The sequence below is a fragment of the Cajanus cajan genome, chromosome 7 (assembly GCF_000230855.2).
Source record: "Cajanus cajan strain Asha chromosome 7, NIPB_CcT2T_4, whole genome shotgun sequence".
In the NCBI taxonomy this organism is placed as follows: Eukaryota; Viridiplantae; Streptophyta; class Magnoliopsida; order Fabales; family Fabaceae; genus Cajanus; species Cajanus cajan.
Genome location: NC_138523.1, coordinates 46,057,184 through 46,120,611, shown reverse-complemented (window position 1 = coordinate 46,120,611; position 63,428 = coordinate 46,057,184). Strand labels below are relative to the sequence as shown.

Sequence of the window (63,428 nt, the reverse complement as noted above, 5' to 3'; positions counted from 1 at the left end):
TTCCTCCTTTGTTGCTTGGTCTTGTGGAAGTCGAGAGAGATGATCAGCTACTACATTTTCTACTCCCTTTCTGTCCACAATCTCTAAATCAAATTCTTGTAAAAGGAGAATCCATCTGAGGAGCCTAGGTTTAGCATCTTTTTTATTAAAAAGATACTTTAGGGCAGAGTGATCTGTGTAAACAATAACCTTAGACCCGACAAGATAAGATCTGAACTTTTCAAAAGCATAGACGACTGCTAACAATTCTTTTTCTGTTGTTGCATAATTGGCTTGGGCTTCATCAAGAGTCTTGCTGGCATAGTATATAGCATGAACCTTCTTGTCCTTTCTTTGTCCCAATACAGCTCCTATAGCATAGTCACTTGCATCACACATGATTTCAAAAGGAAGGCTCCAGTCAGGAGTTTGCAGAATAGGAGCTGTAGTGAGAGCTTCTTTCAACCTGTAGAATGCATTCTTACAAGAAACATCAAAGTTAAAAGGTACCTCTTTCACAAGTAGATTAGATAATGGTTTAGAGATTTTTGAAAAATCTTTAATAAACCTTCGGTAGAAACCGGCATGCCCTAAGAAACTTCTAACACCTTTAACATCAATTGGAAGAGGCAATTTATCAATTACTTCTATTTTTGCTCTATCTACCTCAATTCCTCTCCCAGATATTAGGTGTCCTAAGACAATTCCTTCTTGTACCATAAAATGACATTTTTCCCAATTTAAGACTAAATTCACTTCAGAGCAACGCTGCAATACTTTAGTTAGATTTAATAGACAGTCATCAAATGAAAAACCATAAACTGAAAAGTCATCCATGAAAACTTCCATCTCTTTTTCTAATAAATCACTAAAGATTGCAGTCATACATCTTTGAAAGGTAGCAGGTGCATTACATAGGCCAAAAGGCATTCTCCTATAAGCAAAAGTACCATAGGGACATGTAAAAGTAGTTTTCTCTTGGTCTAATGGATGAATAGGGATTTGATGAAAACCGGAGTATCCGTCCAAATAACAAAAGTATGAATGCATTGCTAACCTTTCAAGCATTTGATCAATAAAAGGTAAGGGAAAGTGATCCTTTCTAGTGGCATTATTTAATTTTCTATAATCAACACACATACGCCACCCAGTCACAGTTCTTGTGGGAATTAATTCATTATTATCATTTTTAACTACTGTCATGCCACCTTTCTTAGGAACCACATGAACTGGACTTACCCAAGGACTATCAGATATAGCATAAATTACCTTAGCATCCAATAATTTCAAAATTTCTTTCTTTACCTCTTCTTTCATCTTGGGATTTAGTCTTCTTTGAGCTTCAACAGAAGGTTTGGATCCTTCCTCCAAGAAGATGCGATGCATACAAAATGAAGAACTAATTCCCTTTATATCAGCCATAGTATATCCAATAACTTTTCTAAATTTTCTCAACTCATTGAGAAGTTTTTCAGTTTCTTTTTCATTTAAAGCTGAATTTACTATGACTGGATAAGTGGAATTAGCCCCCAAAAACTCATACCTTAAAGATGAAGGAAGTGGTTTAAGTTCTAACCTTGGAGAGTTTTCTTCTTGCCAATCTGTTGAAGACTCAAGAAGACTTTCTACTAGAGGATCTTTTTCTTTACACGGGGGACTTGAATCGATCAAGCAAGCATAATTAGGTTGAATCCCCTCAAGATCTATGTGCTTTCCTCCAACTAGAAAATTCTCCAAGGGATCCCTCAAAATAGATCTCATGACTTCTTCCTCCATGTCTTTAGGCAATATATCAACCCTGCAGCAAATATTTTCAAGAGAAGGTTGTCTAACAGATTTAGCAATATTAAATTCCATTGTTTCATCATTAATGGATAAGGACAATTTTCCATGTTTGACATCTACTATCACGCCTGCTGTAGCCAAAAATGGTCTACCTAGTATGATTGGTATTTGTTTGTCCTCTTCCATTTCTAAAACAACAAAATCTCCCGGAATTAAAAATTTACCTATCTTAACTGGAACATCTTCTAAAATTCCTATGGGATATTTTATAGATCTATCTGCTAACTGGATTGACATTGCTGTAGGCTTTAATTCTCCCATATCTAATTTCTTGCAAATTGATAAAGGCATTAAACTGATACTTGCCCCAAGGTCACATAAGGCTTTTTCAAACCTTAGATTTCCAATGAGACAAGGTATAGAGAAACTACCAGGATCCTTAAGTTTTTTGGGCAAATTATGATGGATCAATGTAACAGTCTCTCTATCATCCAATTTCCTTCGGTTAGCTAAAAGATCCTTAAGAAATTTAGCATATGTAGGCATCTGTTGTAGAGCTTCTACAAATGGAATGTTTACATACACTTGTTTGATCATATTTAAAAATTTTTCAAATTGTCTATCAAGTTTAGTCCTTGCTAACCTTTGAGGAAAAGGAATTGGAGGGTGATAAACAGTTTGAGGCTTTGATGAAGATACTTTTTCTTTTTCTAATCTCTCTTTTTCAGGTTTTTCAACCATAGGAGAAGCGTCTTCATCAATCTCAATATTATCATTTTGATTAGACACAGGTCTGTCTAATTTCTTCCCACTCCTTAAAGTAACAGCATTAACACTTTCAGCTGGGTTTGCAACTGTTTTACCTGGGAACTTACCTGGAGAATTGTTTGAACTAGGCATCAACTGTGCAATTTGATTTTCCAGCATCTTGTTGTGGAGAGTAATATTCTCAACCTTGACAGCAAGGTTTTGAATAGAATTTGCCATTGAATCATTGGTCTGTTTTTGATTAGTGACAAAATTCTCCATAAGGTTTTCTAATCTTGAAACACTTTGTTGAATTGAGGGTGTCTGTACTGGATTTCCTTCCCCATTAATGAAGTGATTGGACGGACGGAAATTAGGTTGCTGATTGCTAGTTCCTTGAACTGGGTTATTCTTCCAAGAAAAGTTAGGATGATTCTTCCAACCAGGGTTGTATGTGTTGGAATATGGATTACTCTTCTCTCTTCGAGGAGTGTCATAGAAATTATGAGAAGCTGCCACCTGTTCAGTAGTATCTTCTTTTTCTCCATTAAAAATTGAGGTACAATCTACTGCAGTGTGCCCTTGTTCCCTACAAAGGTCACATACTTGATTTGTAGCCACTGAATTAACCTTAGCTTTTTCCATCTTGTCTAATCTTTGATTAAGAGTATCAAATTTTGCTAAGAGTAACTCAATATTGTTCACTTCATATCGCCTCGGAGTTCCTTTCCTTGCTGTGACTTCTCTTTCACTGTATTGGCTGTGATTTGAGGCTACATTTTCCAAAATAATCATGCAGTCATTAATAGGTTTCCCCATGAAAGATCCTCCAGCTGCTGAGTCTAATATCATGGTGCTTTGTTGGTCCAATCCTTCAAAGAAAAATTGGATGGTAAGCCAACGGTTGAAGCCATGTTATGGGCATGCTTGAAGATATCCTTTGAACCGCTCCCATGCTTCATAAATAGTCTCTCCAGTGCCTTGTTGGAAATTAGTGATTTTCTTCCTCAATTCTTTAGTTTTAGAAGGAGGAAAGAATTTCTCTAGAAAAGCTCTTTCACATAATTCCCAAGTTGCTATCTTTTCTCTAGGCACTGTTCTTAGCCACACCTTTTCCTTATCTCTCAAGGTGAGTGAGAATAAGCGGAGTCGCATTCCATCAGAAACTTCATCATCAAATTGCTGGGTCTCACAGATTTCCAAGAACCCCTCTAAGTGGTCATTAGGATCTTCTGATGGTAGTCCTCCAAAGGTGTTCTGTTTGAGCATATTCACCAGAGAAGCTGGTACAGTAGCTCCAGTTTGCATCTCCCCTCCAGGTATCCCACGAGCTACGGGTGCAGAGTAATCCCGAAGCGGTAAATTATCTCGTTGTGCAGCCATGTCAAATTCTCTAAAAAGGTTTCTTTTCCTTCTCAGGAGAGTTCTTTCAATCTCAGGATCAAGTGGTGTTGGTTTCCCAAGACGTAGAGATCTCTTTTGCATTAACCCTAAGGCACTGCAAAAAAAAAAGAAAGTGACCCGTGAAATCTGAATTGGAGAAGTAAACACTAAAAAAAAAAATTTATTTATTTATAATTTTTTTTTTTTAAAAAAAAAAATTCGAATTAAAATAATTGTAATTTAAATCAAGAGACGTAGTCCCCGGCAACGGCGCCAAAAACTTGGTGTATGGAAAACCGCAAGTGTACAGTTGTCGTCAAGTAATAAATATCGAATCACAGGGACTACGTGTTTGACCTAGAATTACTAGTATTTTAATTTGAATTTTAAAACAGATAGAATGTTTGTTTTGAGATGATAAGATCAGATTCGCTGGTAAAAGAGATAGTAATGCAATTAATGAATAAGATAAAACTTTAAGATAAGATAAGGAGATTTCCGGGAATCTAGGGTTCGCACAAAGAGTTCCAACAATATTGAATTATTATTTTCATTAATTAATTCTATTCCATCTTGAAGGTAGTCTTAACCTAATTTAATCCTTGCACCTTCTCAGGCTACGAGGACGTGTTTAATTAAAATTAATCCCTACTCTCATGGTAATTACGTTCAATTAAACCCATTAAGATCTTTGTTAATCTATTGCTCCTCGAAAGCTTAAATCAACTCTCGTGATTTAACACTCAAGTCTGTTCCTTTAGGTTCCGATAATTAGGTTCTCCTCTCAGTTCATCCCTAATTATCTATGATTATGAAAATTAAGATTAATTGTTTATCATAATTATAATCAAGTTCTCCTCTCAGTTCATCCTTAATTAATGTTATTATGAAAACAATAATGTTAAAGTTCATATATAAAATATAAAAGAACAAATCAAGAATTGGAATAAAATTAAGAAACTGAATAATGCATTAATAAAGAGGTTCTCAGAGGCTAAGCCCTGATCCCAGAAAAAGGGAAACTACTCACAGGAGTTCATAGTAGTTCTCCAAGAAAAGAAGAATAAAAGAAAAGCAAACCTTAGAGTCGATGGCACAGGCGCCCAACCTTCTCCAAGTGTCAAAAACTAAAAAAAACTGTCTCCGAAACAAAAGTTCTGTTCTAGGCTAACCTCATCTAATTTATAACCTAAAAGGGTAAAAAGGTAAAACTACCAAGATAAAAATTACAAAAATAAAAATAAAACATAAAACTTAAAAAGCTGGGACGCGAAGTGAATCACGGCCGTGACTGAGAATCACGACCGTGATCTTCTCTGGAGCACATTCATTCACCAAATCGACGCGAAGTGAATCACGGCCGTGACTGAGAATCACGACCGTGATCTTCTCTAGAGCACATCTATGAAGGGTCAGTGGCGTTCACGGGTGTGATTGGGAGTCACGGCCGTGATTTTCTCTGGTGAATCACGGGCGTGATTTAGAATCACGGCCGTGATTTTCCCTGTAGCTCAGCATTTCCTCTTTAATTCTTAAATCTTGATCCTGCTCAGAGAAAACACAACACATACCAAGAAAAGCATAAAATAGGAAAATGATATAAAAATTTATTAAAAACATGAAAGATATGCATGATTATGCTATGAATTCTTGAGAATTAAAGTGCTAAAATACGAGTAAAATACACAACATCAGCGAGCTTGAGAATAGAAGCCCCTGGATGGCTCACGCCGGGCGTGGTTGGGCCGCGCTGGGCGCGTTATCGGTCAGGGACTCACTTTGTTGGGGTTATGGTATGGTGCCAGGCGTGACTCTGCCTCGCCAGGCGTGGAGACTCCCTGGGAGTCTCTGCCAGGGGTGGCGCCGGGCAAATTGGTATTGCGCCGGGCGAGACCTTGGGGAGGTCTCTGCCTTACTTGTGCCGTGCGTAGGTTTGGTACGTCGGGCGGGTGAGACTCCTAAGAGTCTCTGCCTTCGTTTGCGCCATTGCGCTGGGCGCGTTTGAGTCTTGAAGCTCTCTGGTTGGTCCACGCTGGTCGCGATTACTCTTGCGCTGGGCGCGGATGTGTTCTTTCTTTAATATGCTGATATATGCTGATACATGTTGGTATATACTGATATATGCTAGTATATGCTGATTTTAAGTTGTTAATGATGAATGTTGTTGAGCTGAGTGATGATTATGTTGTGTTGTGAGATGTTCATGCTGAATTATGATGTTTAAGTTGTATTTTTGTAAAAGTTGAGTTGTGTCGTATGCTGTATGCTGTTATTGTTGCTATGCTATGTTGTGTTGAATGTTGATATAAGTTGTTGTAAGCCGTAAGGCTGAGCTGTTGTAGGAGATCTCCGAGCTGATATGCGTGATGACGCATTGTTTGTTTAATGTTGATTTTGCTGAATGATATGTGTGTTGTATATTGATGTGTTGTATGTTGATCTTGTTGAACTAAATGATGTGCTGATAAGCTGTAGTTGTTTATAATTTCTGTAATTATATGTATATATATATATATATATATATATATATATATATATATATATATATATATATATATATATATTGATTCTTTTCACTAGCTTACTCTTATTGTTTCCATGTGGTTTGCACTACAATGATATGGAAGCAAAACAGAGATAGGTTGGTGTGTTGAGGCAGATCTGTAGCTAGCAAATAGAGTTGATACTTTTGATACTTTGATGTTTTGGCTACTTAGTTTAGCAATTTGGCTGTATTTTTATATTGACATGTTGAGCCCCAAGTTAGACCTATGTGTATATATTTTATTTTGATATATATATGCATACTCTATTATGTGTGGTGTTGTTGTTGTGCGACGGCTAGGTGGGTCGTTACAAATTACCCTAAAAAAAGAATTGATTTTTTTATTTTATTTTGAGTTAACATATAACAAAATTGTCCACCTTTTTTTAAGAGAAATTGTCCACCTTTTGAACGAATGCTTTTGGGAGAAAAATTATTTTAACATTAACATCTTTATAGACCTAAAAAAAAAAAATAATTGCCTTTATTTTGAACGAACATAAAATATCAAATTATTCACCTTTTTTTGGATAAACTTCTTTTTTGAGAAAAATTGTTTCAACGTTAACTATATAATTGTTAACATTGAAATAAGTTTTAATCTTAATTATGTGTGTGAAACATATCCAATAGAAGTATATCTTATTATGAGAGATGAGTAAATCATGTTCTTTAAATTATAGATAAAAAATAATTAATGATTAAGATTAAAACTTAATTATAAACATTCACTTACAAGATTCTTATTATTTATTGTATAACTATCAATATCATCATCACCTACTGTCGCCACCATCATCATCACTACCACTAGGGATAATAGTAATAACAATGACAACAATAAATGTGGGAATGACAATAATGTTATTGGCAACTTTGTCACCATCATAGTTGTTGTTACTCAACTTTGTGCCTAACTTCTCGTGATCACACAGGTATCCATTGTTACATCATTCAGAATAGATGATTTTGAAGACTAGGAAAATTCACACAATGTCATCAACATGTGTATTAATGAATTACAATCAATTAAAAGATACAATAACACAAATAAAAAATTATTAAGCCATAATATATATATATATATATATATATATATATATATATATATATATTACTTCTTACTAATTTAGTTTATTTTATCCTTAGGGGACCCATAGACACCCAAAGACTCACAAATTCCATGCAATTAGATGAAGTTATTATGACTACTCATCAATAGTATACACCATAATCACATGAGCACGAAAACACAAGTTACAATTATAATTCCGATTTTCCCATTATACAACATATGCAATAAAATGAGATTGAGCGTCAATCTCGCTACCCTATAGATAACTTACATTCTAGAACGAGGTCACTCACTCTCCCTTATCTCAGTAATCACCAATCATTGGGTGCGGATCTCCAAGATGACCACTAGATGTCTCTGGTTATCTAAACTCTTATTGGATACACAAGAACGTAAAGAAAATATTAAGAACATGTACAACTCTAATGTAACTTCTCTTTATAAAGAAAATCTTAACCTTATTTAATCAATATGTTAAAACAATTAACTACAATTACTCTTTTTATAATTAAATAATAACTCATAATTAAGTGATTTGAAATAATCCTTTTTTTATTTACTAGTTATTTATAAAACAATCTAATTAATTATTTAAAACCTTTATTAATTTATTTTAAAAAAATTTGGGGTGTTATAAAGTAATTAATTGTCCTTATTTTGAATCAACATAAAATAACTAAATTGTTCACTTTTTGGACAAACTTTTACAGAAAAAATTCTTTCAATCTTAACAATTATTTCAATAAAAACGTAAGCAAATTAAAAGAGATGATTTAAATATCAAATAAATAAAAAGTGAAAGTGATAATTGGGAGTCATTGGTAGTCTCCCTCATCAATAATGGATACAAAAAGAGCGTTTAGTATTCTGGCGAGAAGAAGGGCCTGATAGCAAAGGTTTTTAGTTTGTGATCCATCACTGTGATAACCTTCCCTAATAGCATTTTAGAATTGGCAAATCATATACACACCTCCATTTCTTTATAAATACATTTTTTAAAAATATAATACATTTTTAAATTATCTTAATATTTTTCTAATTTATAATTGTTCAGATTCACATTTTTTTGTTCTTTTATTTTCTTTGTGCACCTTATTTCTTTTTTTTCACTTTCTTCTCCGCACCTCCCTTCCTCTCCTTATTCCCTTTTCAATTTCTGCATTATCCTCTTATTCTCTTTTTGGTTTTGTTATAAATTGTAAGCGGGTTCACCGTCGAAGGAAAATATGTCAAACCATATGCATTTTTTCCTCTAAATAATTTTTCTCACTATTTGTTCCAAAAAGTGCTTTCTGGAATAGTAAAACTTTTGTTCCAGAAAGTACATTTACGAATAATAAATTTTTTATTCTGGAAAGTATTTTCTGGAAGTGTGTTTGTTATATAATTTCGGAAAATATTTTCCAGAATACTAAATTTAATGTTCTGGAAAGAACTTTTCAAAATTATATAAGAAACACGCTTCCGAAAAATGCTTTCTGAAACAATAATTTTATTATTCCGGTAAGTACTTTCCGGAATGCTAAAATTAACATTTCAAAATTTATTTTCTAAAAGTATGAGAATTTTAAATTACTAGTGTTTCTTTGTCTCTATCATCCACCGTCATCGTCTACTAATGCAAAAAATTCAACCAACTATATATTCCTATTGTGCATAAGTAATATTAAATAAGTTTAAAAAATTATAAATATAAAATGAAATTGAATATATTAATTTGTACCTTGCATTGAATGTAAAGAATAATAAAGATTGAGTGAAAATTAGGGTTTAAAGAAGGATAAAGTAGAACGTGAAAAATAAAATTTAAAAGATAAAAAGATAAAATATGATTATGTTGATTGAAAAAGAAGAAAAAAAAAAAAAATCATCAAAGAGTGATTAGAGTGATGAAAAAGAAGAAGGAAAAGGAGAAGAAGAAAAAGAACGGTAAAAGAACGAGGTGAACAATAAATTATTTTAAAAATAAAACTTAAAATAAAAATTTAGTTAGAAGGATATTTTAGAAATTTTATTTTAAAAAAAGAAATTATAGGTGTATTTATAAAAGATAAGAAGTGTATATATTATCACCCATTAGAATTTCGTTAAGCGAGAAAACTTACGAAGAGTGAGGCCCAATGTAGGGTGTTAACTGTTAAGGCTCTAAGTGAGACACTAGTATCACTAACCTCCCAAAAAAAAATTGGGTTAATTATATTTTAATCTCTCATTTTATGTTAATTTCTGTTTTTTGTCTCAAAAAAAATTTGATCAGTCATAATCTCACTAAAACTTTTCGGTTTATATTTTAGATCCTCCTGTCAAATGGAGTAATTACTAATTACCCCCACTTTTTTAAGGTTTACGGCGGTTCTGCACTTCAGTTTTTTAGACCGCTAAGGTATGAAAGTAAAAAAATACAATTATAAAGCAAAATGTTCCTTGGATATCACAACGATGTTTTTAAAAGAATATTTCTTTTAAAAAAAAACTTGTTTAATTTAAATTTAAAAATTTAAGACAAATGAACTTAGGAACTTAAGAAAAAGAATATTTCTTTCTTTGTCTTTTGATGTTTTCTTCTTTGCATTTGATTTGCCATATTTTGGTTGTTGATGGAGGGCAGGCACTAAATATTTATTTTAACCAAGCTTATAAAATTTAAATAATTAAATACTATAAATGATACAAAGTAAAAAATAAAAAAAAAATTATAACAAGTGAATTAGTGACTAATTAAAAATTATAAAAATTAAACATATAACTAAATAAAAATCATATAAAAACACAATCACTTTTATAACATTGTGTACACTAAAAATAAATATAACAAATAAATTAAAAAAATCTAAACATAAAATAAGATAGAAATAATAAAATGAATCACAGCACATCAGCATAAAATGATAAAAAAAATCAGAAAAAAAAATTACATTAACATTCTTTTTACATTATACCGATATCTTATATAGATTCCATTAAACCAAAAAATTCCTTTCTATTATTTTATGTTCGTGTGTCACCATTCTATTTGAATCTTTGTTATATTATATATATATATATATATATATATATATATATATATATATATATATATATTATCTATTTGTTATATTTTCATCATAATGCGAAGGTGAGTGCGGTTTTATTGGATTACCGTGAAATTTTATGTTTAAAATTTTATTATCTTTAGTTGATTATTAAAAATTAATATTTTTTTATTATTTATATTTATAAATTAAAGTTTAAATTTTATAAATTTAGTTTAAATAAAATTTTAGTTTTCTAAAATAAAATTATTTTAATTTTAATCCTTTTAATTCTAATTATTTTTGTTTTTACACCTTTAAATCTTTGATTTTTTTTTGTTTGTCATTTTCTATTTTGATCTTTATAATTCTTTATTTTATTTTAATCCCTGTAATTTTTTGTTCTCATTTTCATAGAATTAATGATCAATATGACGATAATAAAAAAAATGGAGACAAAATTTTTAAAGAAAATTAAAAGAGACCAAAAGCAAAAATACCTATTTTCTAAGAACTAAAAAGTTATTTATACGAAAATTAAACTTTAAAGATAAAATTTCATAAAATTCATGTAATAAGGTAATTACTTTTGAGTTATAAAAAATAAAAAGTAATAAATACAAAACATAAATATCAAAATGAGTGATCACACCTGAGGGTCAAATAATAAAGGTTTTTTTTTTTTTTTTTTTTTTTAATGCAATGTACAAGAGAGTCAAATGAGATATGTCACTTTCTTGCCACTGTATGGGGGTTCAACAATCCCAAGCTTTTTGTTATTGGAATTTTTTATAGATGTGAATATCGGTTTAGTCACGCTCATTTATTTGATAAGTAAATAATAATAATAATCTCGCTTAACCTTTATGATTTAACTCACTTAAATTAAATATATATATATATATATATTTATAATTTTATATCTTAAAATTATAACTATATTAATAATAATAATAAAGATATTACAAAAATTCGTATCAACTTATAATATCAAATAACATAAAAATAGTTACATAAAATATTAATAAATAATATAAAATTAATACTAATTGTCATAATTAATATGTATAAAATTTAATAAATGGACATAAACTAAGATATAGTAAAAGTAGGTTATACTGTTTCAATTTAATTAAATTATTAATATATATTTAAAATATTATATTTTACGCTCTTAACTTTATATATTGAATTATATTGATGATTGTTTTCGACATTCATGATTTGTTCATTGTATAAATGATGATGATGATTTTTTTTTTTATTTTAAATTTCCTATACTAACATAAGGTCTAGGATCCATGTATAAGTGGATTTGAACTAAATTTTTCTTATAATTAAAATTGATCAAAATTTTTTAGTTTAACTAAGCTCAAACCCTCTAATGGATCATGTTATAATTACTAGCTCATTTTGACAATCCCTAATTTTTCTATTTTAATCTCTATATTTTTTTTTCAACATTTCTCTATTAAATTTAAAGGTGAATTTGTCGAAAAACTAAAAACAAAAACTGCTGACTTTACATGAACGGAAAACTTACTTAAGTCCTCAAATATTTTTTTTTTAATTTTCAATAATAATATAAAAATTATAAATTATACTACTAATATTCAAAAGTGTGAAAATATTTTTGCTCATTCATTTCTTTACGATTATATTTTCTTCTTTTCCGGAACTAAATAATCTATTTTTTCTATTTTCTTTTCTTATTTGATATTTGAAAATTGACATGTGAATTATATGAAAGAAAATTTAATAAATAAGAAAATATATTACTTTTTAATTAAAAATGAAAAAGGAAAAAAAATAAAACAAGCAATTTCAATTATTACATACATGAACACAATAATAAAAGGATACAATAGCAGATAAAGAATAATAAAGAAAGACATTCATATATTAGATAGAGAGTTTAATAATTGTATTGTGTGAGTATAAAATGTTTTATATTATCAACATAAAAAAAGTTTTATACTATCAACTAATAAAAAATTATAATTTATATAATTTTTAATATAATTATTATAAAAATTAGTAAAACCTTAAATTGTAATCGAGTAAGAGTATAAAACCGTGTTACGATATATGACCATTAAATCATTAAAAGAAAATGCATGTTGCTTTTTTTCTTAAAAAAAACAAGTTCAGTTGGAATAAACATTGTCCAAAAATAAGGGTTTCACTACCCAAAATTAAAAAAAAAAATCAAAAAATTAGCATTTACCATATTTATTATTCCTTTCTTAGAGAAAAAAAAAAAAAAAAAGAGAGAGAGAGAAGAAAACTTGGTCTAGTATGCATGAGCTCTGATGGCGGTAAACTCGCTTAACGGCTAAGATTTGCGATCCCTGAAATTCTCTCTCCTCTAAACAGAGTCTGTTTTCTCGCGAATGCTCTGAACGAATATTTCTTTTTTCTCTAACTGTGAGAATAATTAAATGTGTTGTGTGTATAAATACAAAAATACTGATCCCAGATTAATCCAACGACGACCATCAAATCTCATCATCCAAACAGAAAAAAAGACTACCAAACCCTAATCTGAAACGATCGTTCCCTCCTTCTCTCTATCTCTCTCTTTCTCTCTCTTCTTCTTCTTCATTTCTCTCTCTTCCAACCGCCAATCTCTGTTGCAACATTTCTCTCCCTCGCTCCCCGATCCACAACCTTCCAACCCTCATCTTCGAGATCTCACCTCACGCGCCTCTCACGCTGGACCACGCGCCTGTCACCGCCTCCATCATGGTCGTCAGCGGAGGGAAGGGCTTGAAACGAGCCAAGAAGAGAGTCACCGCCGATTTCTACGACTTCCTTACGTTCCCCTCGCCGTCCCTCGCCGAGTCGGAAAGCTTCGCCGGCGGACCGTTCCGCTCCAACGTCCGCTCCTTCCTGACGAAGCACGCGCTGCTTCCGCCACCGTCCGCGCTGTTCCCGCACCTGCTGACGTGGCAGATCCTCTTCCGCGTCGGCGAGCTCACCGAAGGCTCCGAACCGCCGGTGGTGTGCCTCGACGTCGTGGAGGAGGACGTCGCCAGATCCAGATCCGTGTACTGCGATCAGTGCCGAGTTTTTGGTGAGTTGACTCGCCAGTACTCCAGCCGGTTCTCTTTTGCATGAATCGCTTTGGTTTAATCGTTTTTTCCAGGTTTCTCTTCGGTTGCCGGTTCCCGTTCACCAACTCCAAAGCATGTTGCAACTTGCAAAATGAAAAATGACACATAATAACTATTCCTTGAAATTATCGTGATATTTTCGCGAGATGACGTTTATTATTATTATTTTTATTATTAGTTGGATATTTAAACATAATCATAAGTCAATGAAGTTTATAATTATGATGATTAAGTGAGTATGCGGCGGAATAATGTTCAGTTATTGAATTATTTGCAGCAAAATTGAATGTTTAATAACTTGAAGTGGACTGTGTAACATATCGTCGTTTCTGTGACGATAAGATCCAGAGAGAGATATAATCGAGGATCAAAAGAAAATAAGGGTTAGGTGGTTGGTGGGGCCCATTGGAAGTGAACACGTGGAAGGGCTTTGAAATGCCACGTGTCGGTCGTAATTTTGTGGGACATTTCCTTGCTGTCCTTGTTGCGTGACAGCTATGATTATTATGTCGTCATCTTATTAATATATTAAATTTTTTTTTTATCATTGTTGTGGTCCAACTTTACTTAGTAGTATTGACGTGCTTCTCAAGTCATGCGCCACGCATACTAACATGGAAGCATGCTGTTCTTTTTATAAATAATAAATAATAATTTTCATAAATCGTAATCCTGTTCTCTCCTGGTTTAGTGTATATGATCTATATTATTTATTTATTACTAATTATTCTTATTTAAGCCGGCATACGCGTGGGTTGTCAATTTTGTTTTTGGTGTAAACATTTTCATTTATTATTATTTCTTTGATTTGAAACTTACGGATTTGTTATTTAGGTTGGAGCGGTCACCCAGTGTGCGCGAAGCGGTACCATTTTATAATCAAAGCCGATGGGAGTTCTATTGGTGGGTACCACAAGCCGTGTATGTGCTGTGGAGATATCTTGCATTTGTCAGAATCCAAGTGGGTAACCTTATGCCACCTAAGCATTTTTTTCTTTCTTTTTCATTTTGTTTTTTATAATGTTTCATGGGAAATCGTCGTCTTTTGGATTTTTTTTTTTTTTTGGGCTTTTCAATTGTTGTCTAGAGTAATTGATACTCTAATAAATTGGAAAGTTGGAATATGTCTATGCTATGCTTATTTCTGTCAATTTTTTGGTAGCCATTTACTACTAATTCACGTCCTGTTTCTTTGATTGTAGAATGTAGATTCAAATTTTGGAGTCAGTCTCGAAAATTAGCCGTTCTCTAAATTGTAAACATTGTTGCTACCGAGTTATTTTTCAAAGTTAACGCGGTTGATTGCTGAAACGGAATGCCTGTTTGTCAGAGTTCCAAATTTTTTGTCTTTGAGCCTCCTCCGGTTTATTTCAACTTACCACGAGTGAAGTAGTAGTTCTGTTTGTATTAAATTTCTCCTTATGCTGAAGGAGAGGGTAGTTTCCTTTCGTTTGAGGCTCAGTGCATGTTTGGATTACCTTAGTAGTGTCAATTTCACTCTATGCCGAAGGAGAGGATAGTTTCCTTTCGTTTGAGGATCAGTGCATGTTGGGATTACCTTATTATTATTATTATTTGAAAGAGCTTTTCACCAAAATGATGTTAAGCAAATCAGTTGAATGCTGCTGTCCTTGATCTTACATTTTGGGTAATGCTTTCTATCTTCAGATGCAAGTCTTGCAACCATGTGACTACCACTGATGATGTCGAAGACTGGGTTTACCATCAATTAGAGAACACAACTCATCTTTTACATGGCGTAGTCCATGCCAATGGATATGGGCACCTTCTTCGGGTTACTGGCAGAGAAGGGGGCTCTAGATTTATTTCTGGTTGTCATATTATGGATTTCTGGGATCGCCTATGCAAGACTCTTGGAGTCAGGTTAGGATTCTTGATTGTAATTTACTAACTTCTATTTTTTCCTGACTTGTACCTTCATTGTCTTGGAGCTAATTCCTTCTATTATATCTATTTTATACTTGTGTTTGTGTTGTGTCATTTATGACACTCTGATCACCTAGTTATCAGGTTTCTTTGAGCTAATTCTTTCTAGCATTTCTATTTTATGCTTGTGTTGCTCATGATGACACTCGTCACCTTGTTAGCAATGAGGTGGGGAAGAATGATGCAGAAGCATTTCTTAAAAAAATTAGTGATTGTGCAAATTAAACTTATTGTCACATAAGAATTTACCCTGTTATAAAGACGAGGGACATCTTACAATACTTGACTTTTGGGTGTCTTGAAATACCTTCGTGAAATGGGATAATATTTCTTTTGGTTAACTGTGTTTTATACGGATATTGCCATGAGTTAACTCTTTTGTTTTCTTCACTTTTGTTGTGGGCAGAAAAGTTAGCGTGATGGATGTTTCAAAGAAATACGGGTTAGAGTATCGCTTGCTCCATGCCATTACGAAGGGACATCCGTGGTATGGTGACTGGGGTTATAAATTTGGCTCTGGTAGCTATTGTCTCACACATGAAGCATACACATCTGCAGTTGAAAGCCTATCCAATATACCGTTGTCCACCTTTTCCCAGGGACAGATGCCTCACTCTCGTGTGCAGGACATGATCTCATATTACCAGTCTTTGTCAGAGCATAAGCTTGTAAATATAAGGGACCTCTTTCGTTTCATGATGGGTTTGATTGGTGATGCTCGCAAGAATGCATCAAATACTGATGACACATCCTGCAAGAAGCGTCGTTTTAATGCTTCTGGACTGTCAATTTCTTGGGATAAGAGTGACATTGAACGTGTGGAGGAAGCCATGGTCAGAGTGCTGCGTGCAGTGTCTGAGACTAAGTGGGTGAGCTGGCGTGCTCTTAGGGGAGCAGCCTGCAAGGTGGGCCCTCCAGAGCTGCTTGATTATTGCCTTGGAGAAATGGGAGGAAAAATGGTCTATGGTGGAATGGTTGTTAATAGCCGATGCAATCCTCAAACTGGAGTTTATGAGTTGAGGTTAGACTTCGATCTAATTCTTATGGGATGTTTACCCTTCTGTTTTGTGTAGTTTAACTGCCTAGAGAAAGGTCGTGACACACTAACTCGGACATGAGTTGTGGTATAGACACAACAATGCTTCAGTTTTATGATTTCGTAAACAAACAAACTACTTCATTGCCTAGTTCTACATTTTTTGAGTCACAGTGAAGCTGAATTGATGCTTGATCTTGGCATTATCCTCATGCATGATAGTTGACTAATTTTTTTCAAGGGTATTTGATCTTCCCCTTGCTTGTTTCTCGGGTTTTCATTTGGACTATTACTAAAGTGTTTGCATATAAAATCCATTAACATCTTAATACTAAGCTTGGGCCTTGAAAATTGAAATGTTGATGTTCTTTCCAAAGCATTGATGCCTATATATTTGTATTATTTGGAAGATTATCTTCCTTTTGCTTCTATAATTTTATTTGATGTGATCATGTGAATCGGTCCTGATATTATGGTATTTTATTTGCTTTAGACTCGAGGCTGCAACTGGTGCTTGCTATGGAATTTTAGCGAACAATAATTCTTCAGGCTCGAAGTATCCATCTGAAGAAAACCTCTTACAATGCTTGAGATATTTGTATGACTCTCTGCTTCATCCTCAGATGATGGTAAACTATGTTGAAGCAGGGACAAGGACTCTTGCAATGACCTCAGCTCAGAAGCTTTTTGACTGCAAGCAGTTTGTAAAAGATTTTAGTCCTGAGATGTTGCCATTGTCAGATTTGCTGAAGTTACGCATCTCATGTCAGGTTGAACTTTTAGATGAAGCTGAAGATTCAGAAGCTATAACTCCACCAGAATTAATTGTGCTGCCCACGAATGCTACGTTGGCTGAGCTTAAGAACCAAGCAGCAAATGCATTTCAAGATGTTTATCTAATGTTCAGGAGATTTCAGGTTGATGAGGTACTTGGCTATAGCGGTGTTGACGATTCCACCCAGGTCAAGCACTTGTTAGGATCGAAAGATGTAGTTTGTGTCCGAGGAAGATGCATTGGGAAGAATGGGTTGAGCAAGTTCCGAATGGAACGGGGACTTGAGAGGTGGACTGTAGATTGCAGCTGTGGGGCTAAGGATGATGACGGAGAGAGAATGTTGGCGTGTGATATATGTGGAGTGTGGCGGCACACTAGGTGTTCTGACATCCATGATACTGATCCTGTTCCAGCACGTTTTGTTTGCCTCAGATGCCAAAACTCTGAAGCCAAACCCAAATCTAGTGGGCACTGCAAAACTGAGACTGTCACTAACGTTAGTACTAGTGCTAGTTGCTTCGGAAACGGCTTGCCAGTGCCATCTGATGTTCGTTAAAGGATTTCATTAGCCTTCTGTTAGGATAAATGTTTTTTAATAAATACTTTTAGGGAAAAATATAAGCATAAAATGAATTAAAATTTTCTCATAACATAAAATTTGCTTATGCATAGTTAAAATCAGTTTTTGGAAAAATTAAATGACAGTTTATATATATTTGATTATGCATAAGTTGATTTTAATTTTGTGAGGAAAGTTTAATTTATTTTATTTTCTTATTTTTTCTTCTAAGTATTTATTAAAAGGTTTGTTTTAATAGGAGTAAATGTGTATGAAAAGCTTATATTTTGCTTCGGCCTGAAAGAACCTGTACATAACAGATAGGCCTTAGAGATAGCTGTAGGGGCGGGACATGTCTTGTTCATATTTCAGGTTCTACCTAATGGTTGTTTAGTGTACATAGTGACTGACGAAAAGATGTGGAGGGGGAAATTGAGAATATTCAAGTTCAACTTTCTTTTCTTTGGTTCTAAATGAGCATCAGACTCGGTAAATTTAGATCGATTTTAAATGATTATGGGTCTTTTCCTGAGGTATTTCTATTTAAGCATTTTCTCTATGCGCTGTGATTTATAAAAGGTAGGTCAAATAGGTATAGTTTTAGTCTTTAACGTAAATGGGTCTCATGGCGTTTTGAAAATTCCTGTATTGTCCCTCTTATCTTAACAAGTTAACGTTTTAAAAGAATAATTTGTGGTTTCTATTTCTAACTACACAACCACTTTACATTTTTAATTACACTCTGCGCATGTGCATTCTGACTGAGTAGTCTTGTTTTAATCGTAAAACAGAGCAACCTGCTACTTCCATTTCTCATTATGATCAAACGTCTTAACGTTCAACGACTTTTCATTCCCAATTACACAATGCACATTAACGTTGTTCCATTTCCAATTGCACAACCCGTGTGCATTCTTTCAAAGCGGAAAATTTCCATTCCCAATTATAATGAAAACAATAGCCTTGATGTTTCAACTTTCAACGTTAAACCTTTTCCTTCTCAAATACTGTACTTGAAATAAAGTGAAAAACAGGTTAGATTTTAAAGATGTAAATATAATCTTTGTTTTTGTAAATATTTTTTTAAGAATTATTCCTATAAAATTCAAATATTTCATTTTTCGTTATTATCATTAAAATCTATTACAAAAACATTAATTTGATGACATAATCACCTATCATGATAATAAAAGATTATATCATGCTAATATCATTATGTATCATGTTAACATAATTTTATTATATCGTGTGTTATATTAACATCATGTCATATTATTATGTCACATCAACAATAGTATCATGTTAGTAATATATTAGGGAGATAAAATGAATTTTTTATTATCATTTTTCGTCAATGATTTTTTTTCTCTTATTTTTTATCTCTCTATTGTGTTGTTAATGTGGCATATGATAATGTGACGTTATGTTGACTTGACATATAATGATGTTATTTCTTACTTATGGGACATGGGATGATCTTATTAAGTTATCATTTTTTGTTAACAAATTTTGATGATAGAGGCAAAATATGAAACATTTGGATTTTATAGGAATGATTCCAAAAAAAAAATATAAGAACAAAAAATGAAGGAAAAAAACACTAAATTAAAAGGATGAAAATTATATTTAAGTGAATTTTAAAACATAATATATAAAATATTTCCAATTGCGTTTAGATTAAAATAGAATGTACAAACATTCCCATTGGCATAAGTTTTACTTTTTTTTGTCAGATTAATTTTAAAAATATAAGTATGAGTTAATGTTAGATTTAAATGTGACACGATAAACATGTTTATAGAGATTTGATTTCTTAACTATGTGAATGAAAAAAATTTGTTAGGAAAAAACAAATTTCACTTCAGTAACCTTTACATCTCCAAAAGAATTTATCTTTCTTATATTCTTGGTTGAAAAAGAAAATGCGGCAAGATAAAGAAGAGAGTATTTGTTAGTTTTACTTTAATAAGTCGAAATTTAATAATTTTTTCCCGTTAAAAATGGTTTTTTTTTTTCTCTTAACATTAAAGTTGTTTGAACCATTTTTAAATCCCTTTCAATCATGAGTGCAGGGTAACCACCCCTAAACCTCCTCTGGATTACCCTTCTTAAAAGTGAAGCAATATATAAGAACCCACTTGAAATAATAAAATAATTTACTTTATTTGAAGGCTGATTGATAACTGTAAGGTATTTTTTAAAATTAATTATGTAAATAGGATTGTTTTGAAATTATTTACGTTTTTGAGACAGCTTACTATAATAGCGACATTAGTGCCACGTGTATTTTTTTGTTTTTTATTTTTGAATTAGGATGACTTGAATTTAGCCACATACAAGTCGCTACTAGTTGTAGCGACTTTAATAGTGATGTTATCAACTGTTTCAACATTCAAAATGGCTCAATTTTATAAAAAAATAAATTTTTTTCATAAAGTAAAAAATATTTTTAAAATATATTTATTTTAAGAGTTGAACTTTTAAAATATTTTAATAATTTAAAAAAAATAAGATTTTTTAAAAATAACCTAGAATAGTTTATTCAATTAAAAATAAATTTATAATATATTTTAAGATAAATTTAAATAAAAATAATTAAGATTATAAAAACTCCATTTTATAAAGAATTTTTTTAAAAAACTGGAAAAAATATTGAAAAAAATATTTTAAAAATAAAAATAAATAATACGAGAAAAAAGGGTCGCAATGAACAATAACAATAACGACATTAGTAGTATTTAATAAAATAAATTTAAATAAAAATAATTAACATTAAAAATTCCATTTTTATAAAGAAAAGTATTTTGAAAAAAATGAAAAAAAATCTGAAAAAAAAGGTGTTAAAAAAATGAAAAAAAAAGTTGAGTCATAGAAGAAAACAAAAAAAAAAAAGAAAAAAAATTACAAAATTTTAAAAATAGTTAAAAAAATATTGTTAAAATACGTCTTGGTAAAGAAAAAAAAAAGGAAAAATATAAAAGAAAAATAAATGAAGGAAAAAATTTTAAAAAAACGCAAAAGAAAAAAAATTGAATTACAAAATAAAAAATTAAAAAAAAAATTAGTAAAATAAATTTGGAGAAAAAAAAACTCGAACCAATGACACAAAAAAAAAAAAAAAATTAAAAAAAAAAAACTGAAGTCGCTATGGGTCATAACGACTTTTTGTCACTATAGGCTATAAAAACTCTAAGCAGTCCAAAAAAAATGAAAAATGAAAATAAAATAAAACTGAGGTCACTATATGGTCCATAACAACTCTAGGTAATAATAAAATAATAATATATGAAAAATTTATATTTTACTGCTAGTAAAAATATTTACTTACTTTATTATATTTATATTTACAATATATATATAATAATTATATTTTTATATTAAATAATTTAATTTAAAAATTAATTCATTCTTTCTTCATTTTTTAACAATCTATGTTAGTCTTAATTAAATAAATTAATTTAAATTTTTTAAAAAAATTTATATGCTAAATATTTAAACAAATTATTTTTTTAAAAAAGAACTTATTAATTGAAGTCACTGCAACTTATAACGACTTTATTTAAATATATTTTTTTTAAAAAAAAATTTAAGCTCTCTAGCAACGTTATTATATTTAATTAATATTTAAAAAATAATTTTTTTATTTAGAAATTTAGAAATAAAGTTATTTTGCTGCTAAGAAAAATTTGACTCATTTTTTTATATTTAAATATATATATATATATATATATATTAATAATTATATTTCTTATATTAAATAATTTAATTAAAAAATAAATTTAATTTTTTTAAAAAATAATATATGTCAAAATTTAAATAAATAAATTTTTAGAAAATAATAAATAAATTGTGTTGTATAGCTACATATTATAGCGACTTCATTTATTTATTTTTTATAAAAAAAATTATACGCTATTTAAAAATAATTAAATAAATAATTCTTTTTAAAAAATGTTATATACTAAAATTTTAAATAATTTTTATTAAAAAGTAATTAATTGGTGTCGCTATACGCTGTAATGACTTTATTAATTTATTTTTTTTTTAATTTTCAGCCGAACATGAAGTCGTTGTGTATCATTAGTGGTTGTAGCGACTTTAGTTAAAGCGCTACTAACTGTGACGATTTTTATAATATGAGTTTCATGGCTTTTAAGGAAAAAAATATACGTGATACTAGTGTCGCTAGTGTCGCTATGACTCATATAGTGGCACTGTTGTAAACTATCCCAAAGAGATAAATAATTTCAAAACAATTTCATTTATATAATTAATTTTAAAAAATACCCTATAATGATCGATCAACCTTATTAAAAAATATACAGGATAGCTCTAACAAACTCTCTACAGCACGCGCAAAGACAAGGGTGTAAAAGAATTCTTGCTTCATGTTGGAATTCCATCTCTTCAATTATGAAGTTTCGTCCCACTTTGGCACAAAGTTTTGGAGAGCACTCATATTTTGTACTTTCCTATCAATGGCAACCAGCTAGCTGCATGAACCTTCATAACGACCCCACTTAGTCAAGTTTTGTTTTGACTTACGTTAGTCCCAATTCCAGCTTATTAGTTATCACATAATGGACAACTAATCAAATGACAGTACATGAGTTGAAGAACTTATAAAAGCATATAAAAGTTTGGATTTTTAGTTCTAAAAGTTCAATGTATGAGCGGTCCTGTAATGTCAAAATACATTGCTTTAATTTATTAAATTAATAGTGTTTTATATTTTAGGTTTAGGGTTTAGTGACACTAACTTCAGTTAGTTTCACACCTAATAAAAAAAGAGTTAATCATTCACTGCTAGTGTAAAGTTTTTTACACTGGCAACCAATAATATTTTTTAAATTATTTTATTTTATTTTTATTTCATTAAATGAACAACTGATATGGTACTATTAAAATATATAATTAGTTACTAGTGTAAAAAAACTTTACACTAACATTATATAGGTGATTAACTAAAAAAAAAAAAGTGTAAGAGGGAAAGCCTTCTAATAGATAATATTTATTGAAATATATAGCTATATGTGGATCTGGATAGACATTTCAGCACATGCTTGACATGATAAATTATGGGTGTGTTTAAACTGTTGGGGCTTTCCAATTCAAAATCCAACTTATTTAGTTATTTGACATTAAATTTTATCGGTAAGGAAGCTTTACACTGGGGGAGCATAACATAATGGGTCAATTTATTATTAATATTCGTCGACATAGTCACTTACTTGAATTATCGAACTATCGGTCTATTAGAGTTGGGGAGTTTTTAAGTACTAGAGAATACTTTGTACAATAGATAATATTGAGTAAGTGGCTACTTAACACATATCTAATTTTAACTAATATGAGACTCACTTTATATTTAAATTCCAACAAATTTTAGTATGTAAGTTTTGAGGTATTTACATTTTTACCTTAATTTTACACTATATTGTCAAGTTAATTTAATAGGATGAGTAAGTTTTTAAATTAATTTTTTATATTGTATAACGTAATTAATTGGATATATTTTAGTTTATAAGATGCGTTACTCCTTACAAATTAAAGAATTGAGTTTACTTTAAGAGGAAAATTTCATACCCTGCAATCATAATTCTTGAAAATTTGAGAATCATGATTTTCGAGAATAACTAAAATATATTTGATTATTCATAAAATTTTTTGGGAATATTCATATATGATTTCTAGAAATTAAATATTTTGATGTTTGGTTACAATAATATATTTATAGATTTATGAATATTTTTTACAAAATATCATTTCTTAAAATAAACTCATTATATATATATATATAAATTTTATTACAAATATGATACTAAACTATTTTAAAAAATTAAAAGCTTATTAAAATTATTTAAATATAAAATTTAAGAAAAAAATAAAAAAAGAAGACAAATGCTATATTATAATTAAGAAGAATAAAAATATATTATTTTATTTCATTCAAATAAAAAAATAAAACAAATATTAACAAGTAGAAATAAAATAAATTTTAATAATATTATTAAAATTGATGAGATTAAAAAATAATAAAATATAAGAAAGAGAAAGAGAGAGATAGAGATATGGGAGAGAGGGGAGAAGGTACGGGATAAAGAAAGGAGAAGTGAAAGTGAGAGAGACAAAGTGCAAGAAAGAGAGGGAGAAAAATAAATAGAAGGAGAGCAGGGAGAGGAAAAAGGAGGGGGAGTAAGAGTCAAAGAGAGAGAGAAAAAAAAAAAGAAGGAGAAAGAAAAATGGAAAGAAAGAGATATTTATTTGTTTTAAGTCGGGAAAGCTGAATTTTCACTCTCCATAAAAATGTTTTTGTGAAAAAATGATTAAAAATAATTACCAAATATGAAAAATTAAAATTTCAGTTTTAAGATTCTCAAAAATATAAAAATATTTTGCATACCAAAATCTTCCTAAAACAACTCGAAAATGGATAATATATACAATCTTAATATAAATTTACTCAGAAATTGTTAGTCGTTTTTTCCTTGATGTAAACTTTGGCACTATCGAATTACCACTAAAGATCCATATATATATATAATTTATGATTGAAATGGTATAAAATTTTTAATTATCATCTCATGTCTCCGGTCAATTTCGACTCCACCTTTCTAAGATCAAGTTGACTTGCAATACTCTATTCATATGCATTCTCAGTGCTCCTACAATTCTAGATAAAAACAGATCTCAAATTTGGTTAGGACTCTTATCTCTTTTCTACTCGTCAATTTTCCATCTTATCTTATGTTCTTTCTGAGTTTCAACGTCTTTCAAAGGTTTTCATAATTTCACGGAATTCGAGGTTCATTGTTGCAACTACATGAGTGTGTGTGGATCTTGACCTGGCTCATGCACATTCGACAGTCACTCAATGTGAAATTCCTTACGTGTCAACTTACATGCAATCAACATATTCATATAGTTTTTTTATTAATTTAGTCGACAACATTTATATTGACCAATGTGATTAGGTAGGATTGTTTTTAGAAATTAAAAACATGGTGCATGGATAATTAATAGTTAATAATAAAGTAGAAACCACTATCTTCAACTTTCTGTTCCCTTCCAAATTTTCTTTCCTAATTTTTGGCCAACTCCTTTTTCAATCTTTTGCATTTTTAAGTATATTGTGTGAACACTATTGCCATCCCCCACTATGTTGTTTGACAACTATTCCCCACTATATAAGGTTCTTAATTTTTGAGTCTTGTATCACAAACCAACTTCACTCCTCTCACTACTTACACAACATATATATATTAGTGTGTTTTTTGTCAAGATGTTGTACAAGTCATCTGTGAGGCCTTTAAGGATTGTCATGACTAATTTGCTTACAGTATTGTTGCTAATTGATGTGTTTGCATATGGCTTCAGATACGGAGTAGATGGCTTAAACATGAACTACTACTTGATGAGTTGTCCTTTTGTTGAACCCGTTGTTAAGAACATTGTCAACAGGGCTTTCCAGAATGATCCAACACTTGCAGCTGCTCTAATTAGAATGCACTTTCATGACTGCTTCATTGAGGTTCCTTCTTTCTCCCTCTCTCTCACACACACATTACATAGACACAAGTTCAATCACACATATGGATGTACTAGCACACTTTTTTGCTCGAGTTTTAAAGGGATATGTGACTTTTTCATTTTTAATTGTAGTTGCATATTTTAAGTTCCTAATTGATTGTGACTTATGCTTGTTTAATTTTGTTTTCTTTAGAAAGGGAATAAATTAGTGTACTGAAAAGGTGGAAACCAAAGTAACTTTTGTTGTTAATCTTATAGAATATAAAATTGATGTGTGTAATAAGAGGAACTAATTTAAGATTTGATTGTATTTAACTATTTACAGCTGCTGTTAAGATTAAGCAATATATATAATTTGAAAAATATAGGTTAAAATTTTGCCATCTATAGTCCTACTCGTAATAGTATTTTGTTATCACAAATTTTAATATAAGTCATTATTTTAACACTTTAATTTAAGCATAGTTTTTAAATAATTCAAATGGTCTACAACACAATTTGTGAAGTAGATATGGTGCAAATATGAGTATGTTTTCAACTATATATTCACTGTAATCTTATTTTCCTAGAATGTGATGTGAGTGGGCATGCAATATATGATACTGAGAAAGTGGATACTCAACTATTTCTTGTCGCCAAAATGTTCACCACAAAGGACAAAGTGGTGTAATTAATTAGTTGCATCCATGTTATATAGTATCTGGTACATGAAAAATAATTGTTTATTTTTGGGTACTAGGGATGTGATGGCTCAGTTCTGATTGACTCCACTAAGGATAACACAGCAGAAAAAGATTCCCCAGGGAATTTGAGCCTAAGAGGCTACGAAGTCATTGATGATATCAAAGAAGAGATTGAAAGGCAATGCCCTGGCGTGGTTTCATGTGCTGATATTCTTGCCATGGCTGCTAGGGATGCAGTTTTCTTTGTAAGACACTATTATTGTTTTCTTTGTATAACTAACGAAATAGTTGGTAATATAAGTTGGTTTGAAATTGATTATGATTATGATTATGAAATGAACAGACTGGAGGGCCAGTGTATGACATACCTAAAGGAAGAAAGGATGGAAGAAGGTCCAAAATTGAGGATACTATCAATTTGCCATTCCCTACTTTCAATGCCTCTGAGCTCATTAGGTCATTTGGTCAACGTGGTTTTTCTGCACAAGAGATGGTTGCCCTCTCCGGTAACCAATCCACTCACCTATAATTTATTTACCTTTGCTATCTTCTTATGTTTAATAACTTCATGCTAAGCATATTTCTACTTTCTATCTAATTAGGTGTATATATGTATTTTAGATATTCCCTTTAACACTCAATTTCTGACACTCTTTATTATATTGATTGAAATTATTAAAAATTACAAATTTTATAAGTTTCGTAACTCATTTATCAAGTCACTATCTTGATTTAATAGTAAAATTTAGTAAAAAAATTTATGATTTTCAATTAAGAAGAGTACTAAGAAAATAATGTTAAAATAATTAAGTGTCGTTAGTATATCTTTTTTCTTAGTCCAAAATGCATGAAAATGACAAAAACTGAAGAAATAAGTATCAGGTCACCAATCCTTGTCTTGTATATTAATATGTCCCAATAATTTATATAAAAGAGGAAGATATGATAAAATTTTATATGAAAAGATATTCTGATATATAAATATCAAAATATTATATATGTAACATGAGTATCATACTATATGACAATATATGAGAATATCCCAATATATCTAGGCTAATAATCACCTGATAACCCTAATATTTTTCTTATCTATTTTACCTTTATTAACTGTACATATACTTGAATAATGGGACGTAATTATAAGTTGTTGAGGACTTGGATTATATGTATTCAGGGGCTCATACACTAGGAGTGGCAAGGTGTGCTTCTTTCAAGAACCGATTGAGCCAAGTGGATCCAAATTTGGACACAGAATTTGCCAAGACATTGGCTAAAACATGCAATTCTGGCGACAATGCAGAGCAGCCATTCGATTACACGAGGAACGATTTTGACAACGTTTACTTCAACGCCTTGTTGAGGAAAAATGGGGTTCTTGCATCAGACCAAACACTCTACACTAGCCCCAAAACTAGGAACTTTGTGAATGCTTATGCATTCAACCAAGCCATGTTCTTCTTTGATTTTCAACAAGCAATGGTGAAGATGGGTCTGCTTGATGTCAAAGACAATTCCAATGGCGAAGTCCGAGAAAATTGCCGCAAAATAAACTGAATCAATTAGTTAAAACTACATTCTATGCATATTATCTGTATAAATATGTATGCTTAACACTAGCTCTATTTTGTATCCGTTGGGTGCATTTATATTTATAGTTGTAATCCTAAATAATCAGTGTATTTCCTATATTAATTATATGTAGCGTGGAAGTAACTCAATATATTAGCCTTCGAGGTTGATTGATTTTCAAAAGTTTTTATTTTCTTGAAAATACTGCCAAATTAGGTGCATAAACTACGTTCTACAAATAAAAAGAGAAATAATAGTTCATAAATACAACAAAGTCCTAATTAGTTTAAGATTTTTAGATGATAATTAGAAGCAAATACATGAGAGTTAGGCCAAAGCCTCGTACTTGAAAAATATATCCCACCAAAATAAAACCATCACTTTTTCTAAATATCAAAAGCACATTCTATAAATTGAAGAGTCTTTGATTCTTATGATAAAGAAACGAAATATGTAAAATAAGGCATACGTACTGTATAAAATTAAAAAATGTTTGATTTTCATAAGTGCATGCCCTTTTATGATTCTCTTTCAAAGTGATTTAGAACTTGACACACGACAAAAGCAAGCTGCAGAAACGTCTCTTTCGGAAAATTTCAACAATATTACACTTATCGTAAACTCTCATGTCCAACCCAACATTTTCCATTTATTATTTGACAGTTCTTCTTCTGTTATATCTGGGTCTTACACTATCATCAGCCTTTTGGCATTGGGCTTCAAAATAGCATTTTGGACTTAGAAAGAGTTTTTGCCATTTTTTGATTTGCATGGGAGGATTGTACCTAAATATGCTATTATTTGAACTAGAGGCTTACTTTGCCAAAAAAAAAAAACAAGACTCGTCCCTCTACAATTTTTTTTATTTTTTTAAAATGCTTAGAGAATACTGTATACAATATTTTATGAAGAGAATCAGATACAATATTATTTTGCCTAGCTAATTTTTAAAAAAGATGTCGAATTCCATGAGATTTTTTCTTCATGTAAGTTCTGAGATATATTAATAATTACTACGTAACTCCTCTAAACATGTAAGTGTCTCATTTGAAACTAATATCATCTTGATCACATAGTTTCCACTCTGATCAGCATTATTAATATTTTCCCAATTGTCTTTCTCTCTCACCTTTATCTTTGGTAAGAAGTTTAATACACATAATTGTGTTGATGAGAATCTTATTTTAAACTGTGTTTTAATAATCAGCAGGTAAATTGGTCTTAACATTAATCATATCACGGTATGCCGAAAATAAAGGAAAGAAATCAAGATCTGCCGCCAAGAAAACCCACCAGCCAACTTATATAATAATCAACACTTTTCTACTTTCTAGGTTTTTCTTTTCGGAAACTATAGCATATTATTCTTCCATCTACAGTTAAAGATTAACCCTAAGTATAGAGATAAGCCTTTGTTCCTCTTAAATGTATTTTTTTTCATACAAATTACTAAAATCTAAACCCTGATTAATTAATATATTAAGAAACCTACGTACATATGTTAAATATATTTTGTTTGTAATGAACTTCTAGCTTTATTAATTATCAATTGCTGGGCTTAATTTCCTACACAATAAAGGATCATGGAAACATCACTTAATGGCTATGATTATCATAATTAAAACCTAATGGTATTTAAATTAATCTCCCTCTTTTTAGAATTGGTATCCTAAGCTGCAAGCTTAACGTTAATCTCAGCAGTGACATCTGCATTCCATTATGAGGCTCAAATTACGAAAGTTAATTTCTTTCTGCGCACGCGCCCCACTTCAAACTATTTTTATATATGAATTCCACTCACCAATATCTACCAATTATGTTCATCACGTTTTGAACTACTAGTCAAGGATATGTAACAAAAAATCAAGCATTATAAGACCTTATGCACGCGTAGTTTCATAAACAAAAACAACTTTTCTTTATATATCTATTTTTAAAAATTGATTCAGTATAAATGCTTTTTAAGGTATATTCAAAAAAAAAAAAAATCACTGTGAAAGCACCTGTGCTTGCCACTATTATTTCAACAAGAACAAGGAAGGGTATTGAACGTTAGCAACTAATATAAGGCACGTACCACAAAAAATGTGAAATAAAATAAAATTAGCACATCAATTCTCTACTATCCTCGGGGTCTCTAACATAATAAAAAAGATAAATAGTAATTTGTCAAATGTCTTTAACAAATTTAACCATCTTTTAATCACTCTACACATATATAAATTAGAATTCGTTCTTTGTTATGTAAATGTTTTATTCTCTTCATTCTTATATGAATATTTTTATCTCGTTAAAGTACAAATGTTTAATATTTTTCATATATATATATATCAAAAGAGCGATCTTTTATGTAAAAAATTATTACTGAATATCAAAATGAAATATATATATATATATATATTATCTTCAAAATTCAAACATTTTTTCTATGCATATTTTTATATTTATTTAAATATTTTTGTGATCTTTTTTCTGTTTAGATATATTTTTTTATATTTATTTTAATACTTCTTAACCTCTTATCTCTTTGAATATATCATTTTATATTTATTTCAATATTTTTTTACAAAATATTATCAATAGTTAAAAATAATTTTTTATTGTAATAAATTAGTTATCATAAATTTAAAATATAATTTATATATTTAAAATTATTTATTTATTATAAATTTTAATTATAACACAACATATATAATCAAAAATATTTATTTAATATAAAATTATTTATATAAAATAAATGATTGTCTTATACATTATACAAACTAAAATGCTAATGAACTATAAATTAATATGTGCTTAATTATGTATTAAAAAAGGTTAAAATTATATTTGGGAATATCAATGCATATGAAAAAAAACGATTGATTTATATCAACTATTAAGGGTGAGACTAGAAATATTAGTATTTATAATTAATTAATTAAGAGTAGCATTATCATCTATACGTAATATTATCATCTATACTAATATATAAAAAGGATACATACTTTAGTAGCTATTTTTGATATTCACGTTTGTTGGACCATTATATATTTTGGATATTAAGAAAAGGAAAATTAAAAAAATAATAACTACCATTTTCTATTAATAACCATCAATTCTATTATCTCTTATTTTATTTTTTAAAATAAATATTAAGAGGTACAAAGTACCTCTATTTTACCAATTTTTATGTATGAGAATTCCATGGGTTATGAGTGAATGGTCTTATGTGATTTCAAATCTGTTTTGAAACAATTTTTATCCTCGTTTTCTTCTTTGCCAATAAAGAAATCTATGAAGACTGAAAAACAGCCAACTCCAGTTTTTTCTGTGCCAACGAGCTTGGCTATATGTTACACCAAGATTAAAAAAATATAAAAATAAAACACTTATAAATTTCATCCATTTAAAAATATCTATCATTTAAGATGATTATACACAAATATAAGAAAATTATTCTCGACATTTAAAAAATATAACTGCATTGACTATACTATCTATTATTAAGACACTAATATTTTGTCCTCGTTTTATTTAATGACAATTTAGAAAAATTAAAGAAGGATAAGATTAAAAAACAAAACAAATTTTTTTTTTTAAATACCACAAAATTTTGAAACGGATGAAATATTATATAATCTATTTTCAAATGTGTAAGATAAATATATAATTAAAATTAATTATACTATGCATAAAATACCAACATAAATAATGCATTATTTTAATTTATTGACTATTTAGGTATAGTCATAAAATAGTTAGAGAAATAATAAATAGTGAAATACTTTTCTTAAATAATCAATTTATTTCAAAGGAGTTACTGTGACTGTATATGGTTTATCATCTCTCAACGTTCTGCGGTCTGCTAGTTAAATTCGTGAATTCTTATTTGTGTTAAGTAGCGATTCTTATATATTAGTAGTTATTTATGACCAAGAAAAACAAGTACAGTTTATCAGTTTTAAATTATTTATTATATTAGAGTTTATCTCATTTGAAGCAACTTAATTAGATCCTTTTAAGTATGTAATTCTGAATTAATTCTCAAAAAAAAAAATTATACAGTTCTGAATTTAATTTCAAATTTAATTCGTATAAAAGAACTTACTGTTAGAAAAGATTTTCACTTTATCTTTTACTAAGTATTACATCGTTCAATAATTTTATATTAAATGTGAATTTTGTAAATCATTATATTAAAAATTCTTTATTCTTAATTTATATATAAAAATTTTATATTAATCCAAAATAATTTGATATTTCATTATTATAAAATAAAATTGACATAATATATATATTTTAAAATATATTAAAATATGAATATTTTGATTACCTTCAAGTTATTATTTAATTTTAACAAAATTTGATATAAACATATAAAATGATATAAACTTTTAATCTAATGATTGAATTTACAAAATTCATATTTAATATAAAATTATTGAGTATATAAAATGATATAAACTTTTAATCTAATGATTGAATTTACAAAATTCATATTTAATATAAAATTATTGAGTGGTATAATATTTAGTAAAAATTACGCTTATTATAATTTTCCTATAATATAGTAGATAAAGTTTTTTTTATCCATTATAATCAAACTTAATACTAAAAAAATTACGATAAGTAACGCACTCTTATAAATCAAAGCTATATCCTTGATGGTGTAGAATTTAATTTGTACAAAACAGTGAATTTAATATTCATGATACACTCACATTTAGTATTTGTGTTTAGGAAATAATGTGAGAAATTAAAAAAAAATACACTTATTTAATTGCAAATTATAGTTATTCTTTCCGTTTCACTGCTATTGATCAAATATCTTCTTCTTCTTCTTTTACACTAAAGATATCTTTTCAGAAACTAATTTCTTTTGGGTCGACGACTACCATTCAACTTCAAGTTTCAACTCTATTTTAATTATTCTATTATTATATATTTGGATAATAATGAGATATGAAGTAATGTTGGCGTGTTGTTTCAACATTAAATTCATATTCAATAATTAGTGTTTCAAATTAGCACTAATATATTAAGTAAAAAAAATAACAGAAAATACTTTTCCCTTCTACTTTTTTGGGGTTGTGATTGTCACATAAATATAGTTATACGTAGATGAATGTAAATGCCTAAGTGCACATCATGACTTCATCGATCAACGTCATGTAATTAGTTTTAAATCGCATCCAAATTTACAACATTATTAGTATCAGATTTATTCTTTCGTGTTATATATAATTTTTCGATAAAATGGGGCTCTGGTCACCACATTACAAGATCTCCTTAAAGCTATGCTGCACCTGAACATTCACGTGAACGACAAATATTTTTTTCTCAAATGATAACATTCAAGAAACATAGATTTTAAACAACTAAAGTTGTAGATTAGTACATGTGAACATAACAAACCGTTTTGCAACAAACAGATGGATAAGAGAATCAAGCCTTCTAGAAATGTGTATGGATATAAATTAAAAAAAAAAATATTTTTTTTACCGAAATTAAAAATATTATTTTAATAAAAAAATCTCAAAAATACTTCTAAATTTATATTCAAACAAATTATAAATCATATAAAATCAATTTAAACAAAGGAAGATCACACATGACCCAAAAATTAATATTTAAATGTTACATCTCTCCGAATGTAAAATAAACGAAAAAAAATAGGAATTAGTATGTAGCAAAACACGGGGAAAAAAAAATCTAAAACAAATGGCAATAACATGACAGAAAAGATAATGCATCATGCTATAAGCTAGCTAAGTGGAGGGATTTTTCTTGGCAAAAGTGTTCTTGTTATTATGCATCCACACTTTGAAGACTCTTCTCTTGATTCCAACATCATGGCAAAACTTCTGCACCACAGATTCATCTAGCTTCTGTATTCTCCACCCTGCTCTTTCTGCAAAATCCAGCATCTTCTCCTTCTGTTCTTGTGTGAACTTGGTTCTGAACCTCTTCTTCACCTTTTCATTTGGATTCTCCACCTCCTTAACTATCCCATCTTCGTAGTCCTTCTCATCACTCTGATCAGAAGGACTAATTGAGCCACTCTTGTTGGGAGATAAATAAGTCAACATTGGCCTTATCTGAGTAGTGTCCGGAATAATCATGAGAGGAGTGGAATTAGAATCAGATGATGACTCTATCTCTTTTCTGTGGAAGTTTCTGTGGCAATTGCAAGCTGAGCATTTGAGAGCTTCAAGGGTTCCTTCTTCTCCAGCAGCCATGAACTCACCACAACCATCAGTTGCATTGCCACCAATTGCAGCTGCATGGTTCTTAAGACACTCTTTGTATCTTATTATCTTTTTATCTGCCCTTTTGTCACATTGAAAACTGCTAGACTCCATATTACAAATGGAAGACTATAGACTTAAAAGAATGAACAAAGGAAATTTTTCTATGATGAGGAAGACTAACAGGCCTAGGATAGAGAGTGGGGAGGAGAGATTATAAGGAAATTTAGGTGATGGAAAAAAGTATAGTTGTAGGTCTTGATTGTGAATTTTGCAAGTGAAGCAACAAACGGTATTGCATATTATATAGTATATATAACATAGAGGGGTGTGAGAGAAGGGGAATGGAAATAGAAATATAGGGATAGTTTAGGGAATTTGAAATACTATTTTATTGATCACTTTAGTTAGAAAGTGTAGCTAGCTCAGAAGTTTATGGTTCAAATTTGTGTCTATGTGTTTATTAGTGAACGAGAGAGACCTTAATTACAATCAAATAAAGAAAGCATATATGTCATTAGACTAGAGAGTGTGTAGAGACAATTAAAAAGTTGAGTGCATGCCATTGCTTTGCTTTGCTTTGCATACACTGTTAGACATCAAGCTTACGCTATTAAAAAGAGGTTTCCTTTAGAAAATATTTAGATTAAATTAATAAAAGGATTACCAAACAAAAATAAGAAAATAACAAAAATTAAACGGGAAAGCCGAAAGAGATTAATATTGGGGAGAACTGTCCACTTAGAAGAAAAGACTGTCCATTGCTTTGCAAGTTGCAAATTGCAATAAGTGCAGTATTACTTTAAAGAGGGTTGGACTGTCCTAGATTCACACTTTGTCCCCACTCCCCATTTGTATACCAACGTACTATATATGAAGTACAAGTTACTATAAAAGGTGGAGATCATTTTCAATTGCAAAGTCTAGGAAAGCTTCATAGAAAAGTCTTCTTTTGTCAATGCCAAGTTTTTCTACAATACTTTTTAATTTCCACTTTTAAAGATTGGTCCTAATTAATTTGTAAAAGAAACAACTTGTAAAAAATTCCATAAAAGAAAAATAATATTAAAAATTCAAAAAGAATATTATTCCTTGTTTTAATCACACAAAACATACATGGAGATTTTATTTTTACAGTATACTAGTCGGTAAAAACAACAATTTAGTTCCACCCAAATTTTATATGAATCATCATTTTACTAGTTTGACTTAGTCCATTTGTTTGTTAAATTAGACCACTAAATTTTGCTAATTTTATATATAATTTTTTTTTAAAAAAAATGGGTCAAAAAGATTCAATATTATTCGAACTTAAACTTAATTTTTATTGTCTTACAAATTGGTTAATTAGGTCTTTTTTCAGGATTGAAAACAAGAGCTTAACCCACTCTAGCTAGTAAGCCAATGAGCTGAATCAATTTTAACACCTCTGCTCCCGACAAATTTCAAATGATAAGGGAGAAACAATAGAAATTGTTAAAACACATGTTATGGCAAATGGTTGTTTTGGTAATGTACCAAAAGAAAATTTGTTGTTTTCCTTGATCTGAAATGAGTAATATATGTATATTAATTGTGATTTACCTTAGAAAACTAAATTAAGATGTTGATGTTCTCATTTTCTGCTACTAAATGATTATAAACGTACGTACATATTAACACTGTAAAACGACACATATTAAGAAAAGAAAATCAATAAAAAGACTTGGAGGAAAGAAAGCGTGAGGTAATTAATTAGTTCTCAGTATTAAGTATATGTATTCACTCCTAAGTCCTAACACTTGGCTAGTGCACTGAATTCATTAGCATAAAAGTGCATCTTTCAAGTCTAGTTTAATAAGTCATGCATATTACTGTCAATAAATGTGTGGCTTTTGTATAACAATATGACCAACAAGAAGTTGCTCCAAGTCATGTACCATATTATTGCTACCCCAATGATTAAGCCCTAAGCACAAGTGACAATTATAGGTTGCTGATAATAAGTCCTCTCTATACAGCCGCTAGATCCAACACCTCTGATAATCATAGCCTATGTTTATGATAAATCCATAGTAACTTGTTTATGATCAATTGCATAGCTATATATATATATATATATATATATATATATATATATATATATATATATATATAAAATTTGAGTTTAATTAAATCATATCACGTTTTGACCTCCAGAAAATTAAAGTATAAAGAAGAATGAGAGGGAAAACACAGGGGCAAGTGTGAAAGGAGGATTTGGAAACTATGTTAGCAACTCTACCCGAAGATCAGGATCTCTTGCATGATATGTTATATAGTAGGATGAAGGTATGACGAAGCAATGAATTCTGAATTTAACTTTGATGTATGTTTTAGTATAAAAATTTACATTTGTATTTAACAATGTATTATTATATGATTTAATTAAACGATGATCAAATAAAATATGAAAGACTTTTTAGTTACAAATCAAAATTAAACTCGCCCTGGCATATTGGAGGTTCTTGAAGAGGTATTTTATTTTGAAGTAATGTCAAGGTAACAAGTGCTTTGGTTACGTGGAGTTCTCCGAGTCAGTCCAAGTGGTAGCAGGCTTTTGAATTGTCAAGGGCCCTGAGTGGTCCAACATATTACATGAATAATTAGGAACGCCACTCAACATTAACTAAGTTTTTATTTGATTATTATCAATGATTCAATGTGACACTGACCCTATTATAGGGTTCATAATATGTGCATATGCCTTCCCACTAATTGAACGGAGAAGTCAATGTAGATTATTAATAGCAAACTACTGTATAATCTTATGTTTATGCTGTATTAATTGATACTTGTTATCTAATAAAACAAGAGAAAATAGGTGATACATTAAAGGTTTACAATGCTATTTAATCACAAATTATCAATTAGTTGTTGACTTTTACAATGAATAAGTAAAAAATTATTCTAATAATGATATTTAATTGGTTAACAACATAAAACTAAGTGTATTACCATTAATTTCATAAAATAAATCCCTTATTAGAAATAAATTAGTGTCGACCAAAAATCAACATTAATCATAAAAAGGGCAATGTTAATTAAAAATTTTAAAAGTTTATTGTTGGCCGAACAACAAAAGTTTTCACTATTATTTTTGGGTTGGCCATAAAATATTGTTACATATTAGTATTGGTTAGGCTAAGATGATCCTAATTTTTTTTCCCGGCCTTTCCTCCCTTTGGCCACACTTTCTTTATACTAGCAAATTAACCAAACATATAAGCGCCACCAAAATCAACATTTATGTACCCACCACAAAATATCAAGCTAGACACCTAGAAACGTACACTTTGTATTATACACTTAATGTTTGTCAAATTCCACTTTGTATCGTATGCTTGTTGCTCATGTATAATTTACACCAAGATATTCTTAATGTCCTATATATATATATTTCATAATGGTATTCTTTTGCCAAATCTCACTTTCTATCGTATAATGCTAGTTTGATGTATCCTATTGTTGCCTATTGTTGGACCTAATATTATTACAATAAAATGGACTTTTAATAGTATTTAATATAATTTTTAGTGATAATAAAAATTATTGTAAAATCTTTTACCAGCATTTCCATATTAATCATTATATGCAGTGTCGCTAAAATATTTATCAATAATTATTTTGCATGCTGGTAAAAACTTTTATATTGGTTGAGAAAAAATGTATAAGTTTTTGTGACATTTTTTACTGTCATTTAATATTTTTTGTTATTTCCACTAAAACTTTAAGAAATGATTCATAATATTCTTTAATTACCTTATCTCTAGTCGATGTGGGACTTGTAAGATGAGAGTTATCCTCTACTTATATATTCTTTAATTTTCTTATCTCCTAAGAGGTGTGAAACAAGTTTAGGACTATTGAATTTGGTAAAGGTGAGTAATCTAATACCAACTTAGAATAGTGAGCTATAGGTCTAACTCAATCCTACAAAACAAACTTGTAAGGTAAAAGTTATTATTCACTTATATACTCTTTAATTATCTTATCTTTAATTAATGTGGAACTTAAATTTTTCCCAATAAATAATTATTGTTAATAATAAATTTTAGTGTGATATAAATACATTTTTAGTGACTATTATATATTAGTCATTAATATTTTTATTAGATAATAAAATAAAGATAATTAATTTATCCTCATAATAATAAATTTTATCGAAACGTATTGCTATTGTAGTGCATGTTGTTATCTATATTCTTATTTCTTCAATACAAATTATCCATTCTTTGCATCTTTTGTTTTCTTTGGAGCACTCAATTTTAAATTTTTCTCTTTCCTGAATCTTTTTCCTATAAATTTGTGTGTCTACTTAGATGATAATATGAGTGGTCTATGACATGATTTTGCATTTTTATTAAGGAGGTTATCTAATTTCTTAATAGAGTAAAAAACAAGTCATTGTAAAAGTTATTTGGTTGCATTGACATTTTTTTTTCTAGCTCAACTCCTGTATATCTTGATAACATACAACTTGGTCTTTTCATGAATATATTAAGTATGCTGAGATTGATTATCATTTCTTTGGACATCAATTTTAGCTTAGTAAAATCACTTTTAAATACATCATTCTACTTAATACTTTCATTTTTTAATTAGTGTTGAGGAAAGATAACAAATAATAACAATTAAACAGTAGTAAAATTGGATTTCCTTTTCTTGTGTATAAATAAAAATAAACTTCAGAGCAACAAGGTAATTTTAAACATATAATAGGATGCATAAAAAAAAATATAAATCAACAGACACCAAATTTTAACATAAAACAATGTAAGTCCAATAAAATTTCACAAATAATAATTAATGGGTACACCACAAGTCTTCTTAGATCCATCGGAAATTGCTAGAAATAGTTCATCGCCAATATGATGGATAACAATACAAGAAAATCTCCAAATGAGTATCTAACCAAACAATAGAGAGAACCAAAATACATTAAAATTAGTATCAAATACTTCTTCTCTAAGTTGGTTGTTGTACTCCTTACAGAATTATTCTTCTTATCTCTGTTCCACAAAGAGGCACAATGCACACAAATATATACACTATTCTCTGATTTCTCCTTCTTTAAAAAGGTTTATCTCTCATACCAAAAGTCACTAATCACTACACCAGATGCAAATACAACTAATATATTGGGCCTTTTTTTATTATTAAAGTTAGCATAAACCTAATTTAATTGGTGATCCACTTTAGCAAACTCTTGATGAATCCTATTTGTTTTTAAAAAATTAAAAAAATTGCAATAATACTTATATGGAATGCGACCGGGATAATGAAGCAACAATTCTTTTTTATTTGATTAAACTCAGTAATTATTTGAATCATGTTAGTCAAACTATTTATCAAGCGCCATGGTGGAAAAAAAAATAAAAAACTTGCATCTTCAATCAATAATAAAATAAATCGTGTGGACATCATTGGAAGGCATGACAAGATTTCTTAAATTTAAGTTATTATGAAAAACAGAATTATGAACAATAAAAGTAACCTATTTTTGTGAAATGACCTATTTTGTGATTGCCAGCAATGGTGTCTTCCAAGCCCTCCTGCTCCAAGCTTATCTACACACTTCATGCATACGTGTAAACTATATTACAACAAATAACTACCAAATTATCATGTAATGTGGGTAGGTGAATTTTCTCCCTACCTTTTACTTTCTAAAATGTGTGGTGTTAATTATCAATCGAAAATTTTTCATTGTGCAAGATTCATACACTACTAAATTTTCTCCTGAGCTTTTGGGCATTGTAGTTGTGTTAATGGCTTGAGGTTTTTCCCAGTACTTGATCAGTCTTTTTGTGGGAGCGCTTTAGGTTTCAGATTTCAATATTCACCATCAATGCTTGTCTCCTCTTCTAAGATTTAATAACGATGATTAAAGGCCATTCGTTTAAGGTTTGTATTAAGCTTTCTGAAAAAAAGAAGAAAAAAAAAACATTTTCTTTTAGTACATCATTTAAATCAATAACATACTTGAATTTTATATAATCTACAGGCTACAGCACCAGTTGAAAAATCATCAAAGAAATGAGTGTTAGGCAACCACAAAATTCCTGATTTGCTTTAAATAAGTAATATTCTGAGAAGAGATAGTCCTTCAAATACACGATATAGGAATCATAAAGCTCTGTAATAGTTTCTTCCTGCTTTATTATTCCATTTAAACTGCAATTTCATAGTAGGCTAATAGTGTCAATTTGGATCCACAATTAAAACTAAGTTATCAACTATGAATGACAAAAGAGGAAAATTTACAACAAATAATTAGTAAAGGCTCATGCACAGCACGAGTAATTTTATCTGAATAGATGAAACCAAGATACATAATGCATCAACTAGTAGCTGCTGTGAAACCAAACGAGGCATAAGAAATAGAACCACCATCCCAACTATCATGGACAAGTTTGGCCTTTGAGTTTTCACCAGCTGCCCCCATAGCCACATGCAATGGGAAGAAGTGATCAGGCCATGGATGAGCCAACTTTGCATATGGGGCCTTCTCTTCGAATTGATTTACTTCCTCATACCTACAAGAGCCATACATAAACATTAGTATCAGAAGACGTATAACATGAAAAGTGCTGCTGTCAGTTTAAATTTTAAATCAATAATAATGAATGTGTTAAAAAAAACGTTTTACTATCATTCCACTTCATATGAATAATACTTGCAAAGTTGCAATGTTAACTGTTAAGCTTAGCATGTTTCTTTTTTATAAGTAGGAATTACAATGGCAGCAAAAGAGATCAACCTAAGATCTTGTACTATTATTCCAACACTCTACCACTAGACCATCTCTAGTGGTTACAATCTTAGCATATGAAAATGATATGGGGAAGAAAAGAAAGAGGCAACATGTACCTTCCATCAATGAGAGAGTTTTTCAGCCAGGAATCAAATGCCACAGCCCATGGAGCAGCAGGGCTATTGCGAGGCCCAATTGCTCTCAAGTTATGGACAGCACTCCCTGAGCCAATTATAAGAACACCCTCATCCTTAAGAGGAGCCAATGCCTTTCCCATGTTATAGTGGTAAGTGCCATCTCTGTGTGATGAAACTGAGAGTTGACACACTGGGATATCTGCCTCTGGATACATCAACATCAGAGGCACCCATGCACCATGGTCTAGCCCACGTTTTCTATCTTCATCCACACGAGTGAAGCCTGATGCTTGTAGTAGTTCCTTCACCCTCGTTGCCACGTGTGGAGCCCCTGGTGCTGGATACTTCAGCTGCCAGCAAATGGAACAAGTTAATCAAAGAGATACCTAGAAAAATGAATCATTGCTCTTTGATGATTGGTGATTAAAAAAGGGGTACAAATTGAAGGGCATACAATTTGATTTTGGACCCGATTATAAGAGTTGAATCGATATTATATTTTTATATATATTATAGACGTGAAACTCCAATAGAACCTTTGTTACTGGAACTAAGTTTTGGCTTTTTGATTTTTTGTTTTTCAAGTTAAAGGGGCATAAGCTTGCACTGGATAACAATTTAAAAATATAACATCTAAGTCATTGATTGTCAAATTGATTAAAAGAAATTTGTAAATTAACCATGATCCACCAAACGAAATAAGTAAAATACTGCAATGGTCAAATACTGGATAACAATTCAATTACTGCAAATACCTTCAGTAAAATAAAGTTCGCAGAATCTAATCCAAGCATGTAGATAGTTTTTTATTGATTTCACATCGCATTATCTGTCATTGATAATCTATAAATAAATCAAGGGTGGGGTATAAATGTAATTTAGGAAGTGCAAAAGTAGGAACCTTGTACATGACTTTGGGGAAACCGTAGAAGTCATAGATGGTGTCGTTATGATGAACAACGTTGACGGTGGGAACAGCGGTGTCCCAGTGACCGGAGATGACGAGAATGGAAGAGGGTTTCTGAGGAAACACCTCCTTCCACGATTTGAAGAAGCTCCATGCTGGAATTGAATCATCTATGGCAAGTGATGGTGATCCATGTGATAAGTAAAATGTCTCCTTCAATGCCATCTTCACTTTTCTTGGCAACACAATTCACAATTCTTTTTTGTTCCTGTTATTACCACATCTTAATATATGTGGTACCATTCATTTATATATGAAATTAACATGGTTAGAAACTATATGGCTTACGCGTCAAAGTTGTTGACATTTCAGTTCACCGCTGGATTTTTTGATTCCTTCTTTTTCTTCTATTGGCTATTCTCATTGTTCAAGTCCAATATTCAGAAGAATAGCAAATTCATGGGATTAGATTCTGTTGCGTTAGGTCATGGGTGACGTTCATAATGTCCTTTTCTTACCTTTTTATTTTTGAATAAATAAAAGAATTTAGATTACGACAAGTTTATTATGTAAAATCAAGAAAAACTGAATTCAATCTCAATGCCTTACTAACAAAAATAAATAAACCATGCAATTGAATTCTTACGAATGCACTCGTATGCTGAGGCTGTTTTTGTTGACATCTGAATCCAATGAGCCAGAGGTTTTGCTTGCATTCCTTTGTTGAAAATGAAGAAGTCATGAGAAGGAGAATTTCTTCTTCTTATATTTTTTGTATTAAAAAAATACGCTGACTAAATAAATTCATGACTTTATTATACCTTCTATCTGATCAACAGCGTAACAAATTCAAATTAAATATAAAAGTATACTTTAATATTTATGCTATTTTATAGCACATAATTAAGAACTAATATTTTAAATTTTAAGAATAAGTGAGGTGTTTGGCAATGATTATTTTGGAAAATAATTGTTTTCAATTTATAAAATATAAAAAATAAACAATTATATCTCTAAAATAACATCTAATCTAAACTAATAAAAATTCAAACCGTCATTTATTACTTCATAAGGAATAGCCTACCGAGAGAGGGAAGAGACTAAGCAACATCGTTCCTTTTTACTTCTTTTTTAATTCAGGGTATTTTTCACTCTCCAATTGAGACTAATTCTTTAAAGTACTAAAAAAATCTTACACGACAAACTTGAAAATCAAATCTCTAATCACATTAAAGGAAAAAAGTTATCTACTAAACATACTACAATATGCCGATAAAATAATCTCATACAAATATTTTAGTGTACACTGAGAACAATTTCAGCGAGATCAGTGTTCATTTAAATTACATTTCAATTTGATTCTTACATTATTCAAACTCGTTATATATTCACTTCTTTTGTTATCTCCCACATAAGGATTTACTCAAATAGTCAAATCAATGATACCAAAGAGGAAATATATCAACATAAGAGCATGCAAGGAATATGAAGACCAGTGGATAAAAAAACCATAACTAATGGAAGTTAAACGATACATGAATTGTTATTGCTGAATGCCAAACAAAAACCAGAGGCGGCTTAGCTTCTTTGCATAGGCCAATGACTTGGTGCATCAAAACATAAGTTAAAGCATCTCATGGAAATAAATAAATAAAACAAAAACTAAAAATAAAAATAAAAGAAAAAATCAACTCGATTTCTTTGTTGTCCTTTTCAACTTCTTCCTCGGTAAACTCTGGTTAGTGACTTTAAAAGGCTGTGAAGCATAATTTCTGAGCTTTTGAAGGACCTTCCTTTCATTGATCCGCAGCATCAAAGAATGGTACAGCTTTTTCTCTCTAACTAAACTACACCTTCCCAATGCCTCAATATCATCTTCAATTGATTTTGAACCATAGAGACTCTCCCTCATATCAGCAAGTGACAACAGGGCACCACAAACATTTTTAGGCAGCAAAGATTTCTTGCTCATATCAAAGGCTTTATTAGGAATTATATTGTCATTCAGAAGGGTGGTACTGGCTCCATTTGATTCATGACAATTTCCAGAAACTGATACCGATAGGTCTAACCTATGGTAAGCAGTATCTGGTAATAACATGATCTGTAATAAATTGAGGAGTTCAATTTGTGGCTCCCCATCAAATGAGATCTCAAAATATTCAGAGTTTTGGATTCCACAGGCAGAATAGCCTAACCTTCTCCAAAGGGAGACTCTTGCTCTACAGTGCCGGTCAGAGAACGCGGTAGAACACCATTGAATTACCAGTTCCATGTCTATGTTTACTATATCATAGGAATTATCTTGCTCAGTAAATCCATATCTGTGAAGCAAAGCAGCATTACCCAATAGCCCATAAGTATTAAATACCTGTTAGGCAAGAGGAACTTTTAAGTATTAAAGTACCTTCAAGTGAAGAATAAGAGCAGCATAGTCATGACATTGGAGATCATTGAACGTTTCAAATTGCAATAAGAAAACAAATTTTCAAAAGTATGAATGACAAATGAGCATATGTTACTCTGAGGTTCAATTTTCTAATTAAGCAAGACTAATCACTTATCCATGGAAGTTAAGAAAGTCACATAACTGAAAGGAAAATTCTCACCTCAACCCCACCGCTGACATTTTTTATCATAATCATCTCCAGCATAGAAGTATCACCCTCACTGACTAAAGAACTCTCTATGTCACTAACAACACAGTTCTCAACATTAGCAGTATTTAACACAGTCATATCTATAGAGGAATTTTGAACCAATGCTTCTTCCTCAACAATGCCTTCATCATTGTTACAACCATCAACATCAGTATCAGATTCGTAATTAGAGGACATAGCAGTGAAATGCACATCCTCTGCACCTGTTTTATGATTGAATCTAGAGCAAAAGACAGCATAGACATTATTTATTAGAATAGGAAAATCTTCAGATGTGGATCTTATACATAAACAAGGAAGCACAGACTCTTCAAAATTACAGTTGTACCATGTCAGACATGGTCACTTCAAATACTCTAACTTCATACATTTTTTTTTTTACTTTTATCACAATGATTAGATGACAACAAGAACAAAAGTCTTATATGTATACAATGTTTCATTTAAAAATAAAACATAAATTCTATCTTTTGAATTAAACTTGTACTTTATGCTAATTGTATATATTGTATTATAGTCGTGTTGTGTCCAGCTATTTTTAAAAGTACTCATATATGTATCATGTGTTGTATTTGTGATTTCTAGCACAAAAATTACTTTATGCGGTCTCTTTGGAAAGTTTTGTTATTAACGTATTGCTCTTTATTTAAATTGTAAACATCACAACATATGGATGCACTATAGCGGTTCTTGAATAGTATACAAATAGGCATTATTTTCTAAATAGAATAAATTTCTTAGCATCTACTAAACTTGAAAAGGCTTTAAAGTTGACCTCATCTCTCAAATGAGATTGAAGAATTACATGCATCCTTAAAACCACTTACACATCTGAGATGGGGCAAAGTTAAAAGGTAATAAATGGCAAATAAAGGTGTACTATAAGACTAGATAATAAAACCATATTAACGACCAGAAGCTTTACTTACAGATCTGCCAGGGGAACCATGCCAAAACCATGGTAATCATCAATCTCAAAAGATCGTGAAGATATAAGACTTTTCGCTGCAAAGTATTGTTCTATACCAAAGAATTTTGGGTTTAGTTTAGAAGGTGCTACCTCCAATAGGGGAAGAATATTCTCCTTCCAGTCCTCATAGATAAGAGCCTTGTCTTCTTGAACTGTCTGCCTAAAATTGTAAGAGATCAGAAAATTTTCATGAAAGGTAAAGCATATAGTTTTGCATTTCAATTTTCAAAACACAGGTTTTAAGCCAAGTACTAAAAGAACAGTTATAAATTATCTTAGAAGTTTTCAATGCAGTGCCATTCACAATTTCTCAGATATTCTTTCAGTTCATTTCCGTCATAAGTTCATATTTCACTAAGCAATCAGCAATATAAACTAATTAATATGCATCCTTTTCTCTTCTTCAACGTTTAAACTCCCCTTCACTGGATATAATGTGAAAATTACTTTAATGAACCCATCCCATGACATAATTCCGAATATGAAGATTGCAATGAGATTCTACAATGCATAAGTCAAAAGAAAATCAAGGCATTCACAAAGAGCTCAATTAACTATACTTGAAAGACAATCTAAAAAGCGAAAATCCAATCAAGCCATGTCCACACAAGTACATTGGAGCAAACAAGAATTAACAATCAAAAAGCACAAGCACGCATTGCCACAGTTCTATATGGTCAATTTTAAATTTTTAATCCACCCCTCATGATTAATTAAGCTGAACAATACAAGCTATACCTGGTGAAGCTCAGTGCCGCACAAAAGCTCATCTACTTCATCAAGGGTCCAACAAATTGGCACACACTCTTGGAAAGGCAAGAGTTGAAGGTAGCCAGCCCAAGGGGAGTCTCCACTCAAGCTTCTCTCATACATGATGGCAAATGCTAGCCCCAAATGGCCATCCAAACCAGCCTCTTCAATGATCTCACGTGCCCCACTAGTCTTGGTGGTGAGGCAAGCTTCCTTTGGCATCTTGGCCACAACATCACCTTCCTTCAACTCACACAAAGCTCTCACCTTTATTCCCTCTTCTGGAGTGTCCACAAACTCAAGTGCATCGCTCCATTGGAAACCTTTGGACTTCATCCACCGCTTGAATGCCCTCATGCGCCTGTGTAGAGAAAGAGAGAAGCGAGTTGCTCAGAGACGGAAAGTTAATGTTTTTAATGGGAGAGAGGGTGAAAGACTCGATTTTTGGCATGCCCTTTGGGTTTTTTTCGTTCGGTTTTCCATGAAAAGGAAGGAGATGAAGATAGAGAGTGAGGATTATAGCGTACCTGGAAGCCATAGGTAGGGGGAAGGAGTGTTGTGGGAGCCTTGGGAAGGGTTTTAGAATTGCCACCAAAAATGTTGCAGTGCAGTTTCTGCCATTCTGGGTTTGGGCTTTTGATGTTGAAAAATTCAAAATCTTAATGGCCCAATAAGGATCGGATCACATATTTAACGCTTCTGATCGAGTGTTGTGTTAGGTTTTCACATATAGTTACATTGCGTGATAAGTGCTTTTTTTCGATAGAATTTTTTTTATTTTCATCTATTTTTAAATTTTATTTATCATATTTATATAAGTTAAACTTTAACATTTTTAAAAATAAATTATTAAATTAATAATATTTTTCTAGCATAATATAAATTATTTATTATAAAATTAAATTATAATTTATATGTTTAAAAATATTTATTTATATAAACTTTAAATATAATTAATATATTTTTAAAAAAATAATATATAATTTATATATTTAAATATAATACTATTTATAATAATTTTTTATAAAATTTAATTATATGTAAGAAACATTTGATTTGTACTAAAATATTAGATTTTAAAATTTTAAATGAGTGTTTCAGAATAATTTTTTAATATATCATATATTAAATTTTTCGGAACATATTTTTACATTTGGGAAGATAAAGATAATAGGTCTTTAGGGGTATAAGGTGCCGGAAACAGTTGATCGAGGTGTAGGAAGTAAAACCCCAACTTTGATGGGTTATGGTTTGTTTGGCTCGTCAAAATTATTATAAAAAACATGCTTGACTCATAATTTAACTTACTAATAAATAAATAAAAATACAAACTGTCCGAACATAAAAATAAGGTTACAATCACAAAGGATGTTGTCCCGTAAAATTGTTGGCATAGATGCTCTATAAAAAAAAATTCATGGGCTAAATAAATGTAATTAAAAACAACAAAATAATATGAAATAGTACTTAATAATTCCAAAAAAAAAATATATATTATACTTACCAAAAGAAATATTTAATCAAATAATTTAAAAAAAAAAATCAACTTGACAAGTCAATCTAATCCAACATATTATCATCGTGAATTAACGAGTTATATGAGTTGAATCAAATTACCCAAATAAACGTAGCACATTTTGAAAGTTTAAATATGTTGGCATGTTGTCAAGTTCAACTCATTTATACATATTTAAAACATATGTTTTTAATATCATGAATTTTATATATATTCTTTTAAATAAAAATAAAAAAACTATTAGCGTCAATCTAGTGATGACAAGTTGAAACAATATACACAAGTTCTTAAATTCGAACTTTTTTTATCATCACAATTCCTATAGTTAAAGAAATAAAATAAAGTTACATGGGAGAAGTTGAACAATGAAGTAAAGTTAAAGAAAAGAGGTGTAAAAATATGTGAACACAACTTAAAATTGAGATATTTTAAATATCATACAAAATTCTTAAAATAAAGAGATTAGTGACATTTTTTCAAACACTCATTTTCTAATGCCCTTTATTATTGTTTAAAATTTATTAAAAATTATAAATTTTGTGGTGTGTAGTCACATTTAATAAATCTATCTCATGATTTATTGGTAGAATATTAGGACACACTAAAATTTAATTTTTTCAACCAATAATTAAAAAAAAGTATTAACAGGAGTGTTAGAAAAAGTGTTACTATCATTTTTCTAAAACTAAATATAATGAATGTCTCAATATAAAGGTTTTAGGACAATATATAAACGTAAAATTCTAATGGTAAAATCCATGAAAACAAAACTCGTAACTGTTTTTCCTGATGCTAACAACTCAACATAATCTGGAACAATTGAAGTCAAACTAATAGAACAAAGTTTCAATGTGTATTTCAATAACATTACCATAATAAACATACAAGAGATATGCAAATTTTAAACTTTTGATTTGAATCATTTACTGAGCTTTACAAACAGTTGGCTTGAACAACTTGGTAAGTGGTGGTGCCATGATGTGGCCTGTGTGTTTGTGTAACCTGCGGGTGAAATGTCCACAATACACAACAATAATATTTTATAATTATAAATAAATGAGAGTAAATTAATGTTTAATGTTTAATGTTTAAACGACAGCGAGAGAGTCTCCACTCTGAAGCACTTTGAAACATCATCAAACACACAACAGAAGGTAGCACAAACAGAACAAAGAAAGAGGGTCTCACCCCCCAATGTCCCGCGCCTAAGGTGAAACAAAGCGCAATTTCTAGGGTTTTCTTTCCCAATTTCACAATTCTTCCTTCGATCACTCTTTTCGCATTCCTCTCTTTCTGTTCCGAGTAACGTTACCACTACGAGTAGGGCTGTTTCATTTTTCCATCTTCATTGCATTACTCGCCTTTTTCATATGACGTTCAATTGGGTTTCACCTTTTTCTCATTGGCCTGCTTGCGTCTTTCTTTGTCTATGCTTTACTTATATTTAATTATTTTTTAGATCTGTTACTGCTACGTTTTTAGCTTTCACTCATTGTTCATTGTTATTCCACACTTCTTCTTTTGCTTAGTTCACGCACTTATCATGGCGATGCATGTAACTTGACTTTAACTCTATGTATGTAACTGCGGTCTCCTCTGAAGCAATTCAAAATTTTCAAATTGGATTTTCTATTTGCTTTTCTACGCTGTTAATTTTATTTGGTGCTGATGATATCGAGGTCGTTGCTGCATCAATTACCATCTCCTTGTCTTCGTTTCGTCTTTGAACGCTGTTGTTATGTGCTTCATGTTGGTGATGCATTTATTCTGCAACGATTTTGAATGCTTGTGAAAGTTGTTGTGGTCTTGTGTAGTTTCCTAAACCTTTTTTTTGCTGCCTTGCAGTTACTGAATTTCGGATAACAAACAGGCTTCGGAGGTAGGGAGTCTTTAGGTTGCCAGAGTTCCTTGAGTTTTATGATTGTGTTGGCTGCTCATCATGAGTGGTGCACCCAAGAGATCTCATGAGGAGTCTGTTCATTCATCTTCAAAACACCCACATGAAGATTCGGGTACATATTCCAAGTTGGTTTCATCGTCAGTCTCAAATGAGTACCATATGCCCTATGATATAAGTCAGGATGCCCGAGTGGCAAAAGCACCCCGAACTGAATTTCGCGATGCTGATAGAAGGTCTCCTCTTCATCCAGTGTATCGGATGTCATCGTCTATGAATGATTCTCATGCAGATCATCCTATTGGTTCTGAGAACAGGATAGAATCAAGGGATTCCAAGGACAGTAGAGATCTCCGGTTTGAGACTCGTGATACAAAGACAGAGAAGAAGGAGTTGTATGGTGAAGCAAGAAGGGATCCTCCAAGTGCTAAGAGCGAAAAGGATGTGCGTGTAGAAGGTAGAGGAGATGACAACAAGGATGTGAGGCATGATCGGGATAGTCATAATGATTCAAAAGGGGACAACAAGACCGAGAAAGATGGTTATAATGTGGTAAGCAGCCACTTGAATTGGAAAGATTCAAAAGAGTACCATAGAGGAAAAAGATATTCTGATGCCCCTAGTGGGAGTTTAGACACATGGCATATGTTACGTGCAAATACACAAGGCTCAGTTGAGGTTGGGAAGGAGAGTTCAACAGCAGAAGTAAGGGACTATGTTGAAGCTCATGAAGCTGTTGGGGAGAACAAAGTTGATCCTAAAGGTGATGATAGATCCAAAGAGAAAGATAGAAAGAGGAAGGATGTGAAGCATCGGGACTGGGGAGATAGGGAAAGAGAAAGAAGTGATCGTAGAAATAGTACACAAGTTAACAATAGTAGTGGTGACTGCAAAGAATTTGCCAAGGAAGATAGAGATGTAGAAAGGTTGGAGAGGGAGAAAAAAGATCTTCCAAAAGAGAAAGAAAATTTAAAAGAGAGGGAAAAGGATCTGATGAAGAGGGAATCATGGAATGCAATGGAGAAAGAGGTTTCAAACAATGAGAAGGAACCTGTTGATGGATCAGCTAAACTTCCTGAACAAGATGTTGTGTTACCAGAGCAGAAGAAACAAAAAGATGTTGATAGCTGGAAAAATGCAGATAGAGAAGCTAGAGAGAGGAGAAAAGAAAGGGATGCTGATTTAGAAGGAGATAGGTCTGATAAGCATGGTAGGTCCTTTGACAAGGAATCAAATGATGGTTGTGTAGATGGAGAAGGGGCCACGGAGAAGGAGAGGGAGGCCCATAATTATAGCAGTCAGCATCGTAAGAGGATACAACGATCTAGGGGGAGCCCTCAGGTGCCAAACCGGGAGCCTCGTTTCAAATCCCGTGCCCAAGACAATGAAAGGTACTTTCTTCCTCTACCTTTCATGAATTTTTCATTGTTTCCAAATTTGGTGATCTAGAGAGTATCTTTTGAAGCATCTGTTCATTTTAATTTATACCATTTGTTTCAGTTATAAAACTTGAAGCTTCACAATTCCATTTGATAGAATAGAAGTGCCTTTGTCTCGATTGATTGAATCCTACTTTTATGGTGTTTTTAGTTATCGTCCTTCATATTATATATTTTTTTAACAATTATATATGGCTGTATATTTTGCAGGTCTCAAGGTATGCTGTCATTTTGTTTCATTGGCTTGATTTAATGGACTACTGAATTTGTACCTTCATGAAGTAATGCAGGTTTTAACAGAGATTGTTATCATTAACCCGATGCTTTACATTTTATGATTTATTCTCTTCTTTCATATTTATGCATCTCATTTACGCTTCCTTCTTAATGTGGTCACATTATCATTTGTAAATCTATTGTTGGTACTTGGTTAGTACTACTTTTCAAATGAATGAGAAAATTAGAGCTTAATATTTTTGCTACCCTTTACTTTGCACATCCACTATATATAATTTCTGATATTTCAGGTAAAGCAGAAGTTTCTTCTGTTATTTATAAAGTTGGTGAAAGCATGCAAGAACTAATAAAGTTGTGGGAGGAATATGAGTCATCTCAAATGGACAAAAATGTTGAAAGCTCTAGTAATGGTCCCACTCTGGAAATTCGGATACCGTCTGAGCATGTCACAGCTACAAACCGCCAAGTAAGTGTTTTTTTGTTGTTTGCTTTTTTTTTCGAAGGGGGGAGGGGAGTAGGGACTGTGTTGGTGGCTTTCTTTTTATAATTACATTGACCATTTCTCTTCCTGCTTATTTGATGATAATTAAATTTTGTCTTTTCTTTTCTCCTGATTTTTTTTTTTGCATTTTCTGATAGTTGTATACTTGTACTTGAAAATTACACCACAAAAGAAAGTGTATTTTTGTTAATTTTCAAAAAGGTTTGAGGATTGTGATCCATAGTGGCTGATATTTGTGCTCTTTAAATGTTTTTGATCTTATCATTCTTAAAAAAACTGCATTGCTATTCCCCTTATTTCTCTTTCATTTTCCCTTTGCTTTATCTTATGCTTGTTGTTGATGCAGTAAATACAATGTTTACAGTCTATTTATAAATTTTTTAAGTTCTTGTGGATTTTTCCTTGTCATTAAGATAAATTTGTTGAAATACTAAAATACTGATTTTAACTTTTATTTATTGAACAATTTTTAGGCTGCTATATGGGTTCCTGTAACTGTGACATGAACTGTAGCTATCCATTTTACACTATTCTCATGCACATTCTGAAAACTATTGGATGGCCCTTTATAAAGAGCTGGCTTGTCCAAAAGTTATAAATGCTCATATCTGCTCTTTGATATGGTTTCAGTTGAATATTGAAAGTCCTGTGACTCTATTTATGAACATTCATAAACTTTTGAACTTTTTGTTTAGTTCTGAACTTTCTGAAAGGATAGTGTTGCCCTTTGTTTCTGATAGAAAGTAATAATAATTACACAATAGTTATTTTATAATGTCTATATATATTGTTAAAGAAACAATACAAACGAGTGCTTTGCCAGTGAGATGGTCAAGATGTTAACCAGAAATCAATTGTTGTTCACTATGGTATTGGGCATCATCATTATATTGTATCTCTTTAAAGTAATTGCCTTCTCCAAAGTGATTTGATTTTTTTGAAAAGCGTTATGAGAGTCATCTCTCCTTTTAAATGAATTATGTATGTTTTACTGTTTGTAAATTGTTAAGTTATAGGTATGGTAATTCTCTATGCCTTTTAGACTTAAATACTTAATCATAGCTGTGATAATCCCCCCTTATCTATGTAACTATTGGGCCATTATTTTGGTTTTTAGAAGCCTTGGTTTAAATTTAGTTCTAAAATTGGGATTGAGTCCTCTTAAGTACCCAAAGGATATTATTAATTGTGCTTTTTCACAAATTTAGTTGTCAATTTTCTTAAATAACGCTGATTCTAATTCTTTCATGATCTGATCTAGCCTCTATTAAACTTTAGAGTTGAAAATTTTTTAAATGTTGTTTGTCTATTCATCCAGGATGCTCTGAGACATCAATATCCATATTCTGCCAATTATCTGGTACCTCTTGATTTATTCAAATCTTCTGCTTCTTCCATAGTTCCACCTGTATGAGACTGCGTGATTTTGTTTTTGGTCGAGTGACAATGCCCTAACTTAGAAGTTCTTAAAAGATTAAGAGTTAAGACCCTTGCTTGCTAGATTATTTTTACAACCAAACAACTACTGATCTGAACTTTTCTGTTGATCTTAATGGTTTTCAATATGTAAGCATCCTGTACTTCTGTCCTACAGCATGTTTTTTACATTGAGCAGTGGAAAGGTTGGTGGTGATTAGGATTAGGATACCTGATTTTTCAAATGTACTTTATTCTATGGTCTTGAGATAAACATTAGGCTTCCTTGTCAGAGAAAGAAATTAATGCAATGAAAATGTGGAATAGGCTGGCGGTTTGGCCCAAATAACCAGGATTTCTGCTACACAGTCCAGTCTGGTCATCTATGAATAACTAGAGAGTCAAGCCTGTTTGAAATTCCTTTGAACTAGTTGATAATGTGAAGTTTTTCCATGGGGCTGGATCGAGTGAAAAGCACCCTCTATTTTTATGCTATTATTATTGAAATCTGAAGCTAGGTCACTTCTGGTAGCATCATTGAAAACATATGCATTATAGTATGGAATGAAGATTATATTTTAAAAATTATACATCTTGATATAAGTTTTGTAAAGTAAATGAGTTAATATTTTTATTTAATAATATTGTTAAAATGTTTTTCTGTAGTAAAAATGGACTAGGTTTAACTTGATCCCAAAAGCTAGCTAGCTCAAGGGGGGGGGGGGGGGGAGGTTTGTCTATAAAAATTATTTTGGCCATATTCTTAATCAATGTAGGACGTCTAAACCCCTTTCACACCCAATACTAAACATATAATGTGTAAGATTGCATGTTTGGACATCTATAGACGGCCCAAAATCAAGATTTGTTAGGCCCTAATACCATATGGGAAATAGATTAAGCTTAATCCTGAAAGTTAGCTCAAGGGAGAAGGATTACCCTTGCCTTATATTTTGTTTCAATATATATTTTGTTTCAGAAAAAAAAATGTATGATTTATCTGTCGCTTTAGAAAACCAAGAAGGCATTGATTATCTTTTTTCAACTTGATCCTTGTCTCTGATATGAGGGAAAAGCCTTGATGCATTGTTAAGGTTGCTGCCCTGGATCCTGTGGGTTCAATTCCTGACAACAACCTCTCTGCTTGTGGGGATAAAGCTACATACATCTACCCTCCTAAACCCCACTAGGTTGGAGCCTCAGCATTGGGTCTCCCTTTTATCCTTATCTCTTGATAGGGATGAGAGGGAGCATCAATGATATGAGGCTATTTTAGTCAAATGTAGCATTGGGGGTTTGAGATAGTCTATTAACCCTGTGCAAAAACCTTAAAATGAAATATATTTTAAAATAGAGACCATATTTAATTACATTTTTGGTAAAATAAAAATATAAGTATACATGATTGATTTGTATTTTAGAAGTGGAAGAAAAGTCATGTCTAGAGCATTAAACTGAAGAATGTAGGTAGTCAGATTTTTTCTGCTTACTTGTCATCCCTTTTTCTTTTCCGTCCATTTTTTGTGGAGTTTTTTTTTTTTTTGGGGGGGGGGGGGTGGCAGCATTTTCTTTTATGTTAATGTTCTGATGATTTTTTTTTTTTTTGCTTCATTGCCTTTTCCTCTATAATTTCAATATCTAAAAACAAGATACTATTTAAATATGAATATCCTATTGATGCTATCCAGGTCAGAGGTGGCCAGCTTTGGGGGACTGATGTGTACACATATGATTCGGATCTTGTTGCTGGTATGTCTTCACAAAAAGATGCATTAGCTTTTCTTATAAATGACAGATCACATGTTTGACAATAGAATGGATATTGAAATTGGTTGCACCTGCACAGTTCTCATGCATACAGGTTACTGTCGCCCAACAGCGTCTCCACCTCCTGCAGCCATACAAGAATTGCGTGCAACTGTCCGAGTGCTACCTCCTCAAGATTGTATGTCCTTACAGCTTGCCTTTGATTTTATCTCAAGATCATTGTGTCCTGTCAAAAATGCGTTTTCAGAAAACCATTTAAATCCGGGCTGCTTGTCAAGTCTTGCTTACATGATGAGTATTTGTAACCTCCTAGTTGAACTTTAGTTCGCCGTTAAATTATTTTAAAAGCTTTATGATTGAATTGTTCTTTTCAAGTAATTATATATGGATCTAGAACAATCAAGCTAAAATGTCTCCTCCATACCCTCAAAAAAATTTGCTTAGATCCCTTGAGAACTATTTATTCTCCAATTTATATCTGGAATGTATTGAGGATTTTATTGGTGTAGGACTTGACTATTATCAACTGAAATCTATTACATGTACTATTACCAAAAGAAGATATCACTAATTTTTTCACAGTCATGCCGACTTCACCAAGCACCCTCTTTAAATTAGTTTAATACCTTGATTACATGTGCATAATTATTTTCTTGGAATTTTATATTTTTATTTATCTTCTCTTAGGTGTCAGTCTAGCAACTTAGTCAATTGTCAGTTTTGTTGGTTTCCTTTCTGCTTTTGTGATTACATATACCGTTCTCTTTTGAAGCTTCAGTTGGATAATCTAATAATGGTAATTATGCATTTAATATCAGGCTATATTTCTACATTGAGAAACAATGTACGTTCCCGTGCTTGGGGTGCAGCGATTGGATGTAGCTATAGAGTTGAGCGGTGTTGCATTGTGAAGGTACTATCAGAAGCCCTGTGAAGTCTACCGTTGTCCTTTGCAATTTTTAGTCCATGAAGTTATCTGATTCATTACAGCTTCATATGTATTGGATGTTGTCATATAATCTACTTCATTATTTTTCATAACAAATATAATGTCCCTTATTCATCTTGGTATCTGTTTTTAGAGAAGTTACTGAGCATTTACATGGGCACGTGTATAAATTTATTATTGGTTGAACCTGGTGCCTATCAATATTAAAAACTTAATATTTAACCACTCACTTTGTTGATCTTCAGAAAGGAGGTGGAACTATTGATCTTGAACCTTGCCTTACACATACATCAACTATTGAACCCACCCTTGCTCCAGTGACTGTCGAGCGGACAATGACTACCAGGGCTGCAGCTTCGGTTAGTCTAGCATCTCATCTTATAATAAACAAAACTTTTTAATCAAGAATTATAACTTTAGATTATGATCCATGCCTACTTTATTTATGTTGGTTGATTTGATTTTATATATTTGTTTGCTTAACATTTTGTTTATGCTATTCCGTATGCGGAACTTGATGCCTCTTGCATTTGTGCTTTTCAATTATTCAAGCATGTATTTATGCTTTTTGTTTTTGTATTAGATCTGTTTCATTGTTCACATTCCAGGAATCAGCTTTCTATTGGATAATCTCTGAAAAATAAAACGTTATTTATTAGATAAAACAACTACTGTATTTGAGAAGAATTTTATGTTTTTTCGCATGTGTTGAAGTCTGGTATTTCTGTTGCTCTATCTAGAAAGGCTGCTATTGGTATATTACCATTGTGTCTGTTATTTTTCAGAATGCATTGCGGCAACAAAAATTTGTTCGAGAAGTCACAATACAGTACAATCTCTGCAATGAGCCTTGGTAAGCAAGTTTTTGTTGGCAAAATGACTAATCTAATATTGTGGTGTGTGTTTCTGCGAAAATAATAGAAACTAATATGCATTATTTTTGCAATATTTGAATATATCTCCATTTTTGATAATACAATGAGAATAATGTTGCAGTGTTTATTTTCCTAAATTAGATATCTGACATTCAACACATTTTTCAGCTTACCGTGATTAGTTTATAAACCTACTATCTGTACTAATGTTTATAATACTTTTGTCAGGATCAAATATAGTATTAGTATTGTTGCTGACAAGGGTTTAAAAAAGCCACTCTACACATCTGCTCGTTTGAAGAAGGGAGAAGTTTTGTATTTGGAGACACATTTGTCAAGGTATTTTTGATATGGAAGTCCTTGTGCTAAATCAGCAATCTGTATTTCATTCAACTGACACTGCAGTAATTGTAAAATGCCGCATGCAGCAGGAATGTGCTTATAAATGCAAAACCCTATTAAATAAAATTTCTCTTTTATCAGTGTTATTTTCATGTATAATTCATTTTTTTATCGCACTGCCTTTAATTTGTGAAATGTGAAGAAACCACGGTGATGATGATCTCGGAAAGTATTAGTCTGTTCCATATCTTCTTGAAAGTCTGAGGTTTTGTTGAAATTGCGAAGAAACTTCCTGCTGGTATCCTTTTAATAATAAGTCCTTTCTTTGTAGATATGAACTTTGTTTTACCGGAGAGAAGATGATCAAGGCTACACCAGCAACCCAGTTGTCCGACCCTGCGACAGAAAAGTCTCAAAATCACCACCCACATTCTGCAAATGGTGAAAAAAATGATTGTGAGAATGTCATGATTGACGCATTCCGTTGGTCTCGTTGTAAGAAGCCTCTGCCACAGAAAGTAATGCGTACAGTTGGCATCCCTTTGCCTCTTGAACATATTGAGGTATTTTTAAAACCACTTTATATTTATTTTCAACTGGCATGCTGAATAATGTCTCAGAATTTTCTCCCCTCTCCATTGCGAGTTCCATTGGATGTTATATTTAATCCTTTGTTGTTAAGATTAAAGAGTATGCTGCATGTTACTCGAATTATGTGCAGAATGCATATTTAAACTCTTGAATTGTATCATAATTTAAAATGTGGACTTGGTGTGCAGGTACTGGAGGAAAATTTGGACTGGGAAGACGTACAATGGTCGCAAACTGGTGTTTGGATTGCTGGAAAGGAATATACCCTGGCACGGGTGCATTTCGTGTCAATGAATTAATTTGTTATTTTGGGGGATGGATTATTATAATACTTGTGTTTTTAAGGCAAAAGATGGTGGGATGATATTATACTTATTTGGAAAGATAGTCTGATGAAACTCTAGCTGTTGTAGTTTATGGGGCATGGCTTGCTGTGTCTTAAAGTTCAAGGTTTAATTATGACAATACAGAATTAGAGTACATACATACATTCAATAAAAATAAGAAAAGCACGTTGGAGTGACAATGTTAAACGTGGTAATACTGGGCATCGTGCATGATTTTTCTTAGATACTAGAGACGGTGTTCTTCATATGCATTGCAAGAAGTTTTCACTATTTTTGTTTTGGGTAATTGGGAGGGATATAGAACATTTTCTTTGTTTGGAGAGGAATTAATAAGTTGTAAAAATTCATGGGATCTGTTATAATACGTTTCCTCCTACATTAGTCAACGTTAAATAATTTTTTATAATATAATTTAAAAAAACAATAATACTTTTTTTGTTAAAAAATAATAGGATAAAAAGATTGATTTAAGTGGTGCACCGGTAGAGGTTGATTCACGCTTAAGCAAGGTCAGGGGTTCGAATCCTGCCTTGTGTATGCAGTCGCGTTAAATCTTGGGGCCACTATCCTACCCTTTGAGGTGCCTCCAACGTAGCGAGAAGATTAGTCACTGCTGTCGGCGGTGGATACTCCAGGGACGAACTAAAAAAAAGATTGATTTAAAAGTATTTTTATGGTTTATTTATTTTCTTTTTAATTCATTTAAAAAATGGTGAGAATTGTTTTTACTTATTTTTTTATAAACTTTTATCTATCAAAAAGAAACTGGATTTTATGGTTTATTTTTTTTCTATTTGATTTTTAATTTAAACAAAGCATTAGAGTTGTGCCAAACTAGAAGGGAAGTTTCCAATGCAGTGAAAATGGCAGCTCTTGGACAGTTTTAACACATGCATATAAAAGCAATAGAATATTAACGTTGTGCTTGGCAGCATTTAAACATTGAATTTGAGGGGAGGAGGAGAAGCATAGTGAATTTGAAGGGAATAAAAAAAACTTATTGTTCTGCATAGTGGAAAGGTGAATTATATTTTATTATATTCATTTTTGTTATGAATCATATTCAAATAACTATGTATAAACATTAAATTTTGTATGATATTCAAATATGTTGTAAAAATATAATCATTATGATATTTATTTATATTCCATTATCTTGTGTGATATTGTATTATGTTTACTATTATAGTCATTGAAAATGTATCATATTAAACTATCCACATTTCATATTACAATACTTTCATATTATAGGAATTAGAATTTGTCATTAATCAATTATCACATTCTATAGTGCAATTATCACATTTTATTCAATATGGATTTGTACCATATTCCAATATGTTATTACCATAATATATTATCTATATTAAAAAAACGTACATTAATGCATCAAAGGTTAAAATGATAATTTTATAATTATTTATTTTTACATAAAATTATAAAATATAATTTTAAAATTTCAATTCACCTCTTTTTCTCACTTAATTTCACTTTATCAACCAACTATAAATTCAACTCTATTCCACTTCATTTTCTACTTATTTCCTATTAAATTAATTCTCACTTATTTCCTTCCATTCCCTCTACTTCCTCCCCCTTTATCAGTAAGTGCACGTACGATGACGCAATTTATATGAATTGTTATATTATATATTTTATACCTTTTCATAATTATATTAACTTTTCTGTTTAAAGCAAAAAAAAATTTCCAATAAAAAAGAATAAGTTTTCTAATTGATCCCGTAATATATCTCTTTAAAAATTATACTATTAATCTCAATCTCAATTTAATATATTTGTAAGTCATTTGTTAAATTATAAATAAATACATATTTCAATTAAATAAAATAACTACTTTAAAATTTATAATATATTAAAATTGATGCGTATTAAATTAATGAAAAATTTTGTTCACTTTGGACGACATTATAGATGGGGTTACCCATATGTCACTTTTGTTGAAAAGAAACCAAAGAATAAAAATTGAGGAAATGATTCGATTTTTAAGTTTTGTAGAAATTTTCAAGACATCAAAGAATGTTCAACATTTTGGTCATCGGACGTCATATTTTTGCAACCAATCGAAGAAAAAACCCTGATTATTTTGATCTGGCTTTTACTGTTTTGACCACAGCTATTATGGGTGTTATAAGCACGTTGAAATTCCGTTCAACATGTATACTACAAACTTTTGTTCACATTTGGTGCCTAGGAGCATGTGTCATGGAAGAGCATATATTGTATAATTGAATGATCATATTTTAGATTTAACCATAACTAGTTGCTAGCTAAGCCTCTTCAGCTTAAATGGTATACTGTGTCTGTATGAACTGAGAGAGAAAAAGCCGATTTAGTCGTATTTTGCGACAAACCAAATCAAGTTATCACTTCCACTACCAGGTTTAGTATTGACAAACCAAATCAAGTTATCACTTCCACTACCAGGCTTAGTATTTCTCATCATTCGTTCCATTGATTTAAAAGTTACGCCACAAAGCCGCAGCAAAAGCAACCCAATCCCATAACGAGAATACATTGTATAAAAGTCATGCATATAAACACATGCGACTATGTATGTTTCCTTCTAAATCTTAGAATGACACGTTGAACTCCCAGATAATAATATATTAGAGCCTGTGATTGAATAGCCCCTATGCATTTATGAAAAAACAGCAATCCTGGTGGTGAACCCCCTTTAAAAAGAGTAGACCCTCTAATATTTTATTTTCCTTTTTAACAAGGTAACACTTGCATATAAAATAAATTCAATCCAATGAAATAAATAAGTGGAAACAGATAATGAGTCTAAACAACATATATAGTACTAACAACCAAGAACAACCTTAGCAATCGTACGTCTGTTACAGAGCCTTCCCAACCATGGCCCTGTTTGGATCAGATGAAACTCATTTCATTCCAGCTGCTGCTGCTAGCAAGGAGAATGAGTCCCATCTGATGCAATTTCAGGTCAATGTCATCCATCCTGATTGGTGTATCTACAAAGATAAACTCAAAAGAGTCGAATGCTGCAAAAACTGTATGTCATTCTGATATATCTGCTTCGTAGTTTCAGAAAGCATTTCAAATTCCCAGTCATGCATATAACAGCAACCCCAACGATAATTTTTAAACTATGGGAACGGGGATTTACCACTCAAAATTAAAAATATATACACATTTCCTCTTCAACCTACATGACTGTACAACATGATCCAAGAACTTTCAAAACAATTTCAACCAGAGGGAACACTGAACTTGCACTGCAACCACGGCAACCTCCTTTCACCCTTGAGAGAGATGAAAATCTCACGGGCACACAAGTTATTCTCAAACAAATCCAGAGCAAGAAAGTATAGCCGTTCATCAACACCTTGCAACTCATCCAACACCTTAATGCACTTGCTTATGGAGAACCTATCCTCATTCTTCAAAATTGCAGTGGCCCTCATCTTTGAGGCAGCAGCAATCTCTAGCATGGCATCCACAATGGCGTCGCCGTTCGCCTTCCGGCTCCGCTTCCGGCCGCCGGAGCCAGACGGCACAACAACAGGGTTACGCTTTTGTCCATCCAACATATTCATGTCTTCAGCAGAGCCAGAAGAACCATCCTCATCCACGTAAGCCATTGCCACTGTAAGTACAATGAGGGAAGCATAACGATGAGATAACATCATTCAACGGTCATGCCTATAGTCCCAGATTCTCAATACACACCACGCAGTATAATTCACCAAAAATGAGTAAAATCAAATCATCACACAGAAAATTTAAAACCGCAGAAAATAAAGAACCCTAAAACTACATGTCACTACGCACGCGAAGTTAAACGGACTCAGAATGAAAAGAAAGTGTTTTTAACATTGGATTAGGTTATGGTAAAGGTACGAAACATCGTACCGTGTCGCCCGATGATGTTGATTCCGCGAGTTAGGGTAATGGAACGTTGCGGAAATCGCGATCTCTTTCGAGACTTGGTTACTGAAGACGCGTTGGTCGAAGTTCGTTGGATGCGCGAAATCGCTGCAACTTTGAAAACCCTAACACGAAAACGGTGAAGGAAGAAGACAGTGTGGAAAGTGTTCCTTTCTTTATAATTAGACGTGGTAATACCAAATTAGTGTTTTTTCCTCTTATTTTATGTTTTATTTTTATTATAAAAAAAGGTTAATTGAACTTTTTGTTTTTTTACATTTTTATTAAGATTTAAAATATTTTTTACTATAAAATTTTTTCATAAGAATCAAAATGTTTTTTCAAAAAAAAAATATTTTATGAGAATCAAAATCAAAATTTATTTATTTTACAAAAAAATATATATATATATAGTTTTAATTTTAAAAAATAAAAAATAAAAAAAGTACAAGAATCAAAACTAAAATTTATTAATTTTTTAAAATTTAAAGATATATTTAAGCCTTTTATTATTGATTTTTGTTGGTATGTAATATTTACAAATAAAGAATTAAAATATAATTTTTTTAAAAAACAAGCTTAAAAAAATATTTTTCCTTAATTTAAAAGCAAACCCACCTCAAGTAATCTTTTGTGACAAATCTTCTAGATTCCAATTAACTATCACTATATCAAGATAATTGTTGACAACAATTTTTTCAAGATAAAATTTGAGAATAAAGAAACTTGAGTTTAGATATTACATTGATGATAACATTTACATGAATTATAATTTTTATAAAAAAAATGATTATTTTGTTTTTATTAAACACAATAGAGTTTCATATTATTAGGAGATTATTTGAAGGCTATTATTTAGAGATTATCGGAGGTATTAATTATGTTGATGTGGAAAATAATTTTTACATGGTCAAATTTAATATGGTTAAACATAATAATAAGGTCATTAGTGGAGGACCTTAGATGATTCTCAACAACTAGCTTGCAATTAGGTATTAGATTCTAGATATTTTTTCATCACATGCCCATTTATATATATAACATAGGTATGAATATGTTTTCCAATACCTGGAATGGAGTAGTGTTTATTAGAATTGTTGATACCTTAGAAGGTAGGTTTATTAGAGTTTGTGTTTAAATTTCATCTATATTAACTTATTACGAGATATGTATTGTTCATAAACTTTTGGTTCCATGTTAAATATGGAGATTTTAATTTCCTTTACTAGAGACATGGGCTTTATGGTCATATGTTGTCAAAAGCTAGGAGATTCTAGATACTACTATAAGTAGAACTGTCAAAGTGGATTAAAAATTGTGAATTAACTTAACCTATCACGTGTTTGAGTTGGGTTAGATCATAAAATTTTGATCTGTTTCAATTATAAGAAAAATTTAGCATGATTCACTTACAACCCAACTTACCACGAGTCAACTCGTGATAAGTCGGGTTGATTCATGAGTTG

The 63,428-nt window shown here is 31.0% G+C and overlaps 7 protein-coding genes and 1 non-coding gene across 8 annotated transcripts; 4 read left to right on the top strand and 4 right to left on the bottom strand.

Moving 5' to 3' along the window:
* Positions 1-3,418: 3,418 nt before the first annotated feature.
* On the top strand, positions 3,419-3,525 carry LOC145950209 (small nucleolar RNA R71). Its single transcript, XR_014428316.1, has one exon. It is a non-coding gene; the product is annotated as a small nucleolar RNA R71 (small nucleolar RNA).
* A 9,316-nt stretch (positions 3,526-12,841) lies between these two features.
* On the top strand, positions 12,842-18,469 carry LOC109814124 (PHD finger protein At1g33420). Its single transcript, XM_020378477.3, has 5 exons — positions 12,842-13,601; positions 14,476-14,602; positions 15,310-15,525; positions 15,995-16,609; positions 17,118-18,469. Exons 1-5 carry the CDS (start codon positions 13,271-13,273, stop codon positions 17,953-17,955), a joined length of 2,127 nt encoding a protein of 708 aa, XP_020234066.2. The 5' UTR covers positions 12,842-13,270; the 3' UTR covers positions 17,956-18,469.
* Positions 18,470-25,160: 6,691 nt separating this feature from the next.
* Positions 25,161-27,926, top strand: LOC109792709 (peroxidase 47). The gene is made up of 4 exons (XM_020352143.3): positions 25,161-25,489; positions 26,228-26,416; positions 26,515-26,677; positions 27,349-27,926. Exons 1-4 carry the CDS (start codon positions 25,241-25,243, stop codon positions 27,726-27,728), a joined length of 981 nt encoding a protein of 326 aa, XP_020207732.1. The 5' UTR covers positions 25,161-25,240; the 3' UTR covers positions 27,729-27,926.
* Positions 27,927-32,387: 4,461 nt separating this feature from the next.
* On the bottom strand, positions 32,388-34,245 carry LOC109812357 (zinc-finger homeodomain protein 4). Its single transcript, XM_020376309.3, has one exon. It carries the CDS (start codon positions 34,085-34,087, stop codon positions 33,494-33,496), a length of 594 nt encoding a protein of 197 aa, XP_020231898.2. The 5' UTR covers positions 34,088-34,245; the 3' UTR covers positions 32,388-33,493.
* A 5,792-nt stretch (positions 34,246-40,037) lies between these two features.
* On the bottom strand, positions 40,038-42,273 carry LOC109817963 (4,5-DOPA dioxygenase extradiol). Its single transcript, XM_020383328.3, has 4 exons — positions 42,141-42,273; positions 41,787-42,060; positions 40,865-41,235; positions 40,038-40,530 (listed from the first exon to the last, which is right to left on the bottom strand). Exons 2-4 carry the CDS (start codon positions 42,015-42,017, stop codon positions 40,335-40,337), a joined length of 798 nt encoding a protein of 265 aa, XP_020238917.1. The 5' UTR covers positions 42,018-42,060; positions 42,141-42,273; the 3' UTR covers positions 40,038-40,334.
* Positions 42,274-43,278: 1,005 nt separating this feature from the next.
* Positions 43,279-46,828, bottom strand: LOC109817950 (SET domain-containing protein). The gene is made up of 5 exons (XM_020383304.3): positions 46,700-46,828; positions 46,161-46,533; positions 45,382-45,578; positions 44,402-44,672; positions 43,279-44,163 (listed from the first exon to the last, which is right to left on the bottom strand). Exons 1-5 carry the CDS (start codon positions 46,708-46,710, stop codon positions 43,480-43,482), a joined length of 1,536 nt encoding a protein of 511 aa, XP_020238893.2. The 5' UTR covers positions 46,711-46,828; the 3' UTR covers positions 43,279-43,479.
* A 1,915-nt stretch (positions 46,829-48,743) lies between these two features.
* Positions 48,744-58,244, top strand: LOC109817961 (uncharacterized). The gene is made up of 12 exons (XM_020383325.3): positions 48,744-48,898; positions 49,534-50,976; positions 51,235-51,242; positions 51,552-51,727; positions 54,868-54,928; positions 55,026-55,124; positions 55,765-55,859; positions 56,141-56,254; positions 56,681-56,748; positions 56,999-57,109; positions 57,444-57,675; positions 57,892-58,244. Exons 2-12 carry the CDS (start codon positions 49,628-49,630, stop codon positions 58,000-58,002), a joined length of 2,424 nt encoding a protein of 807 aa, XP_020238914.1. The 5' UTR covers positions 48,744-48,898; positions 49,534-49,627; the 3' UTR covers positions 58,003-58,244.
* Positions 58,245-60,850: 2,606 nt separating this feature from the next.
* LOC109817966 (uncharacterized) lies at positions 60,851-62,135 on the bottom strand. The gene is made up of 2 exons (XM_020383333.3): positions 61,948-62,135; positions 60,851-61,681 (listed from the first exon to the last, which is right to left on the bottom strand). The coding sequence occupies exon 2, from the start codon at positions 61,674-61,676 to the stop codon at positions 61,284-61,286; it is 393 nt and encodes a 130-aa protein (XP_020238922.1). The 5' UTR covers positions 61,677-61,681; positions 61,948-62,135; the 3' UTR covers positions 60,851-61,283.
* Positions 62,136-63,428: the final 1,293 nt, after the last annotated feature.

Bases quoted from the DNA above. Each gene is read 5' to 3' on its own strand.
- LOC109817963 (XM_020383328.3), bottom strand. From the start codon at position 42,017: ATGGCATTGAAGGAGACATTTTACTTATCACATGGATCACCATCACTT. The intron at 41,236-41,786 runs GTTCCTACTTTT...ATTTGCTGGCAG, and splicing joins TCCCCAAAGTCATGTACAAG to CTGAAGTATCCAGCACCAGG. The intron at 40,531-40,864 runs GTACATGTTGCC...TGGCTCTTGTAG, and splicing joins AACTCTCTCATTGATGGAAG to GTATGAGGAAGTAAATCAAT.
- LOC109814124 (XM_020378477.3), top strand. From the start codon at position 13,271: ATGGTCGTCAGCGGAGGGAAGGGCTTGAAACGAGCCAAGAAGAGAGTC. The intron at 13,602-14,475 runs GTGAGTTGACTC...TTTGTTATTTAG, and splicing joins CGATCAGTGCCGAGTTTTTG to GTTGGAGCGGTCACCCAGTG. The intron at 14,603-15,309 runs GTGGGTAACCTT...TTCTATCTTCAG, and splicing joins TTGCATTTGTCAGAATCCAA to ATGCAAGTCTTGCAACCATG.
- LOC109817966 (XM_020383333.3), bottom strand. From the start codon at position 61,676: ATGGCTTACGTGGATGAGGATGGTTCTTCTGGCTCTGCTGAAGACATG.
- LOC109817950 (XM_020383304.3), bottom strand. The intron at 44,673-45,381 runs GTAAGTAAAGCT...CTTTTGCTCTAG, and splicing joins ATGGTTCCCCTGGCAGATCT to ATTCAATCATAAAACAGGTG. The intron at 44,164-44,401 runs GTGAGAATTTTC...CTTGCCTAACAG, and splicing joins ATGTCAGCGGTGGGGTTGAG to GTATTTAATACTTATGGGCT.
- LOC109812357 (XM_020376309.3), bottom strand. From the start codon at position 34,087: ATGGAGTCTAGCAGTTTTCAATGTGACAAAAGGGCAGATAAAAAGATA.
- LOC109792709 (XM_020352143.3), top strand. From the start codon at position 25,241: ATGTTGTACAAGTCATCTGTGAGGCCTTTAAGGATTGTCATGACTAAT. The intron at 25,490-26,227 runs GTTCCTTCTTTC...TTTGGGTACTAG, and splicing joins TTCATGACTGCTTCATTGAG to GGATGTGATGGCTCAGTTCT. The intron at 26,417-26,514 runs GTAAGACACTAT...TGAAATGAACAG, and splicing joins CTAGGGATGCAGTTTTCTTT to ACTGGAGGGCCAGTGTATGA.
- LOC109817961 (XM_020383325.3), top strand. From the start codon at position 49,628: ATGAGTGGTGCACCCAAGAGATCTCATGAGGAGTCTGTTCATTCATCT. The intron at 56,255-56,680 runs GTTAGTCTAGCA...GTTATTTTTCAG, and splicing joins CTACCAGGGCTGCAGCTTCG to AATGCATTGCGGCAACAAAA. The intron at 57,110-57,443 runs GTATTTTTGATA...CTTTCTTTGTAG, and splicing joins TTGGAGACACATTTGTCAAG to ATATGAACTTTGTTTTACCG.